The sequence below is a fragment of the Papio anubis genome, unplaced genomic scaffold (genome assembly GCF_008728515.1).
Source record: "Papio anubis isolate 15944 unplaced genomic scaffold, Panubis1.0 scaffold353, whole genome shotgun sequence".
In the NCBI taxonomy this organism is placed as follows: Eukaryota; Metazoa; Chordata; class Mammalia; order Primates; family Cercopithecidae; genus Papio; species Papio anubis.
The window spans coordinates 1,570-73,658 of NW_022163673.1; the positions used below are offsets into that span (position 1 = coordinate 1,570).

The 72,089-nt window shown below is 40.5% G+C and overlaps 1 protein-coding gene and 1 non-coding gene across 4 annotated transcripts; one reads left to right on the top strand and one right to left on the bottom strand.

Annotated features, from left to right (window-relative positions):
* Window positions 1–10,439: 10,439 nt before the first annotated feature.
* LOC101013730 (zinc finger protein 33B) lies at window positions 10,440–56,931 on the bottom strand. 3 transcript variants are annotated; one of them, XM_031662026.1, is made up of 7 exons: window positions 56,769–56,931; window positions 55,775–55,875; window positions 55,210–55,262; window positions 50,611–50,755; window positions 50,240–50,335; window positions 32,945–33,021; window positions 10,440–12,908 (listed from the first exon to the last, which is right to left on the bottom strand). In XM_031662026.1, exon 7 carries the CDS (start codon window positions 12,820–12,822, stop codon window positions 10,822–10,824), a length of 2,001 nt encoding a protein of 666 aa, XP_031517886.1. In that variant the 5' UTR covers window positions 12,823–12,908; window positions 32,945–33,021; window positions 50,240–50,335; window positions 50,611–50,755; window positions 55,210–55,262; window positions 55,775–55,875; window positions 56,769–56,931; the 3' UTR covers window positions 10,440–10,821. The 3 variants fall into 3 exon arrangements, with proteins under 3 accessions (XP_031517886.1, XP_031517885.1, XP_031517884.1); XM_031662025.1 differs by lacking the exons at window positions 32,945–33,021; window positions 55,775–55,875 and having other exon boundaries at window positions 10,440–12,905; XM_031662024.1 differs by lacking the exons at window positions 32,945–33,021; window positions 55,775–55,875.
* LOC116273091 lies at window positions 23,461–23,566 on the top strand. The gene has a single exon (XR_004181574.1). It is a non-coding gene; the product is annotated as a U6 spliceosomal RNA (small nuclear RNA).
* Window positions 56,932–72,089: the final 15,158 nt, after the last annotated feature.

Consider the following 72,089-nt stretch of genomic DNA (forward strand, 5'->3'; position numbering starts at 1 on the left):
AAAAGTGTGTCCCATGGGAAGACATGGAGATTGGCTGGACTACTGGCAACTGGCCCACTAGAACTGATGGTTCAGAAGGAAAGCACAAGAAACCATGTAGAATGAGGCTGGATCTGCCAGGGTGTTCACTAATGTATTTGTTGCCTCCACATTTCCAGCCGTGTTTAAGACTTCTTTCCTGATCGTGTTTCAAGTGACAAGGCGGAGGTTGCAGTGAGCCAAGATCCCACCATTGTACTCCAGCCTGGGCACTGCAGTGAGACTCTGTCTCAAAACAAATTCCTCTATGCCCTCCAGTAAGGAGAAGGCAGCCACAGGGTTTGATTATGGCAGTCACAATCTATTCAGAGTCAGCTATTTGATTCACAGGGGTCTCTTTATCTAGTATTGCATCTGGAATGAATGAACTCTAATGTATATATGAATGATTCCAGGCTCAGCAGTAAGTACTGGTAATTAGTGAGCTTCGCTTTAAATGAATTTTCATCAGATGTTCCTTCACATGGATTGTGTGTTATGAAATGCCTTTGACTCTGGGGAGATGACAGAGAGCCAAGGAAAGTCAGTCAGTCCTTAACCAAAGCCTTTGTGAGACCTAAAGAGTGAGAGGGAGGCAGAGAGAGCAAGTGGGAGTGAGACAAAAACAAGTGTGGGGTGGGGAAGAGGTGAAGGAAGAGTGGACACACACCCGTTGGCCAGTTCTGGCTTTAGGATGCCAGTCAGTGCCTCCTAACCCAGGGACCTTTCGTTTGGAGACCACAGATGGGACAGAGAAGGAAGTGATTCCTGGTATTGGACTCAAATAGATACTTAAAATTATGTAGACTAAATCCGATAAAGCTTGAATCTTCTTTTCCCACTTAGATTTGGTTTCAAAACCAGAGAAGACACCTGAGGCTCAGCTGGCTGCAATGAGGACACTCCTCGGGAGGACAGCAGCTCCAAGGATATGAGAAACCTCAGCCCTGGGCCCCAGGTGAGTCCCCAGCAGTGCCAGTGCACGTCCTCAGCACAACTCTTTGAAGTAGAAACGTCTCTCTAGGCTGTTTCCAAATTTGTTGCAGAGAATGCTGATGTCTCTACCACAGCATGCTAGTGTTGGAGACGTGACCACCATCCCCATCTCGTAGGAAGGTAGTTAGAAAGCAGGGAAGGCAATTAGGAAGAAAGGAAGGCCATGGATCTTCCAGTCCTGGCAAGCAGTGCAGAGTCCTCTTCTTCCAGCACTGCAGGGGTTTAATCCAAAGGCTAGGATCAGAGCATGAGCACCTCAGGGGCCTGGGAGGGAGTAAGGGTGGTAAGAACAATATTTGAAAATGTCTGTCTTAGGGTTGATGTGAAGATGGCCTGAAAGTCCTCTTTTCTTCTTGTGTTTTCCTATAGAATGCTTAACCAAAGGAGGGAGACAAAAGTGACGCCATCACGAAACCACAGACAGGTGTCCTCCTTCAAGCTTTTCAAAGGAACCAATTCCCTGGAAATGCCATCAAGGAAGAGCTGGCAAAACAAACAAGCATTCCAGAATCCAGAATCTAGGTTAGTTTTCTGTCTGTGGTGCACAATTTGTCCCATAATTTTGGAAGTGGTATTGCCCGCTGAGATGGTACTAGAGAAATGGGAGCAGGTATCTTGAAAGAAGTTGAGAGTTTTGTTATGAGGGTGCTGTCTTATGTATCTTATTCGTCTTATGTCATATTTGTCTTATGTCTTATGTGTTGTGACCTTTATCTCCATGCTAGGCTTCTAGGCACTAGACAACAGTGTAGACCTTGCCCCTCCACTAACCCCCAGGTGTAATAATCTAATTATCTAGGGTCCTCTCTTTTGTGGGAAAATCCTGACATTCTAGCAAATCAATGTGGGATCCATTCGTGGAATGGCAATAATTCCCCTAACTCATCCATATTTTGCAGACTAAATGTTATGTACAGAATCACCGAGATAAAGCCCCACAGATGGTCACATCTGCCTCACAGATGAGCAAATGAAGCTGGAACCTCTTACATCTTCCGACATCTTTGTTTCCCTTTCTCTTAGATGTGGGCTCAGAACCGAAGAGCTCGGCACCCAGGCCAGAGCAGAGGCAGCCCCATGAATTCCCCAGCAGCCCCAGTCACAGACCTTGCCCTACTGCTCAGCTGCAGCACAGCAACCTGTGCAATGCCCAAGGAGCTCGGCACACAGGCCTCCCTCCAACTCCCCCAGCAGCCATTGGTCATCTGTACCAGCCCATCCTCCACTAAGCAGGTCTGTGGAGGCTGTGTGAGCCAGGCACCAAGGGCCATGCTGCCCCAGTCCACCTGGGTTATGCCAGGAGATCTCTCCTCTCAGGATCCATATGTCAACAGGACCAACTCTTGGAGGGGTGATCTCACCCACTTGTCTCCTTTCTGGCATGTGTATCAAGGAAATTGCCAGAATGACAAGGACAGTGACGGCACTAGCCTGGCAGTTCTGCCCTTCAAGGACACTACTCAGCCTCCATCTGGTCATCCTGAGAGAGGATCACAACAAGGTCAGCAAGACACAGCCCACCTTAGGCAATGGTGGCGTGAGCAGCCCCAGGGCGTGGTGATCAAATTGTCATCTGGGGACAGGGAGCGCTCCACAACGTGCTCACATGGACACACCTGCAGCAGCCTAGGGCATGGCCGAGCAAGGGGCCATCCCCTTCCTTTGAGCCTCTTTTTTTTCTTTTTTGAGACAGAGTTTCGCTCTTGTCACCCAGGCTAGAGTGCAATGGTGCCATCTCGGTTCACTCCAACCTCCGCCTCCCAGGTTCAAGGGATTTTCCTGCCTCAGCCTCCTAAGTAGCTAGGAGTACAGGCACTCACCACCAAGCCCTGCTAAATTTTGTATTTTTAGTAGAGACGGGGTTTTGCCATGTTGGCCAGGCTGGTCTCGAACTCCTGACCTCAGGTGATCCACCCACCTTGGCCTCCCAAAGTGGTGGGAGTACAGGCGTGAGCCACTGTGCCCGGCCTCACCTCATGCCTTTTAGATGAACTCCTGACAACCTCAGAGTTTCAGAAATCAGCATCACCAGTTAGGATTAGGACAGGAGAACCCTCCACGGCCCGCTGCCAGGAAGTTTCAGGTTCTGCTCGATGCCCTGCAGAGTTCACTAGGGCTTCGGGTTTAGGAGGGGGAAGGCGTCCTTCTCACCACCCCATCCAGCTCCTCCTCAGGATGAAGAACTAGCGTGATCCACAGGAGGATAAACAAGCGGACACACCATGTCCTGGAACAAGACTAATGCAAGAGGAAACTGACCACTTGGAAACCCAAAAGGAGCGTCTTTTCTCTGCCTTGTGGACACCGCTTAAGTCTCTGGCCTCCCTTCATGGCCTACGTGATTGTTTCTAAGCTCCACACTGTCCTGCAGGCACCACAGACACCAGGCAGTGGATACCTTTGCTGAATCCTAAGGAGCCAAAGAGTTTTTATAACACGACCTCCTCCCTGCGATCGTCACATCCTGGGCAGTCTGGACAATGCACAAACTAGAACTGAACCAAAGTGAAAATAGGTATAAGAGACACATCCACACTTCACTCCCTTTGGTGAGTTCACAGGGCAAGCCTGAAGGCAGGCTGATGCAGAGAAAACGGGGGTGCTATATTTCGTCTTGATGTCAGTTCATCACAGAGGGCTTGCATCTTAGCTCTTACTGGGGGAGATGGGAACTAGAAGTTATCTATCTATCTACCAGTGATTGATAGCACAAGCTTAGATGCATAATACTGAATAGTGTTCACATGTAATCCTCCCTTTAAACATGTAGACAGAGAACATGACAAAGAAATGCAAAACAGTAACTCCATGAAATCACTGAACAAAGCAGGATGTTCATCTTCTGACACTGTTAATATTTTGTGTATATTTACATGCACCTCGCTGCTCTTTTTGTTATAAATTAATTTTTGGCAAAATTTATTTTTGTCTGTGTCTCCTCTCTTCAAGTGGTACCTTCCAAGAATACATCACAGATTACCAACCTATGTCTGCTTCCACTGGTGCCTCAAAAATATTCTTAAAAAAGAAATGTGGTTTATCAAGATGCCTGTCTTTCCCACAATTCCTTCATTTGTGTTGTCTCTTTCCATGTGAACCTGTGGGACCAGAGTCAGGATGCCTTGCTCTAGTTCACAGTTTGAATCTGCAAAGATGCCAGTCTGCTATTACTACACGCAGACATAGATGCAGTTTGCTTTAGGGTTTCTCTACGGTGTGCATATTCCAAACCCACTGTTTACTTCCAGATGATCGACACAGGATACTTTTCCTCAGATTTTTTTTTTTTTTTTTTTTTTTGAGAAGGAGTCTGGCTCTGTTGTCCAGGCTGGAGTGCAGTAGCGTCATCTCAGCTCAGTGCAAGCTTTGCCTCCCAGGTTCACACCATTCTCCTGCCTCAGCCTCCGCAGTAGCTGGGACTACAGGCGCCCGCCACAACACCCAGCTTTTTGTACTTTTAGTAGAGACGGGGTTTCGCCATGTTAGCCAGCCAGGATGATCTCGATCTCCTCACAATCTGCCCGCCTCAGCCTCCCAGAGTGCTGGAATTATAGGCGTGAGCCACCGCACCGCACCCGGCCTTTTGTTTTTCAAAGAGACGGAGTCTCACCCTGTCACCCAGGCTGGAGTGCAGTGGCACCACGGTAGCTCACTGCAGCCTTGAACTCCTGGGCTCAAGCAATCGTTCAGATTAACTATTAACTGGGGTATTATAAATCTCTCTCCCAACCTCACCTCACATACACATAGGCTGCATGCACACACACACACTCATAATAGTCTCACAGTTTCCCCTGAATATAATCTGATAAATGTCTTAGGCAGCATTGGGACCATGCTGTTAGGAGTTGAGTTTGATTTTTTTCAATAGTGTCCCAACATATTCCTCATGTGCAGAGATGAGACTGTAGCATGGCCAAATGCCAAATTTCCAAGAGACATTTTGTCTTTGTCCATTTGTGCTACTATAACAAACCACCTGAGACTAGGTCGTTTAAAACAATAGAAATTTACCTCTCACAGCTCTGGAGGCAGGGAAGTCCAAGATGAAAGCGCCAGAAAGGTGAGTATCCGGTGAGGACCAGGTCTCGGCTTCGAAGGCAACCCCTCCTTGCCGTTTCTTCTTGAGGGGAGTGACATGTCAGAATGTGGGGGCAGGGGGCAACAAAAAGAGGCCTAGTGTGTTCTATCCAGCCCGCTCCTAAGATCACTAATCATTCATGAGGTGGAGGGCTCATGATGGCCTTACCACCTCCCAAAGGCCAAACCTTTGCAAGTTGTTGCACTGAGGATTCAGTTTCAACATGACTTGTTTTTTGTTTTGTTTTGTTGTGAGACAGAGTCTTGCTCTCTTGCCTAAGCTGGAGTGCAGTGGTGCCAACTAACCCACTGCAATCTCTGCCTCCTGGGTTCAAGTGGTTCTCCTGACTCAGCCTCCTGAGTAGTTGGGATTACAGGCACGCACCACGTCCAGCTAATTTTTGTATTTTTAGTAGAGATGGGGTTTCACCATGTTGACCAGGCTGGTCTTAAACTCCTGACCTCAAGTGATCCTCCTGTCCCGGCCTCCCAAAGTGCTGGGATTTGTGCTCGGCCTCCCAAAGTGCTGGGATTTGTTGAGCCACTGCACCCAGCCTCAACATGACTTTTGGAGAGGGGACAAACTCTCAAAGCACAATGGATGCCACAGTCACTCTCCCTATGCTCAGGGTAACGTCGTATAGTCTGTGGCCCAGGTGTAGGCCATCAGACCCCATGACTGCAAGGTTCACCCTGTGGCATGTTGGCAAGCAGCACTGTCAGGCCATGCTCAGGCACACTGGAGAGGGGTTTTGCATTGGGAGAGCAGGAGAGTTACTTCCTCTGGTAATCTGGGGAGAACTGGTACCTTTTTCTCTTCTCATCAGCACCTGGACCATGGGCCACCAGGCATGTGCATCTTGACACTCTCAGAGGTCAGGAAAGCATGTGTGGTGGCAGCAAGTGAAGGAACAGCACAGGAGAGGGGTGCAGGTACTACCCATCCTGAATGCCTCATTAGGCAACCGGAGTGCCACACTCACCTCCCTCAGTTGTCTCCTGCCTTTCCACAAACCTCACAATAGGCCATCTGCATGCACAACCCAGGGGTGTTCAATAACTAACGACAGTCTGTAGGGATGTCCCATGCAGCCAGTGATGATAATCAGAGAGCTCCAGCCAGACCTTTGGAAAGTGGCGCTAAAGTGCTGAGCAAGTCGTGTGCAGTGTGGTCACCACTTTTACAGGTGGGAACCTCAGAGACCACCTGCCAAACAGGCTGAGCCCAAGTCAAGTCATGCAGGGATACAGTCAATGGGTGAGCACTCTTGTCCTGCACACAGTGCATATTAGGATGGGAAGAGAGGAGACACTCACCTTCCCCAAGAAAAGTGCATTACAGCACAGGCCAAGTGCAAACCTGCCAGCAACTGGTGGTTCTGTCCAAGAAGCCTTTTGCCAGATTATGGAACCTGTCAGTTAGCCAAGAGCAGTTAGTTAAAATTAGACTAGATGACACTGGCTTTGGATGGGCCATCCTGTTTATGCCAATGGTTGTAACTGCTTCCTTTTTACCCTGATGGTTAAGGAAGGATCCCCACTCTGATGCTATAGAAAGATTGAACACTGAACACCTGACACTGGACAGATAAGATCTAGGTGAGTGCATCAGTCATGCCAACTCTCAGAAAGGTGAGAAGGACACCACATGCCGGACAGAGCCACACAGCGTTCTACTTGGGAGCAGAGTGGAAAAGGAGGGGTTGTGGTGAGCAGCTGTATTATCCAGAGCGTACAGTGACCACTGTTTGCTGTGGGAGGATGTGAGGGGTTTGGTGAATAATTCCAAGAGCTGGCAGGGAATCAGATCTTACTACTTAGGAATAAGTAGGAACTGTGCCTGGCCCCCTTGAGAGGGATGACTATCTGCTAAGGTACCTCACCTGTGGAAGCAGAGCGGGGATGGAAATGAGGTTAGGTCATTTGAGGCCCTTTTGGTTTCAGATGTCAAGAGAACCAAGAATACTAGTCCTTAATTTCAGATCACAGTTACCATATTTTAAAATATATTAAGGATGTATAAAAGCAATTCAAATGTTCTTTAACGGTGATTTACAGGTTCAGTCAGAAACACACGACTAACAAAAGAACACCTTAGTACAGAAACAAGATGTTCCTCAGGGTTGGTTGGTTATTTACTTATTTATTTACTTAATACACTTCATTTTTTAGAGTAGCTTTAGGGTTACAGAAAAATTGAGCGAAAAGTACAGAGAATTCTCATATAACCCTTCACCCCTCCCATCCTCCACAGGCTCCCCAATTATTAACATCTTGCATCATTATGGTTCATTTGTTACAATTAATGAGCCAATAGTGATATAATATTATTAACTGAACTCCAGAGTTGACATTAGGGTTTACTGTTTTCCCTTCACTGTTTTCCATTCTCTGCGTTTTGACAAATTACATTATCCTAGAGAATACTTTCACTGCCCTAAAAATCACCTCTCTACCTGCCATCCCTCTCTTCCCCTCAACTCTCAGCAACCACTGGTCCTTTCACTGGCTCGATAGTTGTGCCTCTCCCAGAATATCATATAATTGCAATCATAAAAAGAAAGCCTTTTCAGATTGGTTTTCGCTTAAACATAAGCATTTAGGGTTCCTCCATGTCTTTTAATGACTTGATGTCTAATTCCTTTTTATCATCTGCCTGAGGACTATATCCTGCAAACCCGCTATAATTGCTTATTAATGTCAGCAGGGGTTTTGCTGTTTATTTAGAATTATCTACAAAGACAATCATGTTTTTTGTGAACAAAGACAGCTGTATTTCCTCCTTCCAAATCTATGTGCATTTTATTTCCTTTTTTTTTTTTTTTTGTATCACTGCATTAGATAGCACTTCCAGTACAATGCTGAAAAGCAGTGGTGTTCCTTGCCATGTTCCTGATCTTAGTGGGAAAGCATCTAGTTGGAAACATCAAGGATGATGTTAGCTGTAGGGTTTTTTGTAGTAGCTCTTTATCAAATTGAGTAAGTTCTCCTGTATTCCTTCTGTGTTTGGAGGTTTTATCATGAATGGATATTGGATTTTGTAAAATGCTTTTCCTGTACCTATTGATATGATCATATTTCATCTTCGAACTGCTAACGCATGCAATGGACTGCACTGAATATCAAATGTTGAACAAGCCTTGCATTCCTGATTTGCTAATATTTTGAGGATTTCTGCACCTGTGTTCACTGGAAATACTGATCTCTAGTTTTCCGTTCTTGTAATATCTTTGCCTGGTTTTGGTATTGGGGTAATACTGGGTGCACAAAATGAGTTGGGAAGTGTTATCCCTGCTTTTATTTTCTGAAAAAGATGGTAGAGACTTGGTATCATTTCTACCTTAAGTATCTCAAAAAATGCACATCAGTGAAGCCATTTGATCCTGGCACTTTGTTTTGGAAGGTTTTATTATTATTATTATTATTTTTTTTTTTTTGAGATAGAGTCTCACTCTGTCACCCAGGCTGGAGTACAGTGGCACAATCTTGGCTCACTACAACCTCCACTTCCCAGGTTCAAGCGATTCTTCTGCCTTAGCCTCCTGAGTAGCCTGGACTACACACATGTGCCAACATGTCTGGCTAATTTTTTGTATTTTTAGTAGAGACAGGGTTTCACCATGTTGACCAGGCTGGCCTTGCACTCCTGACCTTGTGATCCGCCCGCCTCGGCCTCCCAAAGTGCTGGGATTACAGGTGTGAGCCACCGCGCCCAGTCTTGGAAGGTTATTAATTACTACTTAGATTTATTTAATAGATATATATGCCTACTGAGGTCTACCTTGTGTGAGCTTTGCGAGAATGCATCTTGCAAGGAATTGGTCCATTTTAGCTAAGTTATCAAATTTATGGACAGAGTTGTCCATATTTCTTTCTAATCCTTTTGGTGATCATAGGATCAGCTGTGATGGCCTCTTTCCTTTTTGGTATTAGCAATATTTGTCTTCTGTTTTTTCTTAATCTAGCTAGAGGTTTATCAATTTTACTGACTTTTTCAAAGAACCAGTTTTGGGTTTTATTGATTTTCTCTTTTCAATGTCACTGATTTTTACTTTTTTTCCAGGTTACTTTGGATTTAATTTGCTCTTCTTTTTCTAGTTTCCTAAAGTGGAATTTAGATTACTTGTGTAATCTAGGATCACCAGACTGTATAATCTTAGATTATTTGTATGATCTGATCACGTAATGTAGTGTACAATCTTCACACTGTCAATAATAGCCCCACGCCAGCTTGATTCTGGCTGTGCTCCAGCCTCAACCCTCCTCTTCATATTCTCAAAAGTCTCTGAAGGCCGAGATCCCTGTCTGGGCACAATGAGCCTTGAAATGACAGTCCAAGAGCCCTGGGCAGCAACTGGGCTGTATGTGTGGGCCTCTTTCCAGGGCCCTGTCTTGGAGAGCAGCTGCTTAAAGAAAATTTGGAGTATCACTTACGCTGAAGGGAGTGTTCACATATGTACCCTAGGCACTTCATGGCATGGGATGAGCCACAGGTAGGAAGAGAAAGGGAGCAACACAGAGGCAGGCCTAGATCTTCACATGTACAGGATAGATTTTTTTTTTAGATAATTTGTTATTTTGATTTATAACTTTTAAATGGATAAACATTAGCTCTGTGGTCTCCTTTTAAACTGTTTCAAGACATGACAAACATCTGGGATTGGCCTGATGATGTAACCACTACTAAATTAGGATACCTACTTCCTATTCACAATTAGGTTAATTCCACTATGCGTATGAAACGATTTATATCACATACCACTTGTACATATGTAAGTCCTATGAACTTCAGGGATAATTCACAGATGTGTTTAATGCTATTGCTCTAATTATTCAATTTATGCTTTAAAAGAAGCTTCATAGTCAAGTGGGTGCAAGGGATAAGGTTGCAGAAAGGATGTGGTTATTAACACAACAAGGGAACTAACTACTTGAGGCTAAATTCTGATTCCTTTGTAATCCTGATACAATACAGATCTCAGATTCCTTTTCAGTTCTGTAAACCAATTGTGTTGATGGTTACTCAAATGTAAAAGTGGTAAAAGTTTCATATAATCACACACACATAAACACATACAGTGCACACAAACCATAGTAAAATCTGAGTTAAGTCTGTATCTACTAGCAAGGTAACATCGATTTCTTGGACTTGACCATATACTATGATTGTATATTATCCTTAGAGGAAGTTTGGTGAAGTGCACATGGGAATTCTCTGTACTCATTACAACTTCTTGTGAGGTTATTTTAATTATTACTTTTTTTAAGTTCTTAAAGTTTTACATTCCACAATATACATCTATAAATTATTGTTAGGTGCCCAAAAAACTATTATGGCATCAAACTCAAAACAGAATTTGTCATATTGTGTTTCTAAGCAAAATTTTCACTTCAGATTTCTTAAATTGACAATTTTCTCCTCGATGCAAACTCAAACATATTCTTGTTTGTATTTTTGCCAAAAACTTTCACAAATTCAAAAAAATCTATGAGGTTTTATGCCAGTATTAATCATCTAATATTCAACAGAATATCACTTCCTAACAAAAGCTGTCCTATAATTGTTGTAGTCTTGGGTTTATCCCCTACTGTTACTTTGGAGTAACATAAGGCGAGTTTGTGGATAGTTACTGAACATTCAGGATGTCAACAGGGCTTTCTCCACAGTGTGAATAATCTGAGGCATTATGGAGGCTCACTTGTGGCTGGAAATTTCTAATATCCGTTTCATTCATAAGGTTTTTCTCCTATGTGTGTTCTCTGATGTACAATGAGATTTGACTTTTGAGAGAAAGTTTTTCTGCATGTGTTACATTCATAGGGCTTTTCCCCTGTATGTGATCTCTGATGTTTAGCAAGGTCTGATTTACGGTAAAAGATTTTTCCACATTCATTACATTGACAAGATTTCTCTCCTGTGTGAGCCCTGTGATGTACTGTGAGTGATGATTTGTGACTGAAGGATTTCCCACATTCACTGCATTCATAAGGTTTCTCCCCCGTGTGCTTTCTCTCATGTAAAATAAGTCCTGACTTCACACAGAAAGATTTTCCACATTCGTTACATTTATAGGGCTTTTCTTGTGTATGGGTTCTCTGATGTACAATGAGAGCTGACTTATGGCAGAAAGCTTTTCCACACTCATTACATTCATAGGGTTTCTCCCCTATGTGAATTCTCTGATGCTGAGTAAGTTGTGACTTCTGGCAGAAGGTTTTCCCACATTCATTACATTCATAGGGTTTCTCCCCTGTATGTGTTCTATTATGTTTAGTTAGGTATGATTTATTGTAAAAGATTTTTCCACATTCATGACATTCGTAGGGTTTCTCCCCTGTGTGTGTTCTATAATGTTGAGAGAGGGTTGACTTATGGCTAAAGAATTTCCCACATTCAGGACATGCAAAGGGTTTCTCACCTGTGTGTGTTCTCTGATGTACTGTTAGGTCTGACTTCAAGCAGAAGGTTTTCCCACATTCATAACATTCATAAGGTTTCAACCCTGTATGAATTATCTGATGCCTGGTGAGCACTGACTTGTGGTAGAAAGTTTTCCCACATGCATTACATTCATAAGGTTTATCTCCTACGTGAGTTCTCTGATGCTGTGTAAGATGTGACTTTTGACAAAAGGATTTCCCACACTCAAGACATTCAAAAGGTTTCTCACCTGTATGAGTTCTCTGGTGTACCGTAAGGTGCGAATTCATACAGAAGGATTTTCCACATTCATAACATTCATAGGGTTTCAGCCCTGTGTGTGTTCTCTGATGTTTAGTGAGATCAGATTTCTGGTAAAAAGTTTTCCCACACGCGTTACACTGATAGGGTTTCTCCCCTGTATGTGTTCTCTGGTGTAATGTGAGAGCTGACTTATGGCTAAAGGCTTTCCCACATTCATTGCATTCAAAAGGTTTCTCCCCTGTGTGTGATCTCTGATGTTTAGTGAGGTTTGACTTCTCCCAGAACATTTTTCCACATTCATTACATTGAAAGCGTTTCTCTCCTGTGTGCACCCTCTGATGTCGAGTGAGATGTGACTTCTCCCAGAAAGCTTTCCCACATTCATTACACTCAAAGTGTTTCTCTCCTTTATCGCCTTTCTGAAGCTGTGACAGACACAATTTCCTCCTGAAATTATTCCCACTTTCACCACAATCATAGTGTTTCATAGGTACCCCATGATGTTTACAAAGGGTGGACTTCACACATAAGAACTTCTTACAATCACTAAATTCATAGTGATTGTCCTTTGATGGAGGTATCTGATGGAACAAGAGGGATGAACCATCACAGGAAGTTCTCCCAAATTCATTATATTCACAATTATTCTCTTCTGCATTCTCTCTCTTCCGTGTATTGAATACTGCCTTTTCAAGGAGGGTTTCCTGACATATACTGTATTCAAAATTGTGCTCTAAAGTTTGAATCTTCTCATGCTGCAAAGTGTTCTCATGATGACTCAGAGTGTTCCTATTTTTCAAAACTTCATTTTTCTCTCGAGTATAAGTTTCATCATGCTTAATATTGAGTACCAACTTCCCAAAGGCATTAAATTCATCAGACTTTTTTCCTAAATAGTTCATCTTACTGATAACCAATTGTGAAACAGTGTTGAAACTCATTCCACATGAGTCACACTGACAGAACATTTTTCTGGAAGGAAAAGAACTTACATCCACGTTAAATGGTATTCCTATTACATTACCTTGTTCCTTAGTCAGCATTTCATTATTGATGAATACAACTTCCCACAAATGTTTAGATTGGTTTTCTTGGCTCCTCTCTTTCAGGTGATCAGCTGTCCAGACTTCTAGAAACAAGCAAAATTAATCTTACCATATAAATACCGAAACATTTCTTAGGGAATGAAATCTTTATACAAATGCCCTATGTTGTAGCTGACCTGGTTTTTTGGCCAATTTCCAGAGATGAACATAACTGCAAGTGCATATTTTTTGTATGTCATGGGTTTGGGGTGAAAAAACAAAAACAAAAACCAGAAACAAAGGGCCTAGGCTAGTGGAAAAACAGAGGGGAATTTAACTATTTGAATGTACACATCTAGTTTCTAATGTAAGAAGAATAATAGCAACTAGTTACATCTGCATTTCTCCATGCATCCCCCTAAGAACTATAAACATCAGCATAAGTGGAGCAAATAATATTATCTATAACCACCCATGACTTTAGCATAACTAGGAGATGGAGAATATTACTAATTTCAAATATCACTAAGGAACAGATATTCAAATATAGCAAAAAGTGACAGCCTATGCCTACAAAGAGAATCAGCCAGAGACTGTGGTGATCACATGGAATAGAGGAGACAGACAGCCCAAAGAGGATGAAACACAAAACTACTCCCAGAAAGGGAAAGTTTCACTATGAGTGGGAAAATACTCAGAAGATGTCTGAGTTCACGCAGATTAAAGCTCAGGCGCCGGGCGCGGTGGCTCAAGCCTGTAATCCCAGCACTTTGGGAGGCCGAGACGGGCGGATCACGAGGTCAGGAGATCGAGACCATCCTGGCTAACAGGGTGAAACCCCGTCTCTATTAAGAAATACAAAAAACTAGCCGGGCGAGGTGGCGGGCGCCTGTAGTCCCAGCTACTCGGGAGGCTGAGGCCGGAGAATGGCGTGAACCCGGGAGGCGGAGCTTGCAGTGAGCTGAGATCCGGCCACTGCACTCCAGCCTGGGCGACAGAGCGAGACTCCGTCTCAAAAAAAAAAAAAAAATAAAAAATAAAGCCAAGGCAACGGGAAATCCAAGAGAAGAGACTTGGATTGTATGCAAACTAAAGAGGCAAAGGGTAATCAAACTCAGGAATGAAGTTGTAAAGAGGACAGAGTAATCACAGAAAATAAGACGAATTACAGTCTTATTAAAGACTTATTAAAGACATTCCTAATTAAGGAATCTGTGATGGACTAAACTGTGCCCCTCAAAAAATGTATAGGTTAAAACCCCAACCTCCAGTGTGACTGTATTTGAAGATGGGGACTTTAAGGAGAATAACTAAGGTTAAATGAGGGCATAAGGGTAAGAAACTAATACAACGGCATTGGTGTCCTTATAAGAAGAGGGGGAAACTGGAAAGCACACACATGAGCTCTCTTTCTCCCCCCACTCGCCACCCCCAACCACTGGTCACATGCACAGAGAAAAGGCTGTGTGAGGGCACCAGAAGAAAATGCCATTTGCAAGCCAAGGAGTGAGACCTCACCAGAAACCAACTCTGCTGGCACCTTGACTTTAGACTTCCAGCCTCCACAACTGTGAGAAAATTTATTTAAGCTACCCAGTCTGTTGCATTTTGTTACAGCAGCCTGAGTAAACTAAAACAGAGCCAAAGGGGAAACTACATTTGACTGAAACTTGAATAAACAGCATTGTAAAGGAGAATGAAACAAGAAAAAAGAGAAGCAGCAATAATTTTAAAAGAGTAAGAAAAAAGAAAATGAGATCAGAAAGTTCTGGATAAAGTTGGTCTACAATTAAATAAATAAAATTATAATATAGTATATATATTACAGTCCTTAAAGAAGAAAAAAACAATGGAATAAATCTAATATTAAAAAGTATAATCTAAGAAAACTGTTCAAAAATAAAAGACCTGATCCACATATTCAAAGGAACCATCATGAACCTGTTCAGCAACAGTTTTCTCTAAAACATATCTTAATAAAACTACTAGATGTTGAAATTGAAGAAAAAGTACTCTGGACAAAAATACCAAGTCTCAGCAAACTTTTACTTTGATAATGAGTCTTGAAATCAGGTAATACTATCCATATAACTCAGCTTTTATTTTTCGAAGTTTTAGTTATTCTGGTTCCCGTGTATTTCCACATAAGGTTTAGAATTATGTACTCAATTACTACAAGAAATCCTGCCAAATATTATTTTAAATCTATAAATCATTTTAACAACAAAACATGTCAGCAATATTGAGCTTTCTGACATAAGCAGGGAGTTCCACTTGTTTAGGTCTTCAATTTCTCTCTGCAGTGGATTGTTTCCAGTGTGGCCTTTCACATCTTTTGCCAGACATAGCTATTCAAAAAAATATTTTTGATACTATTGCAAATAGAACTTTCAAAAGTTTCAATTTCCAATTGATCATTGCTAATATATATAAGTAAAATTCATTTTTACATATTTTTCTCCTGCCACCTAGCTACACTTAATAATTCGTCATTCTTTTTCCCATATCTTGGGAGACTCCATTAGATTTCCTACATAGATAATCATATCTTTTGTGAATAAAGACATTTCTATTTCTTTTCCACTCTAGTCTCCTTTCTTTTTCTTCCTTGGTTATACTAGGTAGTATATATTACACTATCAAGTATGAGTGGACATCCTTGTCATGTTCCTGATATTGAAAAGAAATCATACCGTTTTTCACAATTATATACAATGTCAATTGTACATTTTCTATAGATGACTTTTATCAGATTAAAGAAAGTTATCTTCTATTCTTCATTTGAGAGTTTTAATTAGAAATGGATGCTAAATTTTGTCAAATGTTTTCTCCGCTTATACTGAAATGGTCATATGGGTTTGACTTTTTTCCTATATTTTTCTTTTTAATACAGGGCAGAGATGACTACATAATTGATGGGGCCAGTGGAAAATAAAAATGTGAGGTTACTCAGAATGTATAAAAAGAAGTATAGTAAAAAGTAAAATAAATTATGTTTTTTTCTTTTAATATATTTTATTACTTGTAAAATACAGGTATAATAGTAATACAAAACAACATAAATTTACAATCACAAAAAAGTTTTGTTGTAATAACTTTAAATAATACAATAATTACTAATAGTTTGTTAATATATCTTGACTGATCATTAGATTTTCTGGCACTCTTTTTGCAAATTCATTTATTAAGTCATCAAAATTTATATTTTTAGCAACTTCATTTTCAATATGTAATTGAAAGTAATATATATTCTTGGCAAATGCAAGATAAGTAATTTTTGCTATTTTTTATTTGAGAAGGTTGATTTTTTCAGCTGATGCAATCATTAGGGACCTGTTGGTTCTTTATATGTTGTGGCAATATGGGCTAAATTTCTGATTTCTGATATATTATTATACAATAAAAGTTAAAAAAATACAAGTTTTGGTAAATATAGACAAAGACTGGAGTAGCAGCTCTCTGAAATTCTTCGTGAACATTAGTTTTGTACAAAACTGAATTCAATTTTACATGTAAATTTATACAATGGCATTTTAATGTTTCCTCTGACATTTCCTACATCTTGTATAAGAAACCAAAAATGGCTTCATGATTTGCATATAATTGGAAACACCTGTTTATGCAGTGTATTGCTGTATTTTCAAATGCAAAAAAAGCCTATTTTTAAAACTGATTTGTTTCAACCAAAATTTCATACGAAAATAATGTTCTCTCCCATCAAATGAAATTCCTATTTCTAAGCCTGTGGATATTTGCTTTGCAATGTTGCAGCAGTTCTTGAGACCAGAGAATCTACACTCCAAAGAATTCTAGTAACTGCCTAGTGTCCCTTAACACAATGTGCACAAGTATGCTTTTATTTTCTAATACTTTACTGACAATGATGACTGCCTCAAAGCTGGAGGTTACTGTCCCAGTACTCAGCCCAGAAAATTAGTATTTCCTAAGAATGTCAGAGGGACAGACTTAGGGGAGAGACAAGCAAGCCAGCCTCACACTGTGGGTCCTCTTTGGGGTGCAACTGTTTGTGAGTTTGCTGCTGCTGCAACCAGTGCAGACAAAGGTCATTGCCTTGGCCACCTGCACACAATTCCAGGACACTCCCAGGCCATACTACACAGACCAACAGCTTAGTAGGGCACTGCCTCTCAAGTATCCTGTCTACTTGCACACATAGTCCAGTGTCCATCAAACTTCACATACAAATCACAAGTTCAAAAATAAAACTGTGAAGAACTTCAAGATGGCAACAGCAGGGCACTAAGTGAAGTACAGGATCCCTTCTTACAAGAGTGCAGCAACATGTGACTGCACAAGTTACCTAACCATGAAGTTGGCTTAGACACAGGGAATTATACTGACTGCTTTTCAAATGATGAAAAAGCCTGCCAGGGATTAACCACACTTGGTCATGAGGTATTAATAACCTTGTTATATACCACTGGTTTCCAATCCCTAGAGTTTTTGAATTTATGTTCATGAAGGACACAGGTCTACAGCTTTCTTTCCTTGCAATGTCTCTGTCTGGTTTTGTTATTAGGGCAATGCTGGACTCAAAGAATGATTTAGGAAGTATTCCCTCTTCTTGAATTTTCTGGAGAAGTCTGTATAGAATTGGTACTATTAATTGTTTGCTGGAATTCACTACTGAAGCATCTGGGGACCTTTGTGGAAAGGTTATCTATTTGTTTTGGAGTAAGCAGTAGTAGCTGTTTATTTGGAGTAAACTGTTCATTTCATCAAAATCGTCAAATTGATAACTTACAGGTATAGTATTCCTTCACTTCCTTCATAATATCTATAGAATTTCAGTGATACATCATTCTTATTTTTGATATTGATAACCTGTTCCACCTAGAAGTTTATCCATTTTATCGATCTTAATGAAACAGCTTTGGATTTCACTGATCTTCTCAATTGTTTTTCTGTTTTTACAGATTATATTGTTCTCCATTTTGTTTTTTGTTATTTATTTTCTTCTACTACTATATAGATTTGTCTTCATTTCTACATTCTCAAAGTGCAAGTAGCTGAGACCATTGATTTAGACCTTTCTTCTTATTCAACACAAGTTAAACTTCATAATATGTTTAATATATATTACACATAATACATTATATCCCATATATGAGAAACTTCATATATGCATTTACATATTGTGGAAACTTCATATATGCATTTACAGATAGTGGATATATACGCACATAATACAAGCACACACTGCTTATTTGTGTTGCACAAGAAAGATCTCAAATTAATGACCTCAGGTGCTTCCACCTTAAAAAGTTAGAAAAAAGTAAATTAAACTCAAAAGTAAGTAGAAAAAAGGAGTAAGGATCAAAATGGAAAACAATGAAATCAATGAGTATTATATGTATTTTATATTTCCTATATCTAAATTTCTTACAAGTAAATTTCCCATAAATTCTGTTTTCATTAACCCAAAGTTCAAAATACTTTCTAATTTCCTCTTCTAACTCTTCTTTGAGGCATCCATTATGTAGAAATATATTCAGTTTCCAACTATTAGGGATTTTTTAGATACTTCTGTTACTGATTTTTAATTTAACTAAATTTAAACCATTTATGGTGGGAGAAAATACATGACTTCAATCCTTTTACATTTATTAAGGTTTGTTTTATAATCAAGAATGTGATTTACCTTTGTAAATATATGCATTCATCTGCCCTTGGAAAGAATGTATATTCCACTGTTTTATTTGGGGAGGAGGGTGCAGAAGATATTTTATAAATGTCAAGTTATTTAGGGTTAAGTCTATTATATCTTTGCTCCTTTTTCATTTCCTGTTTTATCAATTATTAAAACGATGCTAAAACCTCTGATTATAACTGTGGATCTATTTATCCTTCCACGTCTATCAGATTTTGCTTCAAATATTTTGCAAATCTGTAACTAACCTAAGTTTAGGATTGTTAAATCCTCTTGATAGACTGATCTCTATCAATAGGAAAAAAACTTTATCACTGGTATTCCTGGCTCTGAAAGCTACTTCATCTGGCTGTCAGAGCACTGCAGCCTTGTGAATAATTTTACCATTCTATATCTTTTCCCATTCTTTTTGTTTATCTATTTGTCTCTGAATCTAACATGTTGCCTTTATAGGCAGCATGACTGGATCTTATTTTTATTTATCTTATCCAGAAATCTCTGCCTTTAAATGGGGTGTTTTAGACCATTTATATTTTCTGTGATCATCAATGTTTATAAAACCTTTAGTCAGTGTACTTTTCAGTAATAGTACATATATGAATCTTCCAATAGTATATACTTTACTTCCTTTTCATAGCCTTTTTGGGCTGTGATTGTCATATATTTTAAATATGTTATAAACCCCACAATACATTTGATGTTATTTTTGTACAAAGTCAGTATCTTTTAGAGATTTACATAAAGAAAAATATCTTGTATACATATCCAAGTAGTCAACATTTCCTGTTCTTCATCCCCCTGGGTAGATCCAGATTTCCATCAGACATCAGAACACCTCTTGTGGTGCAGGTCTGCTGGAGAGGAAATCTTTCAGCTTTGTTTACCTGGAATGTCCTTATTTCTTCACTGTTTCTCATAGCTATTTTTACCAAGTATACAACTCTACATTGAGTTTTTTTGCTTTTAAAACTAAAATTAATGTTCTACTATTTTCTCTGTTGCCTCATTTAAGGAGAAATCTGCTATCATCCTTACCTTTGTTCCTCCATAAAACATGTCCTTTATCTCTGGCTGCTTTGAGGATTTCATTTTAACACTGATTTAGAGCATTCATGAGGCTTGGTGTAGTTTTCTTCATGCCTCCTGTGCTCAGGGTTTGATGAGCTTCTTAGATTGGTAGGTTCCCATCACATTTGGAAATTTTTTAATCATTCTTAAAATATTGTTTTCTGTTCTTTTCCCACTTTCCTTTTAGAGACTCCAATTCCATGTGTGTTAGAGACTACCTGAAATTCTCCTAAAGCTCACAGGGGCTTGCTTTTATTTTTTGAGACAGAGTCTCATTCTGTTGCCAGGCTGGAGTGCAACGGTGCAATCTCGGCTCACTACAGCCTCCGCCTCCCATGTTCAAGTGATTCTCCTGCCTCAGTCTCCTGAGTAGCTGGGACTACAGGCACCTGCCACCATGCCTGGCTAATTCTTGTATTTTTAGTACAGACGGGGTTTCACCATGTTGGCCAAGATAGTCTCGATCTCTAGACCTTGTGATAGACCCGCCTTGGCCTCCCAAAGTTTTGGGATTACAGGCATGAGCCACTGCACCCGGCACAAGGGCTTGCTTATTTTTCAAATATGCTTTTTCTCTGTTTCATTTGGATGGCTTCTATTACTATGAGTTCAAGTTCACTAAACTTTTTCTTCGGTAATGTTTAAACTGCCATCAGTTCTTGCCCTATGTGTTACTCTTTTTTCAGAAGTGGGGAGACAGGGTCTCACTCCATCACCCAGGCTGCAGTGCACAAGTGCAATCTCGGCTCACTGAAACATCCACCTCCCAGGCTCAAGTGATCCTCTCACCTCAGCCTCCCAAGTAGCTAGGACCACCACAGGCATGCACCACCACACCCAGCTAATTTTTTTGTTGTTGCATTTTTGCTACAGACGAGGTTTCACCATGTTGCCCAGGCTGGTCTCAAACTCCTGAGCTCAGGAGATCCACCTGCCTTGGCCTCCCAAAGTGCAGGGATTACAGGTGTGAGACACCAAAGGCTGGCCATGTATTTTTCATCTCAAGCATTATAGTTTTCATTTCATTTCTAGAAATCTGATTTCTATCTTTTCTGTTATACTGAATTCTGATTTGGGTTCTTTTTTTAAATCTTCCGTGTCTCTACTTAAGTTTTAGAACATATGGAACCCAATTATAATACTGTTTTCAATGAACTTATCAGTTAATTCTACTATCTATGGCAATTCTGAGTCCATTTCAATTTCCTGGTTAGTCTCTTTGAGAAAGCTCATGTTTTCTCATATGTCTGTAAGTCTGGTAATATTTCAATGGATGGAAGACTGAGAGCTTTACTTGGTTGGATGCTGGGTACTTTTGGCTTCCAATAAGTAATTTTGTGCTTTGCTGTATGATGCACTTAAGTCTCTTGGAAACAATGTGACACTTTCAGGTCTTGCTTTTATGATTTGTTAGGCAAATCTGAAGCAGTGCTCAGTTTGGGGAACATTATTCCTCACCACGGAGAAAAGACCTTTCTAAACACTCTACCCAGTACTCTGAATTACGAATTTTTCCACTCTGGCTGGCAGGATCAGTCCTTTTCCAGGCCCTATGCGAGTACTGTGTACTGTTTCCTCTGATTCTTTTCAAAAGTTATTTCACTCATTTCCTCATATACATGAGCTGATTAGTACTTTGCTGAACATTCATGGAGGCCCCTTTACAGATCTCCAGACCTCTCTCTGTGTGCATCTATCTCTTGCAAGCCAACAGCACCTCTCAATCCCCACGGCTTCAAGTTCTAAGAAAGAACTGCCAAAAGGCCTTGAGCCAGCTTCTTCCACCACCCCAATTAAAATATCCAGCCCAGTCATGGCAGTCTGAGAAGAGTGGAGTACAATGCCCACCTAGCCCATTGAGAACAGATTCCAAAATAAACCAAGAAGACCAGAGACTACTGCCCCAACCCAGATCCCTGATCATTAAGTACAGTGTCATCCATCAGAGAAAAGCAAAACACTGCAGTAGCCTCCAGATCCCAAATAATGGAGCAGGACTTTCACCTAGGGCCAGCTGTCAGGACAGGACAGAGAGTTCCAAAACTCTCCTCCAGAAAACTCACTTTGTTCAGAACAGAGTGTGGGTGAGTGCAAGCCTGAGGTCACCCTCAAAAAGGATGGAAATTCAATGATAACCAATTAAGAAGAGGGTGGCAGTTCTATGACAGCAACAAGCTAAACCACAGACCAAATGAAAGTTTACTGGAGAGAGCAAGGGAAAGAGATGGCTAAGAAGAGACATCCAGGGCAATTAGATATGTTCCTATCTACCAGAGACACTCACACAAATGCATACACAGATTGTCCACAGTAATGATTTTTAAATTTATGTTTTCTAGGAGGTGACTTTCAGAATGGCAACATAAAAAGCAAACTCAAAGCCTCAAAGACAACCCTCTAGAAAGAACCCAAATTTAACAAGAGCAAACTAAGAGCAACATATGGTCCAGGACAGTGTTGAAAACAACAGAGTAGTATGTCAGCAATCAGTAGAGGCTATCAGCAAAGTGTAACACCAACAGAGGCAGACAGGCTAACACAGCCATCAGAGAAAGAGACACTCAAAGAGAGCACTGTTAACACCACTGCCATCCTAAAGACAGTGTGCATTTCTAAGCAGAAGCCCTCTGACAAGCAACATCAGTGAGAACCCAATGGGAGTGAAAAAGCTTCTCTCAAATAGTACAGTCAAGTCACCTAATAAGAAACAACAAGCCTAGAGAGAACAGAGGAACCAGTATCTAGAGAAAGCACAAAGTATTCTCTAAAATGTCTATTCTTCAACAAAAAAATTACAAGACATACAAACGAACGGGAGACTGTCACTTATATACAGGAAAAACGGTAGGCAATAGCAACTGCCCTTGAGAAGATCTGGATATCAGACTTAGCTGACCTCAAAGCAGCTATTATAAATATGTTCAGGCCGGGCACAGTGGCTCACACCTATAATCCCAGTACTTTGGGAGGTCGAGGCAGGTAGGTCACCTGAGGTCAGGAGTTCAAGACCAACCTGGCCAACATGGTGAAACCCTGTCTCTACTAAAAATACAAAAATTAGCTGGGTGTGGTGGCAGGCACTTGTAATCCCAGTTACTCTGGAGGCTAAGGTAAGAGAATGGCTTGAACCTGGGAGGCAGAGGTTGCAGTGAGCTGAGATCATGCCTCTGAACTCTAGCCTGGGAGACAGAGCGAGACCACATCAAAATAAAAAATAAAAATAAAAATGAAAACAAATATGCTCACAAAGAAACACTACTCAGAAAAGGGAGGTATGATGATGCCTCATCAAACAGAAAAATATCAGTAAGAAGACAGAAAAGAATACAATGAAAATTCTGGATTCAAATATTATAACTGCAATGGAAAACTCACTAGAATGACTCACCAAAAGATTGGGCTAGGTGGGGTGGCTCACGCCTGTAATCACGGCACTTTGGAGGCCGAGGCAGGCAGATCACCTGAGGTCAGGAGTTTGAGACCAGCCTAAGCAACATGGTGAAACCCCGTCTCTACTAAAAATACAAAAAAATTGAGCATGGTAGCTCACGTGCCTGTAATCCCAGCTACTCTGGAGGCTGAGGCAAGAGAATTGCTTGAACCCGGGAGGCGGAGGTTATAGTGAGCCAAGATAGTGCCACTGCACTGCAGCCTGGGCAAAAAGTGCAAAACCATCTCAGAAAGGAAAAAATAGAAAAAAAAGGTTGTAGCTGGCAAAATAATCAGTAAACTTGAAGATGGCTCAATAGAGATTAAGTAATCTAAAGAACAAAGAGAAATAAGAGTGATGAAAAATGAAGAAGCCCTCAAAAAAATGAGGAACACCATTAACTACACCAATATATTCATAACAGAAGTACCAGAACAAGTGGAGAAATATCAAGTAGCAGAAAAAATATTCAAACAAATGAATGGCTATGCTCACTTTGTAACACATATACTAAAACTGGAACAATACCAAGAAGATTAGCATAGCAGCTACACAAGAATGACACACAAGTTCGTGAAGTTTTCCATTATTTAAAAAAAAAAAAAGATGCCAAAAACTTGCAAATCTGTTGACGAAGAGAAAATCTTGAAAGCATCAAGAGAAATACAATTCCTCACATGCAAGGGAATGTCCTAAGATTAACATATGGCTTCTCATCAGAGGCAGTAGAGGCCAGAAGGAGGCAGGATGACATATTCAGTGTACTGAAAAAAAATTTTTTTTAATAACCTGTCCCCTAAAATAGCAGAACTATTTGCAAAACAGAGGGTGAAAATTTAAAATCCTCAAATTAAAAAACAAATAGAAACCAAAAAAACTTGAGAATCCACTGCTAGTAGACTAACCATAAAAGAAAGAAAAGAAGTTCTTTAAGGTGAAAACAAGTGATTCCAAACACTAGTTCAAATCCACAATTATTGTGGGTAAAGGCAATGATACGAGAGAGTAAAAAAGGCACATTTTTCTTTCTTTTCCTACCCAATTTAATAAGTAAATATGTATAAGTCAATGTTTATAACTGCATTGTTGGACCTATAACATATAGAAATGCAATATATTTAACAATAAGGCAGGCCAGGCACGGTGGCTCACGCCAGTAATCCCAACACTCTGGGAGGCTGAAGCAGGAGATCAGTTAAGCCCAGGAGTTCAAGATCAGCTTAGGCAACATACTGAGACCCCATCTCTAAAAAATAAAATTGGTTTAATTAGCCGGGCATAGTGGCACACACGTATAGTCTCAGCTACTTAGGAGGCTGAGGTGGGAGTATTGTTTGAGTCCAGGAGGCTGAGGCTGCAATGAGCTGGGATCCTACCACTGCACTCTAGCCTCACAATGACTCAGAGAGACTCTGTTTCAAAAATAAATAAATACATTTATAAACAAGGAAATAAATAATAAAGCAAAAAAAAAAAAAAAGAATAAAGCAAAAAAATAAACAGAGTGGCTGGGTGTGGTGGCTCACGCCTGTAATCTCAGCACTTTAGGAGGCCCAGGTAGGCAGATCACCTGTGGTCAGAAGTTAGAGACAGGCCGGGCGCGGTGGCTCAAGCCTGTAATCCCAGCACTTTGGGAGGCCGAGACGGGCGGATCACGAGGTCAGGAGATCGAGACCATCCTGGCGAACACGGTGAAACCCCGTCTCTACTAAAAAAATACAAAAAACTAGCCGGGCGAGGCGGCGGGCGCCTGTAGTCCCAGCTACTCGGGAGGCTGAGGCAGGAGAATGGCGTAAACCTGGGAGGCGGAGCTTGCAGTGAGCTGAGATCCGGCCACTGCACTCCAGCCCGGGTGACAGAGCCAGACTCCGTCTCCAAAAAAAAAAAAAAAAAAAAAAAAAGAAGTTAGAGACCAGATGGGCTAACATGGCAAAACCATGTCTCTACTGAAAACACAAAAATTAGCTGGGTGTGTTGGCGCATGCCCGTAATCCCAGCTACTCAGGAGGCTGAGACAGGAGAATCGCTTGAACCCAGTAGACGGAGGTTACAGTGAGCCCAGATCATGCCACTGCACTCCAGTCTGGGCAACAAAGCAAGACTCCATCTCAGGGGGAAAAAAAAAAACAGACAGAGGAACAAATCTGTGCTAGAGTAAGGAAATTACCCTAGATGGTAACTCAGAATCCACACAAACAAATGAATTAAAGCAGAAATGATGAATAAGAAGGTTAGTATAACAAACTCTATGAATAGATACTCCCTATCTTTCTTTCAGCTTCTTTAAAAGGCATCAACACATGAACACAGGGCAGGGAACAACACACACTGGGGCCTGTTGAGCGGTTGGGGGCGAGGGGAGGAAACTTAAGAGGATGGGTCAACCACCATGGCACACATATATCTATGCAACAAACCTCCACGTTCTGCACATGTATCACAGAACTTAAAGTTTAAAAAGAAAAAAAAAAGACATCAAATGACATAAAGTAACAATTACAGGTTGAGTATCCTTTATCTGAAATGCTTGGCATCAAACGTGTTTCTGACTTTGGATTTTTTCCAAATTTTGGAATGTTTACATTATACTTACTGGTTGAGCTTCCCAAATCCAGAAATCTAAAATCTGAATTACTCCAACAAGCATTTCCTTTGAGCATGTTGAGCATGCTGGCACTCAGTTTCAGATTTTAGAGCATTTGAGATTTTCGGATTTGGGATGCTCAGCCTGTATAACAATATATTGTTGGATTTTAAATATATATGTACTACATATAAAAATAACAAATGGAGAAAAGGAAATAGAGCTATATATAAGTACTGTTTCTGTGTTTTACTAGAGTTCAGGTAGTAGAAATCTGAAGTAGATTTTGATAAGGTAAGATTTATTAGGTAAGTTCTAGAGCAACTACTATGTAAATAAATTTTCAAAGGGACACAGTAATTTTAAAAATTAAAACGTTATACTAAAATATATTCATTTCATGTTATGTACACATAAACATACAGAGTGGAATGAGAGACACTGGAGACTTGGAGGGGTGAGGAGGAGGGTGAAGGGTAAGAAATTACTTGATGGCTGCAATGTATACTATTCTGCTGATGGCCACACTAAAAGCCCAGACTTCACCTCTATGTGACATGTCTGGGTAACAAAACTGCACTTGTACTCTCAAAACCTATAAAAATAATAAAATAGAATATACTCATGTCATGTAAAAGAAAGCAGAAGTAAAAGGAATAGAGTATCAAAAAAGTACAAGACCGAAAACAAAAATGGCAGAAGTAAATCCAACTACAGATGCTCCTTGACTTACAATCAAGTTACATCCTGATAATAGCCAAATTAGTTGAAAATACTGTTTTTCCACTTAAAATGGGAATACATTCTAGTAAAGTTAGAAAAAATATAAGTTGAACCTTCATAAATCCTGAACATACAAAGCAGTTTCAACCCAATAAACTCATTGAAAAGTTAAAAAAATCATAAGTCAAACCACTGTAAGTCAGGAACCATCTGTATAGCAGTAACAACAGGAAAAAGGGAATGATTTGAAAATCCAATCAAAAAGCAATAATTCTCAGGTTGTCGAAAGTGTGAAAATCCAAACGTGCTGTCTATAAGAGATTGAAAATTTGAAAACAGAAAAAGATATATCAGGCACATGGCACCTATAAGGCTGGAGTAGCTATCCTAATATCACACAAAATACACTTCAATACAAAAATTTTACTAGGGATAAAGAGGGGAATTTTATTAATATAACAATAAAAGGGTCAATCAATAAAGAAGACATAACAATTCTAAGCATATGTACTACTAACAGAGCCTCAAAGCATGTGTAGCAAAAACTGACAGAATTAAAAGAAAAAATACATAAGTCTACGATACTAACTGCAAACTGTAATACCCCATTTTCAATAATAGTTAGGACAACTGGGCACAATATAAACATGGAAACAGAAAATATATAGAACACTCTAAAGCAAACCAGATCTATGAGATGTAGACAGAACATTCCACTCAAAAACAATGGAGTAAGGTATTCTTCAAAAGTACACATGAAACATTCCGCAAAATAAATTTAAAACGATTCTCTGACCACAGTGGAAATTACAAATCAGTAAGACAAAGGAATTTTGAGAATGCACAAATGTGCACAAATTATATAACACATTCCAAAGTTAAAAAAAAAAAAGAGTCAAGCAATAAGAAGGGAAATTTTAAAAAATGCTTTAAGATAAAAATGAAGACATACTCAAGCTTATGGAACACAGTTAAAGCAATGCTTAGAGAGAGATTTGTATCTGTAATAACCATATTAAAAAAGATCTCAAATCAATAATTTTCCACCTTAAAACACTGGATAGGAACAGCAATACAAACCCAAAGCAAGCAGAAGGCAGGAAAGCATAAAGATTATAGAGTAAAAATTAATGAATTAGAGAACAGAAAAACAATAGCTGATTCCTGGAAAAGATCAACAAAATACACAAACCTCAAAATAGACAAAATTGAAAAAAAAAAAAAAAAAAAGAAGATTCAAATTACTAAACGTAGAGATTAACAATGTATTTATTACTAGTACTCTTACAGAACTAAAAATAATTACAAAGAATGGTAGGAACAATGTATGCCAACAAATTAACTTCAACAAAATGGAAATATCCATAAAACAAAAACGACTAAAACCAACTCAAGAAGAAAAAGAAAAATCTGAAATGACCTATGCAAGTAAAAAGAGTGAAGTTGTAAATTTAAAACTCCTCATTACAGGTGGGATGCAGTGGCTCATGCCTGTAATCCCACCACTTTGGGAGGCCAAGGCAGGCGGATCACTTGAACTCAGGAGTTTGAGACCAGCCCAGGCAACATGGTGAAACCCCATCTCTCCAAAAAAAATACAAAAAATTAGCTGGGTGTGGTGGCATATGCCTGTAGTCCCAGCTACTTGGGAGGCTGAGGTGGGAAAATTGCCTGAGCCTGGGAAGTTAGGCTGCAGTGAGCCATGACTGCACCACTGTACTCCAGCCTGGGCAATACAGTGAGACCCTGTCTCCAGACAAAAAACAGACAAGAAAACTTCCCACTACAAAAACAAAAACAAAACACAGATCCATATGGGTTCAATGGAGAATTTTATCAAACATTTAAAAAGAATTATCAATTACTCAAAAACTCCAAAAAAAAAAATTAGAAGAAACACTTGCCAGCTCATTCTATGATCCCAATACAAAATCAGACATGAAAAAAAAAACTACAGATCCATGTGTCATGATTACAGACCTATAAATCCTCAACAAAATACTAGCAAATTTCGTATAATAGTATATAAAAAGGATTACATACAGTGATCAAGTGGGATTTATCCTAGTAATGCAAGTTTGGTTTTATCATTTGAAAATCAATTAATACACCACGTTAAGTAGAAAAGAAACAATAACCACATGATCATCTCGGTATAGAGAAAAAGCATTTAACCCAATCCAATGCCGATCTTCTCTATAAAAACAATCAGCAAACCAGGAATAGAGTTAAACTTCCTCAGCCTGATTAAAGGCATCTACAAAAAGTCCACCACTAACATCACACTAAATAATGAAAGGTACAATGATTTTACTCTAAGAACAAAAAAAAGACAAGAATGTCCTCTTGCTGGTTACACATCACACAGGAGATTCTAGTCAAGAAAAGCAAGGGGAATGGGAATTCAGATTGAAAAAAAAAGTGAAACTATCTGTACTTGCAGTTGACTCCTCGTGCATATAGAAAATCTTAAAGAATCTGCTAAAACAATATTAAAACTAAAAAAAGAGTTCAACAATGTTGCAGAGTGCAAGTTCACTAACAACAAACAAATCATAAATAAAATTTTAAACAGAATTCCGGTGGGGCATAATGGCTCAAGCCTGTAATCCCAGCACTTTGGGATGCCGAGGTGGGTGGATCACCTGATGTCAGGTGGTTGAGACCAGCCTGGCCAACATGGTGAAACCTCATCTCTACTAAAAATACAAAAAAGTTAGCCAGGCATGGTGGCATGTGCCTATAGTCCCAGCTACTTGGGAGGCTGAGACAGCAGAATCGCTTGAATCCCAGAAGCAGAGGTTGCAGTGAGCCGAGATCGTGACAATGAACTCCACCCTGGGCAGTAAGAGCAAAACTCTGTCTCAAAAAATAAACAAATAAGCAAACAAACAAATAAATAAATAAATTCCATTTACAATAGCATCAAAAAGAATAAAATACTTATAACTGTAATCAAAGAAATACAGAGCTTATAGTCTGAAAACCACAAAACAATGATGGAAGAAATTAAAGACAGCCTAAGTAAATGGAAAGGCACTGAATAGTGTTCATATGGTTAAGATGGCAATAACTGCCAAATTAATATCTAAATTCAACACAATCCCTACCAAAATCCCATCTGCCTTTTTGAAGAAACTAACAAGCTGGTCTAAAATTTCATGTGGAAATTTAGGGAACTGAATATAATCACAACTATCTTAAAAAAAAAAAAATAGAAAGTTAGAAGACATACACTTCTCAATTTGAAAATTTGCTACAAAATTACAATAATCAAGATGGAATGATACTGGCATAGAGGTAAATGTGAAATAAAATTGAGAATTCATAAATAAACACTACTATATATTATGTTCAGTTAGTTTTCAACAATGATGCCAAGACAAGACAATTTAATGTTGAAAAATCACCTTTTCGGCTGGGCGTGGTAGCTCATGCCTGAATCCTAGCATGTTGGGAGGGTGAGGTGGGCAGATCACAAGGTCAGGAGTTTGAGACCAGCCTGGCCAATATGGTGAAACCCCATCTCTACTAAAAATACAAAAAAAATTGGCCAATACAAAATTGGTGCATGCCTGTAATCCCAGCTACTCAGGAGGCAGAGGCAGGAGAATTGCTTGAACCTAGAGGACGGAGGTTGCAGTGAGCCAAGATCACGCCACTGCACTCTAGCCTGGCAACAGAGTGACATTTTGTCTCAAAAAAAAAAAAAAGAAAAAAGAAAAATCACCTTTTCAAGACATGATGCTGAGACAACTGAATATTTGTATGCAAAACAATCAAAATTATTCCTTTCCTCACACCATATACAAAAACTAATTGAAAATGGATCACAGGTCTACATTTAAAAGCCATTACTTAAAGAAAATACAGGAGTGGATCTTCATGCCCTGGGGATAGACAAAGCCCTTTTAGATAACGTACCAAAAATACAAGCAACAGAAGAAAAAACAAATTAGACTTCATGGAATGAAAAATTATTTTGCTATAAACTACAAAGACAATAAAATGACAACCCACAAATGGGAGAAAAACATTGGCTAATAACATATGTAATTTGCGACTGGTACACAGAGTACGTAAAAAACTCTTACAACTCAACAATAAAAGGACAAATAACACGACTACATAATGAAAAAAGGAACCGATTTTTCTATGTTAAGCTTCTATCCTTCAACTTTGCTATAAAGACTTAATAGTTTTGGGAGTTCTTTAGAATTTCCTCCTTAGGCAATCATGGCTGCACGAACAAAGAAAGTTTTATTTCTTCCTTTCAAGAAAGTTTTATTTCTTCCTTTCCCATCTGTATGCCTCTTATTTTGTTGTCTTATGGCATTACCTACAATTTCCAATGAGATGTTGAGTAAGAGTAAGGAGACAGGACATCTTGTTTCCTTATCTTAGGGAGAAAGTACCCAGTGTCTCACCATTATGATCTTAGTAATAGTTTTTTTGTAGATTTTTTTTTTTATCCAGTTGAGGAAGTTCCTCTCTATTCCTATTGTGCTCAGTTTTATCGTGAATGGGTGTTGGATTTTATCAAATGCTTCTTGTCCATCAATTGACATGATATGGTTTTCTTCTGTAGCCTGTTGATGTGGCAGGTTACATAAACTGATTTTTTTGTTTGTTTGTTTGAGACAGTCTTGCTCTGTTGACCAGGCTGAAAGGCAGTGGTGCAATCTCAGCTCACTGCAACCTCTGCATTCCCGGTTCTAAGCAATTCTGCCTCAGCCTTCAGAGGAGCTGGGAATACAGGCGCACTCTACCATGCCCAGCTTATTTGGTATTTTTAGTAGAGACAGGGTTTTACCACATTGGCCAGGCTGGTCTCCAACTCCTCAACGTCAGGTGATCAATCCGCCTAAGCATCCCAAAGTGCTGGAATTACAGGCGTAAGCCACCGCACCCGGCCACATTAATTGATTTTCAAACTGTGATCAGCCTTGAGTGGTCATGGCATCTAATTATTTTTATACAATGTTGAATTCTATTTGGATTTTTGCATCTATATTCATGAGGGATATTAGCGTGTGGTTTTTCTTCTTTGCAAGGTCTTCATATGCTTTTAGGATAAGAGAAAAAACAACCTTTTAAAAAGGTGTTAGGAAGATTCCCTTTGCATCTCTTTTCTGAAAGACACTGTGGGGAACTGGTATATTTCTTCCTTAAATGTTGCACAGAAATCACCAATGAAACCAAAAAAGTCTGATAATTTATTTTCTTTCTTTCTTTTCTTCCTTTTCTGAAAGCTTTATGGATTCAATTTATTTAACTGATATTGGTCTGTTTGAATGGTTTATTTATTCTATGTAAGTCTTGGTAGTTCGTGTATTTCAAGGAATTACCCATTTCACCTAAGTCATGGGTTCAGGAGAAGCCAGGAATAAAGGCATCCTGTACCAAAACTATCTAATTGCATTACAAACGCAAAAAAAAAATAGTATCAATGAAGGAACCCCTTCAATGCAGGAGGAAGTCTTGACCTTAATTACTTCGGAAAGAGATAGAAGTCTGTGAGACTAAAGGCAAATCTGCACATAAGTACTGTATTTTAGTTGACAAAATTTTAAAATTATTTTCCACGTGGGTATGATTAACAATTCTGACAGTGCTATACACGTATACAGGGAAAGAATAATGACAGTAAATGGAATGCCAGGCGTGGTGGTTCACATCTTTAATCCCAGCACTTTGGGAGGCTGAAGTGGGTGAATTACCTAAGATCAGGAGTTCTAGACCAGCCTGTCAAACATGGCAAAATTCCATCTCTACTAAAAACACAAAAATTGGCTGGGCATGGTGGTAAGCACCTGTAGCCCCAGCCACTTGGGAAGCGGAAGCAGGAGAAATACTTGAACTCAGGAGGTGGAGGTTGCCATGAGCTGAGATCACACCACTGCACTCCAACTTGGGTGACAGAGTGAGACTCCACCTCAAAAAAAAGAAAAAAAAAAGAAAGAAAGTAAATGGATGATAGATGGTTAGAGCCAGATTTCTTACTGTTGGATATGGTAATTTACAGTGAAGCAAGGGAAGAAAGTTAGAATGATCCATGTGGTAATGAAGAGTTGAAGGTATAAGTATAAACACATGTTTAGCTTAAGAGAGATACAGACGGTTACATGTAGAACTATTTATAAGTAAGTATATTACATGGATTATACACATGCATATTTCCCTGTTCTGTCAGCTGAGATGGCCACACCCTAGTACACCATTAGCCCCTATCTTGGTTTCTAACACCATTCTCAAATAATAGGAACCAGGGTTACATGAACAAATGGTGGCTGATTTCAGAAAGGGAATATATAAGATGAGCCTGGACCATCTTGTAGTGAAAGAAAGAAAGTGCTCTAAAAAACAACAGCAACAAAATTCATAAATCTCCACTTCTTATGTGTGAGTTGTGCAGAGTAACATTGTTCCAATGTGTACAATATGGAAAACAGGAAAAAGATGTAACTTTATAGCGGACAAACTGTATGTTTGCCGAGACATTTAAGGCCAACATCAAAAGTCATAAAACATGGTGACAGTATGCATGCTTGATATGTGACAAAAAAGGTACTTTACCACTGTGGCCTTTTTCCCCAAAACCTATAATCCCAGTCTTATCTTGAGAGAAACATAAGACATTCCAATAAACGGGATTTATATATACCTCACCAGGACTCCTCCAAACTGTCAAGGTCATCCAAAACAAGGAAAGTCTGGGAAACCACCATAGCCAAGAGGAGCCTAAAGAGACATAACAACTAAATGTAATATGGTGCCCTGGAAAGGATCCTGGAACAAAGAAGGTCATTAGGTAAAAATCAGCAGACCCTAAATAAAAATATGGACTTTAGTCAATAATCATGTACCAATGTTGTTTCAACAGCTGTTGCAAACGTACCATCCTAATATATTAGTTACAGCAGAAACTGGGTAAACGGCAATTCTCTCTACTATCTCCCCAATTTTTCTGTAAGTCATGAAATAAAGTAAATGTTTTAAATAGATAAAGGAGATACATAAATAGCCAACAAGTATGTAAAAAGATGTTTAACATCAGGCCGGGAGCAGCGGCTCACACCTGTAATCCCAGCACTTTGGGAGGCCAAGGCAGGTGGATCACGAGGTCAGGAGTTCAAAACTAGCCTGGCCAACATGGTGAAACCCCATCTCTTCCAAAAATACAAAAATTAGCTGGGCGTGGTGGTGGGCACCTGTAATCCCAGCTACTCAGGAGGCTGAGGCAGAGAACTGCTTGAACCCAGGAGACAGAGGTTGCAGTGAGCCGAGATTGCACCACTGCACTCCAGCCTGGGCGACACAGCGAGACTCCATCTCAAAAAGAAAAAAAAAAAAAAAAAAAAAGATGTTCAACATCATTAGCCATTGAGAAATGCAAAAAACCACAATGAGATACCTCTTTACAACTACTGGATTGGTATAATAAATAATAATAATAATATTAATACAAAGTGTTGGCAAACTGGAGAAACTGGAAAATTCATGCATTGCTGGCAGGACTGTAAAGTATTGTGGCTGCTATGAGAAACAATCGGGTAGTTCCCAAGAAAGCTAAACACAGAGACACCGTATAACCAGCACTCTACTTCTAGGTATATATCTGAAATGACTGAAAATACATGTCCATGTGAAAACGTATACATGAACAATTACAGGAGAATTATTCATAATAGTCAAAAAGTAGAACTAAAACCAAATGTCCATCCACTGACAAATGGATACATAAAACGTAGTATATCTATACACCATGTTATATGGCCATAAAAAACAAATGAAATATTGATACATGCTACAACATGGATGAACCTTGAATATGTTATGCTAAGAAAAAGAAGTCAGGCAGAAAAGGTCACAGACAGTTCCATTTTTATGAAACATCCAGATTAGGCAAATCCACAAAGACAGAAAATTCAATTTTGGTTGCCAAGGGCTACAGGAAAGGGGAAAGAGAAAGTAATTGCTAACGGATATTGGCTTTGTTTCAGGGATGATGACAATGTTCTAAGAAACACTGTCGGCGGGGCGTGGTGCCTCACGCCTATAATCCCAGCACTTTGGGAGGCCTATGCAGGCAGATCACTTGAGGTCAGGAGTTCCACACCAGCCTGGCCAACATGGTGAAACCCCATCTCTACTAAAAATACAAACAATTAGCTGGGCAGAGTGCTGCATGCCTGCAATCCCAGCTACTCGGGAGGCTGAGGCAGGAGAATTGCTTGAACACAGGAGGTGGAAGTTGCTGTGAGCCGAGATCGCACCACTGCACTCCAGCCTGAGCGACAGAGTAAGATTCTGTCTCAAAAAAACAGTTGTCGCCCAGGTGTGGTGGCTCATGCCTGTAATCTCAGCACTTTGGGAGGCTGAGGTGCATGGATAACCTGAGGTCAGGAGTTTGAGGCCAGCCTGGCCGACATGGTGAAAATATAAAATCAGCTGGGTGTGGTGGCATGTGCCTGTAATCCCAGCTACTCAGGAGGCTGTCTAATCCCAGCTACTCAGGAGGCTGAGGCATGAGAATTGGCTTAAGCCTGGGAGGCAGAGGTTGCAGTGAGCTGAGATCATGCCACTGCACTCCAGCCTGGGCAACAAAGCAAGACTCCATCTCAAAAAAAGTTTAAAAAAATTGTCAGGAAGTTTGCATAATCCTGCAAATACACTAACAATGATTGATTTATACACGTAAAACTGGTGGAGTACAGTATGTGATTATATCTCATATAATTCTCAAGAAAATTGTTTCTTATATACTTGTTTCATGGTGTGTAAATAACACACAACTGATATTATGCATTCTTCTTACAGCCAACCACTTCACTAAACTAACTGATTTTAGTAATTTAAAACACTTCTGTGTAACATTTACTTTTGCTTGTACAGATAATCAAATCATCTGCACACAAAATGACAATTTGACTTCCCAACCTTTATGTTTTATTATTTTTTCTTGTCTGTGTAATGGACAGTAGATCCTCTATGAGATTCAGTAAAACTGCTGATAGAAGAGATCCAGCATCTCTCATATAGAAAGTGTGCTGTGATTTTTCAACAAATAGTGTACAAAATGTTTTTGGCCATTACCTTTATTTTATTTTATTTTACTTTTTGAGATGGAGTCTTGCTCTGTCGCCAGGCTGGAACACAGTGGTGCTATCTCGGCTCACTGCAACCTCCACCTCCAGGGTTCAAGCAATTCTCCTGCCTCAGCCTCCCGAGTAGCTGGAACTACAGGCGCGTACCATCACGCCCAGCTAAATTTTTTGTATTTTAGCAGAGACGGGGTTTCACCATGTTGGCCAGGATGGTCTCCATCTCCTTACCTCGTGATCTGCCCACGTCAGCCTCCCAAAGTGGTGGGATTACAGGCGTGAGCCACCACACCCAGCCTATTACCTTTATTAAAGATTAAGAAGCTGAATTATTTATAGTTGGTAGGCAATTTACAAAACTTTTTATTTGAAGACAATTCTTTTTTATTTTTGAGGCAAGGTCTCACTGTGTCACCCAGGCTGGTGTGAAATGGTGCCATCACAGCTTACTGCAGCCTTGACCTCCTGGGCTCAAGCGATCCTCCCACCTGAGCCTCCCAAGTAGCTGGGACCACAGGCACACACCACCACACCTGGCTAATGTCTTTACTTTTTGTAGAGATGGGGTTTCACCATGTTGCCCAGGTTGGTCTCAAACTCCAGAGTTCAAGTGATCCACCCACCTTGGCCTCCCAAAGTGCTGAGATTACAGGCATGTGCCACCACACCCAGCCTGGACACAATTCTTAAATTGACAGGCAGCTCGAAGAAATAATGAGAAGATTCTATATATCCCTCACACAGTTTTCTCCATGGTAACAATTTGCAGAACTACAGTTCAATATCAGCCAAGAACTGACATTAACTCATTCAATCAACTTTATTCAGACTTCACAAGTTTCACATGCATTAGATGTATATATCTAGTTCTATAAATTTTGCCACACGTATAGATTTTTGTGAAAAATCACAACATTGGTGATACAGAACACTCCCATCACAAGGATCCCACACATGGTAACTACAGCTATCTCCCACCCTCTCTGCCTTCCTAACACTGGCAACCACGAATCTGTTCCCCATCTCTATGCTGTCATTCAAAACTGTTACACAAATAAAATCATGAGGTATTATGATAAACAGCCTAACTGCATTTGTGATAATTGGCTGCTAATAGATTTCAAATCCCACCCATCTCCCCTATTACCCTACATTTGGGCAAGCCAATAATAAAGCCTAGGTAGTCTCTCCGTCAACGCCAGTAGGAAACTCAAACCAAACAAACTCCATCCTTTCTGTGTGCGCTCTCCCCACCCCAAATTCCTAATGACAAGCAGCCATTCTTTCTCCCTTCTTTTTCAATCCACATTTAGACCTGCTTAGGAGCCTTCTCTGGTCTCCCTAGAAACCTGTCTCTATAAGTGATAAACTTTATTATACTCTTGATATCATTACCAGTTTTGATATCTAAACCAAACGTGGGGGGTAGGAGGGTTCATCCCAACTCTATGGGATGGACCAGAACAAATATGTAAATTTTTGAGATTGGGTTTTTTTAAAAAAGAGATGGCTTAATCTCTTGAGATTCATCCATAAGGTTACATGTATTGGTCATTCATTCCATTTTAATACCAGGTAATACTTCATGGTATGGACATACCACACATTATTTATCATTCAAAAACATCTGGATTATTCAGGTTTGGGCTATTACCCATAAAACTGCTATGAAATTTTTTTGACGGAACGTAAGTTTTTATTTCTCAAGGATAAATGTCTAACAGTGCAACTAGTGGTTCACATGCTAAGTTTGTTTTTAGTTTTAAATGGAACTGACAAAACTATTTTCTAGAATGACTGTAGCATTTTACATACCATCAAAAATGTACGAACAATTCAATTTCTCTAAATCCTCACCAGCACTTGTATTATCACTTTTATAGGGCAGGTCAAATAAGAGCATGATAAAAACATCTCTCATTATGACAAGTCTGGCTATAAACCTCTTTGCATTTATCCTCCTATGAGTTTGTTGAGCTTCTTGGATGAATATATTAGTGTTCTTCAACAAAATGTGGGTGTTTCTGTGAATTCTTCAAAAAATTTGTCTTTCCCTTTCCGTTCTCTCATATTGATACTCCCATTTGTATATGCTGGTGCAACTAATGATATCTATTTCCTAAGGTTTTGTTCATTTTTCATTATTTTACTGGCTTTTCCTCAAATTACACAATATACATTGATCTGCACCAAACAACCCGGTTTCTGCCAATTTAAATGGCAGTTATTACTGTGTTGCCTGTTGATAGTCCCGTGCATGGGTCACATTTTTCCTATTTCTTTGCATATCTCATTTTGTTGTTGTTCTTGAACGGACAACAGGTCCACTCAGTTAACAGTGTTGAGTGACATAATCAAATGGTGGAGTACACAGCTCCAACCTGTCTCCCCACAGAAACACCAAAAACCAAGAACTACAAAAACCAACCTTGTTAGAACTCTGGAAGACAATTAAAGGTTTACAGTAACCAAGTGAATGCTAAATCAGGAAAAAGGCAACCTCAAATGGTGGCAAAGTTTTGTGGCATTTTTACTTTACAAGAGAGCCTCATTAATATTATGAGCTGATATCTCCTCAGAGATCAATTAAAGCCCTGAAGACAGATGGATGACATATATAAATTGCTGAAAGAAAACAACTATCATCTGAGAATTCTCTAGCTAGTAAAACTATCCTTCAAAATGAAAGAGAAATGAAGATAATCCCAGATCAACAAATGCTGAGAGTTTGATGTTACTAGGCCTGCTATACAGGAAACACTAAAGGGAGTCTTTCAAGATGAAATAAAAAGAAATTAGACTCAAATCTGGATGAAAAAATAAAGATTTTCAATAAGGTTAACTATATAGACAAATATAAAAGCCAGAGTCATTGTATGTTTGCTTTGTAACTCCATTTTTTTACTTCCTGCAGGACTTAAAAGATAAATGGATAAGAACTAAATATAAATTTACATTATGGGCACATAATGTATAAAGACATAATCTGTGACAACAACTTAAAGGGGATGAGAAAGGTGCTAGGTAGAAGCAAGTTTTTCATATGATATTGAAGTTACAAGGGAATCAATTTAAACCAGATTGTCACAAACGTGAAAGTAATCCCCATGGTTAATTACAAAGACAATATTTTAAAAATATACACAGAAGGAAATGAGAAGGGAATAAATATAAAAATCAGGCCAGGCCTGGTCTCATGCCTGTAATCCCAGCACTTTGGGAGGCCAAGAGGGGTGGATCACATGAGCCCAGCAGTTCAAGACAAGCCTGGCCAACGTGGCAAAACTCCATCTCTACTAAAGACACAAATATTAGCTGGGTGTGGTAGCACATGCCTGTAGTCCCAGCTACTTGGGAGGCTGAGGCATGAGAATTGCTTGAACCCAGGAGGAGGAGGCTGCAGTGAGCCAAGATCATAACACTGCACTCCGGCCTGGGCAACAGAGCCAGACTTTGGTCTTGAAAAAAAAAAAAAAAAAAGAAACATAAAGAAGGTAGTAATAAAGGGAATATGGGACCAAAAAAGGTATATAACATACAGAAAACAAAAATGCAATATGGCAGAAGTGCTTCCTTGTCAGTGATTACTTTAAATAATTGACTGAACTCACCAATCAGAAGGCAGAGGCTGGCAGAATGGATTTGATTTGATTTGATTTTTTTTTTTTTTTTTTAAAGACAGGGTCTTGCTCTGTCACCCAGGCTGGAGTGCAGTGGCACAAACATGACTCACTGCAGCCTTGACTTCCTGGGCTCAAGGGATTCTCCTGCCTCAGCCTCCCAAGCAGCTGGAACCACAAGTGCACACCACCACACCCAACCCTTTTTTTTTTTTTTTTTTTTTTTTAAATAGAAACAGAGTCTCACTTTGTAGACCAGGCTGGTCTCCAACTCCTGGTCTCAAGAGATCCTCCCAAAGTGCTGGGATTACAGCTGTGAACCACCTAGCTTCAGAACAGATTTTTAAAAAACATGATCAAACTACATGTTGTCCAAAACAAACTGACTTTAGATCCAAAGACACAAATAAATTAAAACTGAAAGGCTGATAAAAGATATTCCAAGAAAATAGCCACCAAAAGAGAACTGGGGTGGCTATACTAATTACACCCAAAACTGATTAAGTCATAAGCTGTTACAAGAGACAAGGAAGGATACTTTATGGGATATAAAAATTGTAACTACATATGTACCAAGCAGCATCTTGAAACATGTAAAGCAAACACTGACAGAATGCAAGGGAGAAACTGACAGTTCTTACAGTTAATAGTTTTAGACTGAGGCTGGGCATAGCGGATAGCACCTGTAATCCCTGAGGTTTGGGAGGCCAAGTTGGATCACTTGATGCCAGGAGTCCAAGACCAGCATGAGCAACATAGTGAGACTCCGTTTCCACCAAAAAAAAAAAAAAAAAAGATTGCTGGGCATAGTGGGCATAGTGGTGTACAGCTGTAGTCCCCTCAGGAGGCTGAGTGGGGAGGATCACTTAAGCCTGGGAGTTCGAGGCTGCAGTGAGCCATAATTGTACCACTGCACTCCAGCCTGGGCGGCAGAGTGAGACTCTGTCTCTTAAAAAAAAAAAAAAATACAAACGCAAATGAATAAAATGAATGAATGATACAAATGAATACAGATACAAAGCTACACACACACACACACACACACACACACACACACACAAATACCAGTAAAATATTTTTAATGGTATATTAAGAGTGGACTCATGTACACTCCCACATTTTAATTCTGGGCGGAGCAAGGGGGATTTATCCTGGAAATGCCTGTGTGGTTCAACATAAGAAAATCAATGTTTAAAAAAAAAAAAGAAAAAGAAAGAAAGAAAGAAAATCAATGCAATATACTTCATTAATAAAACAAGTAAAAAAAAGGACATGATCATCGCAGTTGATGCAGGAAAGGCAGTTGACAAAATCCAGCCCCCTTTCAGGATAAATACATTCAGAAAACACAAAACAGAATAGAACTTCTTCAACATGATAAAGGGCATTTATGGAAAATTCACAGCTTGGCCCGGCGCGGTGGCTCACGCCTGTAATCCCAGCACTTTGGGAGGTTGAGGCGGGCGGATCACTTGAGGTCAGGAGATCGAGACCATCCTGGCTAACATGGTGAAACCCCGTCTCTACTAAAAACATAAAAAATTAGCTGGGCGTGGTGGTGGCCGCCTGTAGTCCCAGCTACTCGGGAGGCTGAGGCAGGAGAAAGGTGTGAACCTGGGAGACGGAGCTTGCAGTGAGTTGAGATCGCGCCACTGCATTCCAGCCTGGGCAAAAGAGCGAGACTCCGTCTCAAAAAAAAAAAAAGAAAATTCACAGCTTTACATCATATTTACTGATGAAAGAAAGCTTTCCTCTTTAACATCAGGAAGAAGACAAAAATACCCACTTCTGCCAGTGCTATTTAACACTGCAGTAGATGTTCCAGCCAAGCAAGAAAAAGAAAGGCATCCATTGCAAAGGAAGATGTAAAACTATGTCTACTCACAGGTGATATAATCCTAAAGATAGATTATAAAGAATCTACAAGAAAGATACTATAGCTAATGAATGAATTCTGCAAAGTTGCAGATACATCAACACACAAAAATCAGTTGTGTTGCTACACACCTGCAAAGAACAATCTGAAAAGAAAATTAAGAAAACAATTCTATCTATAGCATCATCTAAAATAAAATGCTATCTAGAAATAAAGTTAACCAAGAAGGTGCAAGACTTGTACACTGAAAACTACAAAATACTTATGAAAAATATTAAAGAAGGCATAAATAAAGGAAACAGTATCTCATGTTCATAGTTTGAGAGATGTCATATTGTTAAAAGGACAATACCATCCAAAATGATTTACAGATTTAACACAATCCCTATCAAAATTCCATCAGCATTTTTACCGAAATAAAAAGCTGATTCTTAAAGTCACATGGAATTATAAGGGCCCTGAATAGCCAAAACGATTTTTAGAAACAAGAACAAAGTCAGAGGGCTCAAAATGTCCAATTTCACAATTAGAAAGCTACAGTAATCCAAACAGTGTGGTCATGGCATAGGTATAGACATACAAACAGAATACAAGTGACAGCTCAAAAATACACTACCTATGGCCAACTGATTTTTGACAAGGGTGTCAATTCTATTCACTGGGAGAAAGAAAAGCCTTTTCTTTCAGTTGATGCAGGCCAAATATTGTCACGCTACTGACATGAAATATTCACAACAGTCATACTCACAGAGACAAAATACATTAGAGGTTGCCACAGACTGGTGGGAAGGGGGAATGAGTAGTTACTGCTTAACGGTAATAGAGTTTCTGTTTGAAGTAATGAAAATGTTTTCGAAATTGTGGTAATGGCTATACAACATTGTGAGTGCAATGCTACTGGACTGTACACTTAAAAACTGTTAAAACGGCAAATTTCATGTTATATATATTCTACCACACATAAAACAAGATATTGTCAAAATGCTTCCACATCTTTTGCTGAATACCTGACTGAATTTCTTTTGCATTTTTGTCAACAGTCTGTCAAATGTCTTAGCTTCGGCTGCTATAACAAAATACCATAGACTGTGTGGCTCAAACAACAGAAGTTTATTTCCTCACGGTTCCAAATGCTGGAAGTCTGAGATCAGGATGCCAGCATGGCCAGGGCCTGGTGAGGGCCTCTTCCCAGCTTGCAGACAGCCATGGTGAGGGCCTCTTCCCAGCTTGCAGACGGCCACTGCATGTTCACATTGCCTTTCCTCTGTGCACACAGAGAGTGAGCAAGCTCTCACTTCCTCTTCCTGTAAGGCACTAACCTCATCGTGAGGGCCCCACCCTCATAACCTAATCTAACCCTAATTACCTCCCAAGGCCTCCACATCTCCAAACACCACCACACTGGGGGTGAGGGCTCCAACTACATGAACATATAGTCTATAACAGCACAATCAGTGTTGAGGTTTTCTATTCCATTGTTTTATGTGTATGTTCTACTAATGTGTATATTCTACCAACATCCTGTCCTCTTGATTATTATAGCTATTAATATATACATACAGTAGTCATTCCTTATCCAAGGGGGATACATTCCAAGACACCCAGTGGAAGCCTGAAACCTCAGATAGTATTGAGCCCTATAAATACTGTGTTTTTTCCTAAATATACAAACCTATGATAAAGTTTAATTTATAAATTAGGGACAGGGAAAGATTAACAACATCATAAAATAGAAAAGTTACAACAATATGCTAGCATCACTATTGCACTTTAGGGCCATTATTAAGTAAAATAAGGGTTACTTGAACACATATCATGAGATTAAATAATCAAGACAGTTATTAAGTAATTAACTCATGGGTAGCATATACAGCCTGGGTATGCTGGACACAGGGTTGACTCATGTCCTGGGACAGGACAGTGCCAAATTTCATCATGCTACTCACAACAGTGTACAATTTAAAACTTAGGAATTACTTATTTCTGAAGTTTCCTATTTAATATTTTTGAACCAGAGCTGACCTCAGGTAACTGAAACTGCAGAAAGCAAAACCACAGAAAAGGGGAGATTAATGTAATAAGCCTTAACACTGGATACAGTAATTCCTCCTACTATTCTTTTTCTCAAAACTTCTGAGAAAAATTTTCTCAAAATTGTTTAATATATATATGTAGTTCCTTTGACTGTTTATGCAAATTTTGGAATAAGCTTAAAGCTGAGAAAAACCTTACTGGAATCTTGACAGGAATGCCATTAAACCTACAGATCTGGCTGGGTGCAGTGGCTCACGTCTGTAATCCCAGAACTTTGGGAGGCCGAGGTGGGCGGATCATGAGGTCAGGAGATCCAGACCATCCTGGCTAACACTGTGAAACCCCGTCTCTACTAAAAATACAAAAAATTAGCCAGGCATGGTGGCAGACGCCTGTAGTCGCAGCTACTGGGACTGCAAGAGAATAGCATTAACCCAGGAGGTGGAACTTGCAGTGAGCCGAGATCACGCCACTGAGTGAGTCTCACAAAGTGAGACTCTATCTCAAAAAAACAAGCAAATAAACAAACAAAAAAACCTACAGATCAATTTGGAGAGAACTAGCATATTTACTGAGTTTTCCAATCTATCAAGAGACCATGCGTCTTCATTTATTTCAGTAGTCTTTTATTTCTTTCATCAGCATTTTTTAATTTTCAGCACAGAAGTCCTATACATATTTCGTTCAATTTATACCAAAGTATTTAATTTTCTATGGAATAAGTGGTATTATGTTTTTAATTTAAATTTGCATATGTTCATTGTTAGTGGAGAGAAATTGATTGTATGTGTTCATCTTGGACACTGAAACTTTTTGGAAATCATTCATTCATTCTAGAAGGTCTTCATTTTCTTTTCTTTTTTTGTTTTTGAGACAGAGTTTCGCTCTTGTTGCCCAGGCTGGCATGCAATGGCGTGATCTCGGCTCATCGCAACCTCTGCCTCCCAGGTTCAAGCGATTCTCCTGCCTCCCGAGTAGCTGGGATTACTGCTATGCGCCACCACACCCAGCTAATTTTGTATTTTTAGTAGAGACGGGGTTTCTCCATATTGGTCAGGCTGCTCTTGAACTCCCAACCCCAGGTGATCTACCCACCTCAGCCTCACAAAGTGCTGGGATTATAGGCATGAGCCATGGCGCCTGGCCTGAGGTTTTTATTTTCTAAGATTCCTTGTAATATTCTACATATACAATCATGTCATATGTAAATATAAAGTTTTATTTCTTCTCTATGCATATGCTTTCTATTTCATTTTCTTGCCTCATTGTGCTTGATAGAAGTTACAATACTGCAATGAATAAGAGTGGCAAGAGCAAACATCCTTGCCTCGTTCCCAGTTTTACAGGGAAAGCATTCATCTTACCAGCAAATACATTTGCTATAGATATTTTGTGCATGTTCATTTATCAAACTGAGGAAGATCTTCTTAATGTCTTGTATGGAGAGTTTTTACCATGGATGGATATTCCATTTTGTCAAATGTTTTCTCTACATTAACTAAGGCTATATAATTTTTCTTCTTTAGCCTATGGTGGGCTAATTACATTGATTGATTTCTGAATGTTGAACCAGTCTTGCTTACATAACTCAAGTAAATCCCACTTGGTTATGGTGTATACTTTTTACATGGCTGTTTTCTGTTTGCTAGTATTTTGTTAAAGATTTTCGCTAGTAAATTTAGGGGAGGTATAGGTCTGTAGTTTTATTATTTTTGTACTGTCTGTATGGTTTTGACATCAAAATAATTTTTTAAATGTGTTAAGAAATGTTCCCTCTTGGCTGGGCGCAGTGGCTCACACTTGTAATCCCAGCACTTTGGGAGGCCGAGGTGGGTGGACCACGAGGTCAGGAGTTCGGGACCAGCCTGGCCAATATGGTGAAACCTCGTCTTTACTAAAAGTACAAAAATTAGCCAAGCGTGGTGGCATGCGCCTATAGTCCCAGCTGAAGCAGGAGAAGCTGAAGCAGGAGAATCACTTGAACCTGGAAGGCAGAGACTGCAGTGAGCCGAGATTGCACCACTGCACTCCAGCCTGGGTGACAGAGCAAGACCTGTCTCAATAAATAAATAAATAAATAAATAAATAAATAAATAATAAAATAAAATAATGTTCCCGCTTCTATTTTCTGAAGACATTGTGTAAAATCATCATTAATTCTTGTGTAAATGTTTGCTAGAATTCTCTAGTGAGGACTGCAGCTCTCTTGTACTCGGAAATTGGTTTTTTGGAGGTTTTTATTTAAAATTTAAATTATTTTATTCAAATTATGTCAACCTTTATGAATATCTATGCGTCATTCAAATTACCTGTATCACCCTGATTTGAGTTGTAATAGTCTGTGATTTCTGAAGAACTGATACATTTCTTCCATGTTGTCATTTTGTTTTGTTTTGCTTTGCTTTTTTGAGACAGAGTTTTGCTCTATTGCCCAGGCTAGAGTGCAATGGCACAATCTCAGCTCACTGCAATCTCCCACTCCCTGGGTTCAAGCTATTCTCCTGCCTCCACCTCCTGAGTAGATGGGATTACAGGCATGCGTCACCACGCCAGGCTAATTTTTGTATTTGTAGTAGAGACAGAGTTTCACCATGTTGGCCAGGGTGGTCGCCAACTCTTGACCTCAGGTGATCCACCCGCCTTGACCTCCCAAAGTGCTGGAATAACAGGCATGAGCCACCACACCTGGCCTATGTTGTCATATTTATGAGCATAAAGTTGTTGACAAGATTTCCTTGTTATACTATTAAATGGATGGTGGAGTGATATTCCCTGTTTCATTCCAGATATTGATGATTTGTCATCTCATTTTATATTTTTAATCAATATTGCTAGACGTTTATCAATTTTATTGATTTTTTTCCAAAGAACCCTCTGTTTCATTAGTTTTCTCTTTTTCCTATTTTCAATTTTACTGATTTCTGCTTCCAGTATTATTTTCTTCCCTCCACTTAACAGTGGTTTTATTTTGCTCTTTGCTAGTTTCTTAAGGTAGAAAGTCAATTATGGGTTTGCGACCGATTATCCTCTTTAATGTTAGCATTTAGTGCTATACATTTCTCTACCAGCACTGCTTTAGCTATCTCCCACATATATTGATATGGTATGGTCTCACTTTCATTAAGTCTATGCACTTCTACTATTGAATTTGAGGCCTCTTCTTCACTCTAGACTTTATTTAGAAGTCTGAGGTTTAATTTCTAAATGATTAGATATTTTCCTATTGTCATTCTATTACTGATTTGTAGTTTGGTTTCATTATGGCCAGAAAACATACATACTCAGAATGATTTCAATTATTTTAAATTTGTCAAGGCTTATTTATGGCCCAGGATATGATCTATTTTTATGAATATTCCATGGACACTTCAGGAAAAAATTGTATTTTGCTGTTGTTGGGCACTATTCTTTTTCTTTTCTTTTCTTTTTCTTTTTTTGAGACAAGAGTCTCACTCTGCTGTAACCCAAGCTAGAGTGTAGTAGCACAATCTTGGCTCACTGGAATCTTCGCCTCCCGGTTCAAGCGATTCTCCTGCCTCAGCTTCCCAAGTAGCTGGAACTACAGGCATGCGCCACCATGCCTGGCTAATTTTGGTATTTTTAGGAGAGACAGGATTTCACCATGTTATCCAGGCTACTCTTGAACTCCTGACCTCAAGCAATCTGCCCACCTCAGCTTCCCAAAGTGTTGGAATTACAGGCATGGGCCACCGCACCCAGCCTTATTGAGCACTATTCTACAGTGTTGCTTCAGTCCTGTTGGTTGATGTTGCTGTCCTGTTCCCTTCTATATCTGCCAGTAATCATGGCTGGTAATTCTACCAACTGCTAAGAGTGAAGTGATGAATTTTCCAACTACAGTTAAAAATGTGCTTTTCTCTTTTCAGCTCAATCAGTTTTGTTTTATGTACTTTGAGGTTTGCTAGAGACACATTTAGGATCATTGCATTTTTGTTGAATTGATCCTTTTGTCATTACATAATGTTCTTTTTGTCTAATAATTTTCTTTGCTCTGGAGTCTACTGTATTTGATATTAATAGTGACACTCTTTGTTTTGATTAATGTTTGTACAGTTTATCTTTTTATATGCTTTATCAACCTATGTTGTTCACTATGTTATGAGTTTCCTAAGAAAACATTTTTAGGATGGGTGGAGGAAGATGGTAGAATAGAAAATGCCACCGATCATACCCACTCCCCTGCAGGAAGACTAAGATTGGCAACTATACACAAAAGAAGCAGTTTCACGGGAACTAAAAGTCAGGTGAGCACTTACAGACCATGGTTTTCACTTCATGTGGCTGAAAGAGAACAGTTTGGAAGTTCCTAAAAAAACTATAAATAGAGCTATCAAATGATCCAGCAATCCCACTCCTAGGTATATACCCAAAAGAAAAGAAATCAGTACATTAATGAGACATCTCTGCTCCCATGTTTACTGCAGCACTGTTCACAACAGCTAAGATCTGGAATCAACCCAAGTGTACACTCACAGATAAACAGATAAAGAAAATGTGGTACATATACACAATGGAGTACCATTCAGCCATAAAAAATCAGAGCTCCTGTCATATGCAACAACCTAGACGGAAATGGAGGCACAGAATATTAAATTTTGAATGTTATCACTTATTTGTGAAAGCTAAAAATTAAAACAACTGAACTCATGGAGATGAGGTAGAAAGTAAAAGGACGGCTACCAGAGGCTGGGAAAGATAATGGGGTAGGGTAGGGGGAGGGTGAGGATAGTTAAAGGGTACAAAAAAATAGTGAGAAAGAATGAATAAGACCTAGTATTTGCTAGCACAACAGGGTGACTATAGTCAAAAATAATTTCATTGTACATTTTAAAGTGACTAAAAGAGTATAACTGGATTGTTTATAACACAAAAGATAAACACTTGTGGGAATAGATACCCAGTTTACCCTAATGTGATTATTAGACATTGCGTGCCTGTATCAAAACATCTCCTGTACCCCAAAAATATATACACCTACTATGTACTCACAAAAATTAAAAATTTTAGAATCATGCTTTATGTTTTTTCTATTCTGCCAATTTATATTTTAATTAGTGTACTTTTTACATTTAAAGTAAATATTGCTCTTAGGCTGCTATTTGTTTTGTTTTCTATAAATATTTTTTATGGAATATAAATATTCCTAAATTTTAGATTCCATCTTGGTTTATTTACAGTGTTTCTAAGTGTATCACATTTTATAGTTTTCTCAGTAGTTGTTCCAGGTATAAAAATGTACATATGTAGCTTATCACACTCCGTCAGGCATTTTACCACTTCAAGTGAAATGTACCAAGTTTCATTCCACTTAGGCCCCTTTACCCTCCCCACTTTTAAAATATAATTGTGTTAAGTGTTTCCCCTACATACAGAGCATTTTGCTCCAACCATCGAAAATGATTCTAGAAACTCATGAGAAAAATATATTTATCCCCATTTCTGCCAACCTCCAATCTTCTTTCTTTCCTGAATTCCAAGCCTTCTTTTGTTATTTCCTTTCTATTTAGAGAACTTTTAGCCAATTTTTAAAGGTAGGTTTGCTAGCAACATTTTCTCTTAGCTTCCCTAATAATGCCTTTAGTTCCCCTTTACTCATGAATATAGTTTCAAAAGATACAGAATTTTTATTTGATAGTGCTTCTCTTTCAGTTCTTGAGAAAATATACTACTTCCTTCCAGCCACCACAGTTTCAGAAGAGAAATCCACAGTCATTCCCTGTAGGTAATGTGTTGCTTCTCCCTGGCTACCTTGAATATTTTTTTTGTCTTCAGTTTTCAAAGATTTAATTACAGTGGGAGTTTGCCATGGACTTAACTTATTTGATGTTACTTCAGACTTGGGAAAGTGTAGTTTTATAACTTTTGCTAAATTTGAGAAGGTCCAGCCATTACTTCTTCAAATACTTTAAACACCTCTTTCCCTTCTTTCTGATGTTACAAATGTCAGTTCTTTTGTTATTGCCCCATTTTCCAAATACCGAGAGAATCAAACCTCATCCCATTCCCTCCTGCCTTCTGGCTTTGTCTAAGCTACCACAATCACTCATAAGGAAAACTACCATAGGCCTTTAATGAGCTCTCTATGCCCTATGCTCTGCCCAACATTTTCTCTACACAGGTGAGAAACATCTTATAGAAATATAAATCAGATGTTGCTTATCTGCTGAAAATCTACCACTAAATTAAAAATAAAATTAACTGAGTAAGGCTTATGATAGGCTCACCTTTGGATTCTAGCTGCCTCCCTCAACTCACCTCCTGCCCTTCTTCCAATCAACTCCTCCTTTCAGTCACTGTGACTTTTTGGTTATTCCTGAAAACCACCAAGCACATTCCTGTCCAAGGCTAGCAGCTACTATTACCCCTGCTGAAAAGGAGCAGAATCCTCATGGCTCACATAGTCATTTCATTCAAGTTTCTGCTCTAATGTTGACCTCATTAAGGTTTCCCCTGACTGTTCCTGAAAGTACCACATTCAGCCAATCTAACTTGCTTTAATTTCTGTCATAGTCTTCAAAACCACTGAACACTTAATACACATAAACATGTAAGTATATATAGAGACATAATTTTTTATATATATATATTTACTTACTTATTTTTGAGACAGAGTCTCGCTCTGTCACCCAGGCTGGAGTGCAGTGGTGTAATCTCAGCTCACTGCAACCTCTGCCTCCTGGGTTCAAGTGATTCTCCTGCCTTGGCCTCCCAAGTAGCTGGGATTACAGGCACCTGCCACCATGCCCAGGTAATTTTGTATTTTTAGTACAGATGGGGTTTCATTATGTTGGTCAGGCTGTTCTCGAACTCCTGACCTCAAGTGATCTGCCCACCTCGACCTGTGCTGGGATTACAGGTGTGAGCTACCACGCCCGGCCCAGCCTAATTTTTTTCATTGTCCTCAGCACACAGCAAGTACTCAAAACTTATTTGCTGAGCTTAAAAATGAGTGTATAAAAAAATTATGACGACAGAATAAACACAAAACAATGGAGGTTAAGATGGGACACTGAAAGTGCTTTGAGAAAAATAACCAACAATAGTAAAGTTAAGGTGGGCAAAGACTGAACTATTGGCAGTTGTAAGAATGGTAAACATTCAAAAAATGATTCAAGAAGAAGAAATTTTTTGTGAGAAGTATCTGGAAGTTTGATTTAGGTATCAGTATTCTCCATCACTTTCAGAGGTTAGGACCCCTATGGAGATGTTCTTGAAAAATGTTCCAAAGTTGCCAATCCCTGAACTAACTACTGGGAAACAACAAATCCCCTGATGTCAATCTGTGTAGTACATATTAAACTCACCTGGAAAGCTCTGGCTTGGGAATTCTTCCTCCAGTCTCCATGGCTCTTCTCCTTGTTCTAGCCTGAAGATCACCTCTGGTTTGTGAACACAATACCCTGTTGACAGGAAATAATTTAGGATTTGGACAAAGCAGTCTAGACCTCAGGCCTTTGAAGCAGGAAGAAGCTTCTGGGGCTGCTTCAAGTTGCCAGTGGAACATTTTCACTGGAGAGGTGAACACAAGTATCTTCCAGTGCTCAGAGGTGATCAATCAACACTGACTCCTGAAGCCTAACCTTAAATATCATTAAACTATACAGACTGCCCATATGCTTCATAATCAAAAGAATAAACAAATGCTATTTAGAATGATACAGTGAACCGACCTTACCCACTGAGACAAGGTTGCTGTAGTTCTCCAGCATCACATCTCTATACAGAGCCCTCTGACTAGGGTCCAGGTGCTGCCACTCCTCCTGGCTGAAGCCCACAGTCACATCTTTAAATGATACTGATCCCTGGAACTTCTGTTCTACCTGAAATGTTCAGAATTAGGTGGCATGAAAAAAGAAGTATGGGCTAATCCTTACCATGATTATTATTCAGAGTATTTGTTTTGCTTTATACTTTTAGGGAAAAAAGATCATAACAGAAATATTCTGCCATTAATGCATTAAGATATTAACTCATGCAAAAAAAAAATCAAGTTCCTACAAAGTACCTGAAACTATCATCACTGCTAGAAATACTAAGATTAATAAAAATCTTCCTGTGTTCAAAGAACACACAGAGTGGTAAGAAAATATATGTGGTAACATGTTATAAGTACTAAGGTGAAAGTACAAACCCAATAGACTAATGTTAGGAGCAAAGTTAGCTCTGCTTTGAGCTTCACTGAGGAAGTACAGCTGCTGGTTGAATTATGAAGAACACTCTGTTATGTTCTTTATAAGCATGGGGCCATGATACAAGCATAGGTGAGGGCCTCCAACACACTGCAGACTTCAACAAAAGGGCAGACAGCACAGGAGATGGCCTGGTGCTGTCTTGAGAAGAAAAGCCAAGCAAATGGGTTATAGAGTAATTTTAGACCAATGGTCTCCAAAGTATTTGATCATTTACCATTTTCAAGAATATTACTGTGAACTACAGATTTGTATTTACAAATCACAGAAATAAACTGTCAGTATATTTATTATGAATTCTACTTTAATTTTCATTTGGATTTAAAAATGTAGAAAAAGAGCGTGACATTTTCTTCATCACAATACATATCCTGGGTTCTAATCTTTTAATTCAGAGATAATAATAAGGATGTGTAGAAAATGGAAAGATTTTGGAACTACTATACTTGAAACATCTGTAAGGTACATAGGAGAAGATATCCAATTGGACTGTTCTGGATATCCTCTAGGGCGCATCTTTTAGGGATCACTGCTGTGAAAAAGGGAGAGCCAAAGATGAGATGTGAGCATATACTGAAATTACGTGACCAGGTTTTGTTTACACAACCAATTCTATTGAGAACGGCAAAGAACAAAACAACTTTTACATAAACTACTGTAGAAGAAACCAGGTTGCAAATAGGGCACAGATAATAGGAGACAGAGAGCAACAAAATGTGGTCACCAATTCATTAAGAAAAAAAATGTTTCCTCTGCCTATCCCCATGAACAGCTGCCCAGATACAAGAGCCACAATGTAAACCAGGAAAGTTAGGGCAAAATAGGTTGGACACGGTATTCTAGCAAGAAATGTCCTAAATATATTAAATTTGACACATAGGTTGGGTGCAGTGGCTCATGCCTGTAATCTCAGCACTTTGGGAGGCCAAGGCAGGTAGATCACCTGAGGTCAATAGTTCAAGACCAGCCTGACCAAAATAGCGAAACTCCATCTCTACTAAAAAATACAAAAAATTAGCCAGGTATGGTGGCCGGCACCTGTAATCCCAGCTACTCAGGAGGCTGAGACAGGAGAATCCCTTTAACCTGGGAGGCAGACATTGCAGTGAGTCGAGGTCGACACCATTGCACTCCAGCCTGGGTAACAAAAGCAAAACTCCATCTCAAAAAAAAAAAAAAAAAAAAAAAAAAGAAGCATAATATGAAGATCAAAGATCAAGAATGAAATAAGGACTACAGAGACATTTATAATATAGTGGGTGTTCAAAGTCATCAAGAGAAAATCAGAAGGCTGTCAGAAAACTGGGGAAAAAAAATAATCAAGAATGGAATTGGAGGCCAGGCACGGTGGCTCGCATCTGTAATCCTAGTACTTTGGGAGGTCAAGAGAGGCGGCTCACTTGAGGTCAGGAGTTCAAGACCAGCCTGGCCAACATGGCGAAACCCCACCTCTACTAAAAATACAAAAAAATTAGCCAGGCTTGGTTGCGGGTGCTTGTAATCCCAGTTCCTTGGGAGGCTGAGGCAGGAGAATCACTTGAACCCGGGAGGTGGAAGTTGCAGTGAGTTGAGATCACACCACTGCACTCCAGCCTGGGAAACTCTGTCTCAAAAAAAAAAGGTAAGTAGTTCTTCCCAAATTTATATATAGGTTCAATTCAACCCCAAAGAAAGGCTCAGCAAGTTATTTTATGAATACTAACAACATTTGTATGGAAATGCAAGAAACTAGGATGAGCCAGGATCTTGCTGAAGAAAAAAATGTGTTAAACCTGCTACTAGACACCAAGATGTTTCACCAAGTGTGGTACTGGCACAACCAACCAACAGAACACAGTCCAAAAAACACACAGACATATATATACACACAATTGACGACAAATATCACAATGTAAAACAGTGGGGAAAGGATGGTGTTTTCAAAAATAATTCTACATTAATTGTATGAAGAAAAGGAATCTGACACCTACCTCATACAAAAGTAGACACTCATTCCAATGAAAGAGACGTAAATATGAATGCCAAAACAATAAATATTTTAAAAGATAACAAAAGAGATTATCTTCATGACCTCGAAGTAGGAAAAGTCATCTAAAATAGTACACAACACCAACAAATAAACTTAATAAACTAATCTAGGGATTGGTAAACTTTTTCTGTAAAAAGTCAGACATTAAATATTTTGCCAGGCACAGTGGCTCACACCTGTAATCCCTTGGGAGGCCAAGGCAGGTAGATCACTTGAGGCCAGGAGTTCGAGACCAGCCTGGCCAAGTGAAACCCCATCTCTATTAAAATACAAAATTAGCTGGGTGTGATGGCACGTGCCTGTAATTTCAGCTACTTGGGAGACTTAGTCAGGAGAATTCCTTGAGCCCTGAACGCAGAGGCTTCAGTGAACCAAGATCACACCACTGCACTCTAGCCTGGGTGACTGAGTGAGACTCTCTCCAAAAAAAAAAGAAAAAATGAGACATTAAACTTGGGGCTTTGCAGGCCAAAAGGTTCCTGTCACAACTAGTCAACTCTGTCACTGAAGCCACAGATTAAATGTAAATGAGTGAATGAGCAGAGAGGTGTCAGGATTGTGAAGGGGACAAGACGGCAGCTTCAGGAGTGCTGGCAATGTTTGTTTTGACCTATGTATTCATTACTTGCACCATGGATTTGTAATAATTCATTAAGTTCCATATTTAAAATTTAGGGGGTTTTCTATCTATCTGCTACACATGTAGAAATAAGATTCATTAAAAATTAAAATACGTAATCCCAACACTTTGAGAGGACGAGGCAGGTGGATCATGTGGTCAGGAGACTGAGACCAGCCTGGCCAACATGGTGAAACCCTGTGTCTACTAAAAATACAAAACTTAGCTGGGCGTGGTGGCGTGTGCCTGTAATCTCAGCTACTCGGGAGGCTGAGGCAGGAAAATCGCTTGAACTAGGGAATCGGAGGTTACAGTGAGCCAAGATCGCACCACTGTGCTACAACCGGGTGACAGAGCGAGACTCTGTATCAAAAAAATAAATAAATAAATAAATACATTTTAATTTATTGGCCCTGCACACTGGCTCACACCTGTAATCTCAGCACTTTGGGAGGGCAGATCACGAGGTCGAGATATTAAGACCATCCTGGCCAACATGGTGAAACCCCATCTCTACTAAAAATACAAAAATTAGCCAGGTGTGGCGGCACATGCCTGTAGTCCCAGTTACTCGGGAGTTGAGGCAAGAGAATCGCTTGCACCCGGGAGGTAGAAGTTTCAGTGAGCCAAGATCACGCCACTGTACTCCAGCCAAGCGACAGAGCAAGACTCCTTCTCAAAAAATAAATAAATAAATAATTAAAATACATGTTAACTTAGTTGATCAAACACTACATACAAAAGAAAATCGGAACCTGTGTAAAGTAAAAATGGAAAAAGCAGTTTGACTGAATAGGTTGTACTCATTTCAGGGCTATCACTGGAAGGTTATTCACTGTGGGTCTCTATGCATCTGCCAGGAAGTCTTTGTGTCTTCAGAGGAGTCAGTCTGTCTGTATCCAGTGTCTTCCTTTCTGCCACGGTTGTTGGAAACATAAGAATGTATGAAGCTCAACTTACTGACTCTAACTTGGCCCTGCTATTGATCTGTTATTTTCTGTTCAATTTTTATCTATTACTAATTTCTCATCTTAACATATTGGCTCTTGGCCCAGCACGGTGGCTCACGCTTGTAATCCCAGCACTTTGGGAGGCCTAGGATTGACTGAGCTCAGGAGTTCACGACCAGCCTGGGCAACACGGTAAAACCTGTCTCTAACAAAATGCAAAAAATTAGCCAGGCGTGGCGGCGTGCCTGTAGTTTCAGCTACTTAGGAGGCTGAGGCAGGAGAATTGCTTGAACCCCGGAGGCAGAGGTTGCAAAGGTAGCAGTGAACCGAGATGGTGACACTGCACTCCAGCCTGGGTGACAGAGCGAGACTCTGTCTCACAAAAAAAACAACAAAAACCAACAACAACAACAAAAAACCCTATTGACTCTTACAAATTTCACAAAGTCCACTGCAAAATAAAGTAGGGAATTAATAAACAACTTACCTTGTTCATTTTGTTCTGTTCTTGGAAAGATGGAGACAACTCTGAAGATACAGCTAAGTTAGAAAAAGAGGAATGGGGTCATGAAAGATTAGGCCCGCCTGGCAACTCCCAGATTCTTCTGCCCCAAGAAGCCATACACACCCACTAGGTAAAATGCTCCCCCTGGGAAAATATCAATGTCCTCTGACACTTCGGAATAGGCGGTAGAAATGGTGAAAGACCACCCTAATATAACTCCAACATAATCATGTGGCTCTTGGGCACAAGATTTTTCACCTGGTGAAAGTAAATATTTACTTCCTTAAGGATTTCAATCTGCCTCGGTGTTCACAAAAAAATGTAAAATGATAATATCGGCCAAACAAGTTAATACATTTAATGAAGGAACATTAACACTAAAACCATTGTAAAAAATAGGACTAAGCTATCGATTTTCCAGTAATATTACTTAACCTCTGGTGAGTGACTCCACAGAAAGCCACAAGCGGCAGTGCTTCAAGGAAAAAATCAGTTTTAATTTCTTCATCTAACTTTGTTATTTCTCAAAAGGATGTTTTAAACTTACTTTGACATGTGGAAAAGTAGACAATACTGGCTCAGGGGTCAGGAGATGTGACTTTCAGTCTTTCCTACTAACAAACTGTGATCCTGAACAAGTCATTAACCCTGACAAACAAACAAAAAAATATATATATTTTTTTTTCTTCTAACAAATGAAGCAAAATTAGGAAATTCTTTTTTTTTCTTTTTTTTGAGACGGAGTTTCGCTCTTGTTGCCCAGTCTGGAGTGCAATGGTGCGATACCGATCTCGGCTACCTGCAACCTCCGCTTCCCGGGTTCAAGCAATTCTCCGCCTCAGTAGCTGGGACTATAGGCATGCGCCATCACGTATGGCTACTTTTCCTATTTTTTTAGTAGAGAGGGGGTTTCGCCACATTGGTCAGGTTGGTCTCGAATTCCTGCCTTCAGGTGATCCACCGGCCTCGGCCTCCCAAAGTGCTGGGATTACAGGAGACAGCCACCCAGCCAGGGCCAAAATTATGTAATTCTTTAAGATCCTTCCTGAGTGCAAGACCAAGTGAGGACAGAGGAACAGCAAATACCAAGATGCAGTGATGGACATGACCGGAGGGCAGTTAGGGACTTAGAGAGGATGAATGCAGAACTGGGAAGGAAGTCCGTAGGTCGGCGGGTGGTGGTGCGACGGCACCCGCCCTTCCCCACCCGGTACCGCGCCGCCCTAGCACACGCGCACACGCTAGACCAGACAACTGCCCCTCCCGCAAGGCTCAGCCCGCGGATCGCGCAAGCGCACATGCCCTCCTCCGGGCCCCAGCAAACAGGGCGACACACGCCGCGAAGCCCGCTCCGTACAGAGGCTGCGCCTTTGATGAACCGGCCTAGCGTCCTGGCAGACATGCTGCAGCCCCGCCCTCCCCGGCTTCCCCTGTGAGGTCCCCGGTACTCCTGGCCACCACCTGGCACTGGTCCCCTGCCGCCCGCCCCCGGAGTCGCGCGAGGTACTCTCTCGGTCCCTGCCCAACCCGCCTAGGCTTACCCCGTTTCCTCATCCGGTTGCATTAGCCGTAGAAGAGCGCACAGACCCTTGAAATCCCGGGACCGCCTCCCACGCAAAACCTGAGACAAACAAAAGGAAAGGCGGAAACGCAAAATCGCAGAAGAGGTAGCCGGCGGCCCAAGCATGCGCAGAGCCCACGCGCAAAGCCTGGCGCTGTAGGCGCCCAACCTGGAAACTAACTTTCCCGTGAGGCAGCGCGAGCAGGCCTTCGGAGCACCCCCGCTAGGCAGTGAGCGGATGCGGTCTGAATTGGTGCGGGAGCTACCCGCAGCCCTGGCTCTCCCGGGGCTCCCCAAAGGAATGCACTGAAGGGAGGTCTGTGGGCAGTGAGTGTGCAGTTTAGACACAGACGCGTCAAGGAAGGGACAGCTGCGTGTCAGTTTCACGTTAAATGTTAGGAAGTAGATCTCGATTCAGTTTAAAAGACTGACACTATCGGCGATTCTTTGGGGGGAGCGGAGGAAAGGAGGAGGTGCCTCGGAAAGCTACTTCATCAAAATCGTTAAAGCAGTAAACGGGAATTGTAGCTCAGTGAGAAAATAGACAATCTAGAAGAAGAAAATGTCACATATGATTTCCTCTGTGACATTGAAATTGCTTGACTATATGGAAATACATTTAGTCTCTCTGTACCTTTCTTAGGAAGACAAAATTCCTAAAAGAACATCAACAAATTTTTGTATTTTTTCTTTGATCTTTAGTGCATTGTGTACTTTACAAAAGCATTCTCAACTTTATCCACAGTAAGTAAAAACCTAAATGAACAGACAGTATACGTTTTAAAAAGCAGGAAAAAATGCCTCAGAAATGGCTATATATAGCTGTATCTATCTCTACATATAATATTGCTCTATTCAAAGTAGTTTGGCACCTGCTCCATGGAAATAAGACACCATGATTAAGAGTGTTCTTTAATATGTAGTAAATACAGCATTTCAAAACAGTGAGGGAAAGAATGGAGTATTCCAAAGAGCATGTCATTCTGAACAATTTGGAATATAGAGATATACATAGATCACACGTGGTAAAATTAACATGTATACAATATTGAAACATTTAAACCACTAAACGAGTATAAATTTTTGAAAATTGACATGTGGGCTAGGCACAGTGGCCCACACCTGTAATTCCAGCACTTTGGGAGGCGGAGGCAGGAGGACCGCTTGCTCCTTGGAGTTCAAGACCAGCCTGGGCACTATAAGATGGGACCCCTATCTCTACAAAAAATTAAAAATAACAATTAGCCAGGCATGTAGCCAAGCGCTTGTGATCCCAGGTACTCAGGAGGCTGAGGTTGGACGATCACTTGAGCCCTGGGTTGCAGTAAGCCATCATGGCACCACTGCACTCCAGCCTGGGTGACAAAGTGAGACTTTGTCTCAAAAAAAAAAAAAACAAAAAACAAAAAAAAACAAAAACGAAAAGGGATGTGATGCCAAAGACAGCAACTATAAATTTAGTATCAGTTACATTTTATAATACAGAAAAATAAGCAGCTCCATTCCAGCAAAACTTTTAAAGTCCATTATGATAATTGAAAGAAATGCAAATATGGCCAGGCATGGTAGCTCATGCCTGTAATCCCAGCACTTTGGGAGGCTGAGGCAGGCAGATCATGAGGTCAAGAGATCCAGACCATCCTGCCCAACATGGTGAAACCCCTTCTGTACTAAAAATACAAAAATTAGCTGGGCGTGGTGGTGTGCACCTGTAGTCCCAGCTACTCGGGAGGCTGAGGCAGGAGAATCGCTTGAACCCGGGAGGTGGAGATTGCAGTGAGCCAAGATCAGGCTACTGCACTCCAGCCTGGTGACAGAGCGAGACTGCGTAAAAAAAAAAAGAAGCAAATATTTGGGTAAAAATATGTGAAACTTTTATTGAAATTTACATTTTTAAATTTATGCTTTATATACTGAAAAGTTCACTTTATTTGGTGCATAATTGTATGAGTTTTGACAAATGCATAGATATGTGTAACCACCACTACAAGCAAGATACAAAATTGTTTCACCTCTGTCAATAAAATTCCTCCATGCTACCTTTTTAAAGTCAGATTCTCTCACCACTCTTAGTCTCTTGCAACCACTGTCTATTCTTTGGGCCTATATGTTTGCCTTTTTAGAATATTATATAAATGGAATCATATAGTATGTAGTCTTTGAATCTGGTATATTTTACTTAACACAATGCAATTGAGATCCTTCCGTGTTGTTTTGTGTACCAATACCTCTGTTTGTTTTTCTTGCTGTTAGAAACAAGTGCCCAGTACCTCAAAGAAAACCAGCACATAGGCAGAAAATTCCTAAGCAGGGCAAATTTACTTCTGCAGAAGGGTGCAGCTTGCACGAGTCACGATCACAAGAGTACACTCAGAGGGGTGGGGCAGGGGTTTTTATCCCTGATGCAGTTCCTAGCACTTCTGTGTCCCTTCACCATTGGCTGGGGTTGGACCTCACAATCGAAGCTAACTCAATTGGCTAAGGTTTAAAATTGAATAAGTCTATTAGGCGGGAAGGAAGTGGCACTGTCCATTACTAGGTGGGAAGGCATATCTGGACTTGTCTGGGCACGGCAAAGGCGGGAAGGTTGTTTACAGAACAGGTAGCTAGGAGACAAGGAAGTACAAGGAAGTAGGTCTTAAGCAACAAAGAACAGGGAACTAATGCTTTTTGAAGAGGAATGTATCACCTCTGACATTGCTGACTCCTATTTCTTGGTATGGATTTACCGGTTTCCTTATCCATTCCCCTGTCCAGAGATATACAAGTTGTTTCCAATTGGGGAAATTGTAAATAAATAAAATATTTTTAAGTTTAAGATTTGAAAAGACTGAAAAAAACACTAATATACACCTATGGTATGGGCTTGGGGAAATGCTTATTCCCAGTGTATTAGTCAGGATTCTCCAGAGAAACAGAACCAATAGGAGGGAGTAAGAAAGAAAGAGACATTGATTATGAGAAATTGGTTCACATGACTGTGGAGGCTAAGAAGTCTCACAATCTGTCATTTGCAAGCTGGAGATCCAGAAATGCTGGTGGTGTAATTCTGGTATGAGTCCAAAGACCTGAGAACCAGAGAAGCCAATGTTGTAAATCCCAGTCCAAGGACAGAAGAGGATGAGATGAAATGTCCCAACTCAACAATGAGGCAGAAAATATGGGTTAATTCCTCCTTCCTCTGCCTTGTGTTCCATCCAGGCCCTCAGTGGATTGAATGATGTCCATACACATGAGGACAGCAATCTGCTTTACTGAGTCCAGTGATTCAAAAGCTAATCTAATCTGTAAACACCCTCATAGACGCACCCATAAGTGATGTTTAATCTGGACACCCTGTGACCAAGTCAAGCTTACACACAAAATTAACCATCACAGCTATACTTTTTTTTTTTTTTTTTTTTAGTTTTTTTTTGAGACGGAGTTTTGCTCTTGTTGCCCAGGCTGGAGTGTAATGGCATGATCTTGGCTCACTGCAACCTCTGCCTCCCAGGTTGAAGTGAGGCTCCTGCCTCCGCCTCCAGAGTACTTGGGATTACAGGTATGCACTACCACACCTGGCTAATTTTTTGTGTTTTAACTAAAGATGGGGTTTCTCCATGTTGTTCAGGCTGGTCTCGAACTTCTGACCTCAGGTGAGCCACCAGCCTCGACCTCCTGAAGTGCTGGGATTACAGGCATGAGCCACCACACCCGGCCACAGCTATTCATTTTTATTATGAATTTGATTACATCTGGAGGCTCATTTTTTCCTCTCATTTCTTCTTTTTTTGTACCTTTTCCCATTTTATATTTAGTTGACACCTAATAATTGTGCCTATTTGGGGGATATAGAATGATATTTTGACGTGTATAAAATGTATAATGATCAAATCAGGCTAATTAGCATATTCCTCACCTCAGACATTTTTGTGTGTGTGTGTGTGTTGTAAACATTCAAAATCCTCTCTTCCAGCTTTTTGAAAATATACAATAAATTACAGTCAATCATATTTATCCGACAGGGCTGTGGAACACCAGAGCTCATTTCTTCTCTCTAGCTGTAATTTTGTATTCATATACCAACCTTTCCCCACTCTCCCCTCCGCATTACCCCAACACCCTCTAATGCCCGTAATTCTACTCACTTCCTCGATGAGCCCCAATTTTTTTAGCTCCCAAATATAAGTGAAAATGTGCAGTAATTATCTTTCTGTGTCCAACTTATTTCACTTAATGCATCCATGTTGTTGCAAATGAGAGGATTTCATTTTTATAGCAGAATAATATTCCAGTGTGTTTATATACCAGATTTGCTTTTTCCATTCATCTGTTGGTGGATGTTTAGGTTGATATTATATCTTGGCTATTGTGAATAGTGCTGCTATAAACACAGGAGTGCAGGTATCCCTTTGAAATATGGATTTCCCTTCCTCTGGATATGTGCCCAGCAGTGTGATTGTTGGATTGTGTGGCAGTTCTATTTTATTTTTTGAGAAACTGCCACACTGTTTTCTATACTGGTTGCACCAATTTACGTTCCCACCAACAGTGTCTAAGAGTTCCTTTTTCTATGCATCCTTACCAGCACTTATTTTTTGTATTTTTTATAGTAGACATTCTAACTAGTGTGAATGATACCGCATTGTGATTTTGATTGGCATTTTTCTGATGATTAGCGATGTTGGACATTTTTCATACATTTGTTAGCCATTTGTATGTCTTCTTTTAAGAAATATCTATTCAGATCCTTTGCCCACATTTTAATCAGATTACTTGTTTTTGTTTTTGCTTTTGCTGTCAAATTGTTTGAGTTATTTGTATATTCAGGATATTAGTCCCTTTTGGATAGTTTGCAAGTATTCTCTACCATTCTGCAGGTTGTTTCTTCACTCTCATAATTGTTTCCTTTGCTGTGCAGCTTTCTAGTTTAATACAGTCCCACTTCTCTCTTTTTGTGGTTGTTTTCTGTGCATTTATTTATTTATTTATTTAGAGACAGGGTCTCACCCTGTTGCACAGGCTGGAGTGCAGTGGTGTGATTATAGCTCACTGCAGCCTCTACCTCCTGGGCTCAAGTGATCCTCCTGCCTCAGCCTCCTGAGCAGCTGGGATTATAGGCACCCACCACCATGCCTGGCCAAATTTTGTATTTTTAGTAGAAATGAGGTTTCACCACATTGTCCAAGCTGGTCTCAAACTCCTGTGCTCAAGAATCTGCCCACCTCACCCTCCCAAAGTGCTAGGATTACAGGTGTATGCCACTGTGCCTGGCCTGTCTGTGCTTTCTCTTTTTTTTGATGGAATATTGCTGTGTTGCCAGGCTGCAGTACATTGGCATGAACTTGGCTCACTGCAATCTCCACCTCCCAGGTTCAAGCAATTCTCCTGCCTCAGCCTCCCGAGTAGTTGGGACTACAGTTGTGCACCACCACGCCCAGCTAATTTGTGTGTGTGTGTGTGTGTGTGTGTATTTTGAGTAGAGATGGGGTTTCACCATGTTGGCCTCAATCTCCTGTCCTTGTGATCCACCCACCTTGGCCTCCCAAAGTGCTGGGGGTGAGTCACCATGCCTGGCCCTGTCTGTGCTTTTTAAGTCTTAGTCATAAAATTTTTGCCTAGACCAATGCCATGAAGAGTTTTCTCTAGGTTTTCTTCTAATATTTTTACAGTTTTGGTCTTATGTTTAAGTCTTTAATCCATTTTGACTTGATTTTTGTATATGGTGACAGGTAGGGATCAAGTTTTGTTCTTCTGCATATGGATATCCAGTTTTCCCAGCACAATTTATTGAACAAGGGACCCTTTACACAATGTACATTCTTGGCATTTTAATTACACTTTAAAGGACTTATAATATTGAAATTCCACTTATATGACTTTATAATACTAAAATAAATTTGTATTGATGTATGTGCAAGTATATGTACATCTATCAGGGTTCAAATGGTAAAAGAGAGATGATTCAAGTATTACAACTGAGAGAATTTGATGAAGATTAGTTAAAGCAGGTATTTTAATGGTAAAAATGAACACTGAACTAACACAGAATGACAACATCAGGTAGCGGCTACCTGTCTAGGGCTGGGAAACAATGGAAAAGATTAAGGTCCTCAGAACCTAGAAACTCACAAGAGCGGCCCCAGAGAGCTAGAATTAGACAGACAGCGGAAGCAGGGGCAGTGCCAGGATCATGCTGGTACCTCAGGTATTCAGAGAAGAACTTTGCAGAACTGGCATTCAGACCTCCAGAAGGGCACTGTCCAGTTGCTAACTGAACTTCCAGAAAGGCATGTTGAGGCACGTTGTGTTCACCTCTGAGAGTCCTTACTGTCCAGCTGGTGCTGGCAGCCACAGTGGGATCAATGTGGAGAGTTCTGGGAGAGTTAAAAGAAGCTAGAGGGTGATCAAAATGTTCTGGAAGTAGATAGTGGTGATGGTTGTGCAACTTTGTGGCTATAATTATTATTGAATTACACACTTTTAAGGGAGTAAATTTTGTATGTAAATTGTATCCCAATTTTACAATTTTTTTTTTTTTTTTTTTTTGACAGAGTCTAGCTCTGTCACCAGGCTGGAGAGCAGTGGCATGATCTCGACTCACTGCAACCTCCACTGAAGAAGGAATTCATGAATTTTACAAGTATAATCAAAGACCACCAAGAAATTTTTACTTTTTCCTTCAAAAGCTAAGTGTAGTGTAGCACCCCCCGCCCATAGTCTATGTTAGAGAATAATATTAACTGCCGGTTTTTCCTTCTGTGCTCCGTGAGCCTTATCTGTACTCAACAGTTTCACATTCCTTGAGGCTCAGTGAGTTCCTGTTTCACCTCTCTAGGGCAGCTGCAAAGTTACAAGGTTGATAAGCATATGTTACAGAAACGTAGTTTCCCAAGGATGTGGAACATGTAGTATAGATAAATGTAAAAGACTGATCAACTGCCTTTGTTCTCCCTTCTGTAAGTAGACTTCCCGCATCACATAGCTCCCGGCCACTGACTGCTTAAAAGGTGGCTGCATTCTTTTTCCAGGGCTTAGACTTTCCTGGATGCTAGTCCTACTGAGCCAGGTGATCGCCTCAATAAAGGCTTTCCTGAACTCTATTCGGTCTCTCCCATCTCTGATTGTCCCGTAACATTTTCTGGGGGCCTGTCTGGGATTGGAGATGGCACATTTCTGTCTCCTTTGCCTGTGGGCTAAAGCCACAGGATGTGGGAGATTTTGGACCCTTGGTGCTACTGAGGAAGACTTAGCCCAGAAGGAGAACAGCTCTCCTGTGTATTGGAGCCTCGCCCTGACAGTGCAAATGGAACTGACTCAGGAGTTGCAGGACAGTCACAGAGCAGCGTGCAGGCAGAATACTGAACCATGGTAAGGTTGGGTGCTGGAAAAGCCCATTCCATAAGGACAAAAGGGGAGCTTGATCTCCTTCCCGGGAAAGACCAGTTATCCAACCCAGAGTGGCTTGGGGTGAAAGGAGTGGCCTGCAAATTTGGATGAACCTCGTGTCCCCACTAACAAGTGAAAGTGGTTTACTGGATCTGGAGACAGAAACTGGGAGTGTGTGGGTGCATGTGAACCTACCCGAGACGTGAGAAAGGCTCGTTTCATCTGATGAGGAGTCCTGGGGTAGGAGTGCTGTGTGCATGTGTGTAAATGTGGAAGCCTAACTAGGCTCACCCAGGACATGAGAGAGGCTCATTTCATCCGATGAGGAGTCCTGGGGCAGGTGAGGTATGTGAAAGTGTGTGAAAGAGACGGTCTCAGGAGAAGCCAACATGGGGAGTGATGTGGAGAGGTGCATATTTCTGAGTGCAGACTGTATCCTCTGAGGTGAGTGTGGGATGAGCCAGACCTAGGTAACTGCGTAAGACCAACAAGATTCACTTCATAGCTTTACAGCAGTAGTTGGCTGTGACCTGGCCAAGCAGCATCCAAATCTCCTATAATAGAACCCCATCTGGTGAATCTGAGAGTGAAAGTGAGAGTGAAAGTGTGCCATGAGGGAGGAAATAGGAGGAAAAATGTCAAAGCCAACTTCATTAGAATGTATATTGAAGAATTTTAAGAAAAGCTTTGATGGTAATTATGGAATGAAGTTAACACTGCAGAGGCTAAGAACACTTTGTGAAATTGACTGCCCCTCCTTTAACATAGGGTGGCTGGCTGAGGGAACCATAGATAGGAAAATAATGGGCCGAGTGTTCTCACTGGGGTCGGAGAACAGCCTGGGCACCCTGATCAGTTCCCATACATAGACTCCTAGCTGAGCATGATTCAGACCTGTCCGAAATGCCTACAGGCCTGTTTTGAAAATTATTGTAAGACTCTAGTGGCTAGTACAAAACAACGAACCACAGAAAAGACCTGCAAAGTGTAGGCCCAGGAGAAAGAGCAGCACCTCCCTCCGGAGGGTCAGACTTGGAGGAGAGTACCCCGCAAAGTTCACCACATAGGGAAGAGCCAGGGCCACTGCCTGATAAATCAAAGGAGGAACTCCAGGATGAGATTGGCCATCTCCGGTCAGGACACGCCTGAGCTATGCAGATACCCCTCAAAGAAACTAGGGGACAGATCTATTTAGATGCACAAAATGAGGTTCAAGGAGGAGAACGGCTTTATGTTTATCAGCCCTTCTCTACTATAGATATTTTCAACTGGAAACAGCATACCCCCTCCTATACAGAAAAACTCCAGGCTCTTATTGACCTGATGCAGTCCATCTTCTTAACTCACAACCCAACCTGGGCTGACTGCAAGCAGCTCCTTCTGTCACTGTTCAATACAGAAGAATGCCACGGAGTAATACAAGCAGCTCATCAGTGGCTAGAAAGCAATGCTCCAGTAGGCACAGGAGATGTCAGACAGTATGTTCAGCAGGCTTTGCCCATAGAAACTGACCCAGGCTAGGACCCAAATGAGGCACAAGGGCTGCCGAAGTTGCTGAGATACCAAGAGGCTCTGATACAGGGAATAAAGGCTGTGGGAAAAAGGCAACAAACATTGGAAAGGTTTCAAAGGTCCATCAGAAACCAGATGAAAGTCCCAGTGTGTTCTATGAGAAGTTTTGTGAGGCTTACTGGCTCTACACACCTTTTGACCCAGAAGCAGCAGGGAATCAGTGCATGGTTAATGCAGAATTCGTGAGTCAGGCACAAAATGACATTAAGCGAAAGTTGCAGAAGCTGGAGGGGTTTGAAGGTATGAACATTTCCCAGCTTATCCAGGTGGCAACCAAAGTGTTTGTAAATCGAGATGAAGAAGCAAAGTGGGAAGCCAAGCATAGAGCAAAGGAAAAGGCAGAGTTCTTGGCCACAGCCCTGGTTGAAAGAGGCTGGATTTGCAAGAGGACATGGACAATGTCGTGGATGTGGTCATGGTAAAGGACAAGCTAGGGCTAGGCCAGGTCAGGAGACCAGGACAGGTCAGGAAGGTTGGCCTAGACTAGAGAGAAATCAATGTGCTAGATGCATGCAAAGAGGGCACTGGAAAGATGAATATCCAGAGAAAGGAAAGGATAAAGGCAACAACCAGGGACAGAATGTCTGGACAAGGTCTGCTTGCACCGCTGAGCAAGGCATAGTAGGATCCGATGTGGATCTAATTGGGCTGGCAGAGCCAGTGACTACCTTGAAGACTGAAACTGACCGGGCTTCATCTCATTAGGCCCTGAGGAGTCCATGGTCTCAATGGTAGTAGGGATGGTAGTAGGGGGCGGAAAAATAGACTTTATGGTAGACACAGGTGCTGAACACTCAGTTGTGATTCAAACAATTGGGCTGTTGTCAAAACACTATGCTAATATTATTGGGGCCACAGGTATCACAAAAAAAAAAACAACAACAAAAAACAAAAACAAAAACAAAAAAAAAAAACCTTTTTTCAAATCAAAGAGATGTATAATTGTAGACTGAGAAGTCCAACACAAGTTCTCATACTTGCCAAACTGCCCAGTGCCCTTGTGGGGAGAGACTTGTTGCAAAAGCTGCAGGCTCAAATCTCCTTCACAGCAAGCAGATATATGACCTTGAGCCTACGGCAAAAGAAGGCGATGGTACTAACTCTTACAATACTCAAGGCAGAAGAGCAGAGATTTTATGAAAGTAGTTGCCAGGAGTGTGGAAAGGAGTACAGCACAGCTGAGAAAGAAAAACTGTTCAAGGACTTACTCCTTAAGTTACCAGGAATCTGGGCGGAGGACTATCCCCCAGGGTTAGCAGTAAATCAAGCACCTGTCATAGTAGAGGTACTACAAGGAACCTACCCAGTGCAGATCCATCAGTATCCCATTCCCATAGAGGCTAGCCAAGGACTTGCAAAACACTTAAAATGGTTCCTTGAATTTGGATGTGTCTCCTCGTGGAATACTCCCCTATTGCCAGTGTTAAAACCTTCTGGCAACTACCAGCCTGTACAAGATTTAAGGACAGTCACCAAGGTAGCCGCTACACTGCATGCTATTGTGCCTAACCCATACACTATGCTTGGAATACCTGCTAGTGCTGCTTGGTTCATATGCTTGGACATTAAAGATGCATTCTTCTGCATCCAGTTAGCCCCTGTAAGTTGAGACATTTTTGCCTTTGAGTGGGGCCCATCTCAGTATACCTGGATGAGACTTCCCCAAGGACTTAAAAACTCCCCAACTATCTTTGGAGAAGCACTAGCCTCAGACTTAAAGGCTTTCACACCACCAAGCGAATGCTGTGTCTTACTGCAATACATAGAGGATCTGCTGTTAGCCACACCAACAAGAAAATAATGTATCCAAGGAACAGAGAGTCTCCTTCAAGTGCTGTGGGAAACTGGCTATAAAGTGTCTAAGGAAAAGGCACAGATCTGTGGCCAAGGAGATCGGTATCTTGGCTTTTACATCTCCCAAGGGCAGCATGAGCTTGGGCAGGAGTGAAAAGAGACTGTCTGTAGCATTCCTTAACCAGACACAAGGCAGCAAATGTGGGAATTCCTAGGGGCAGTTGGTTTTTGCCTTATATGGATTCCTGACTACTCACTGCTAGCAAAGCCTTTATATGAGGCAACCAAAGAAGGGGAAAAGGAGCCCCTCCTTTGGGGAAAAGAACAAGACATGGCTTTCAAGGAAATCAAGAAAACTTTAATCCAGCACTAGGACTGCCAGGCATGACAAAGCCCTTTTACCTGTATGTTCATGAAAGAAAAGGAATGGCTACAGGAGTCTAAGTGCCAATGCTAGGGTCATAGTATCAGCCTGTAGCATACTTATCCAAGCAACTAGACTTGGTGGCTATGGGATGGCCACCCTGTTTCAAGGTGCTGGTTGCCACTGCCTTGTTAGCCGAAGATGCTAACAAGCTCACATTTGGGCAGAAGCTGATAATTTGGGTACCCACACAGTTGTCAACTTGATGGAACAGAGAGGACATCGTTGACTCTCTAACCCTAGGATGCTAAGATACCAAGGACTCCTATGTGAGAATCCATACATCACCTTAGAGACTGTGAATACCCTAAATCTGGCCACACTGTTACCAATAGAATGTACAGAACATGGAAGGCCCCTGTTGTGTGCCCCAGGGTACCACTGCCATGTAGAAACAGTGATTGAGGTCTTTTCAAGCCAGAAAGACTTAAAGGATCAACCCTTAAAAAACCCAGATGTTGACTATTTTACTGATGGAAGCAGCTTCATATCTGAAGGTATCAGAAAGGCCGGATATGCTGTCATCACATTAAGCTCAGTGGCCGAAGCCCGCCCACTACGGGTAGGAACCTCAGCACAGAAGGCAGAACTAATAGCTCTCACAAGAGCACTATTTCTAGTGAAGGGAAAGTCAGTGAATATCTATACTGACTCAAGATATGCTTTTGCCACCTTGCATGCTCATAGAACCATTTACAATGAAAGAGGACTGTTAACTACTGAAGGAAAAGAAATAAAGAATAAAAAGGAAATAGAGCAGCTCCTAGAGGCTGTATGGGCTCCAAAGGAAGTAGCAGTCATCCACTGTAAAGGACATCAAACAGGAGGAAGTGTTAAGGCTACAGGAAACAGAAAAGCAGACAAGGAAGCAAAATAGGCTTCAATGACAGAAAAAACAAAGACAGAAGAGACTTATGCCATGCCGTTATTACAGCTTCCCCTTGCAGGCACTCCTAACTACTCATCCAACAAGAAGGTGTGGTTTGTGCAGGAAAACAGGAGATACCAGAAAGGAGGCTGGTGGAAGTTTTCAGACGGGAGGCTTGCCATTCCAGAAGCCATTGCTTCCTGACTTATAGAGCAGTTTCACCAAGGAACACACATGGGGAAGACAGCTTTAGAGATTCTCATAGGGCAGTATTTCTATGTGCCACGCTTAACTGCCATCACTCGAGCTGTCTGTGAGCAGCGTGTTACTTGCACCCAGAATAACTCATGGCAAGGGCCTACTTGGCCTCCAGGAATTCAGGAAACAGGAGCGGTGCCAAGTGAAAACCTACTTGTAGACTTTACTGAACTGCCTCAGGCTGGAGACTTATCGGTACATGTCGGTGTTTGTCTGCACTTTTCAGGGTGAGTCGAGGCATTCACCATCAGGACAGAAAAGACATGAGAAGTAACCAGGATATTATTAAAAGACATTATTCCTAGATTTGGACTTCCTCTAAACTTAGATTCAGACAATGGACCAGCTTTTGTGGCAGAAGTAGTACAGCAACTAACTCAGATGTTAAAAATTAAATGCATACAGCCTATCACCTACAAAGATCTGGAAAGTTTGAAAGGATGAACCAGACACTGAAACAACTGTTGAAGAAGTTTTGCCAAGAGGCTCATTTAAGGTGGGACCAGGTATTGCCCATGGTCCTTCTCTGAGTCAGGTGTACCACTACAAAAGTACGTGGGTATTCATCCTCTGAGATAGTGTACAGCCCACCATCCCTACTTGTATCTCAAGTAAAAGGAAATTTAAAGCAAATTGGAGAACTGACCCTAAGAAGACAAATGCAGGCATTAGGTAACGAGGTAATGCAAGAAGTACAAGGGTGGGTAAGAGAAAGAAAACCTGTTAGCCTTACAGATGCAATACATCCCTTTCAACCTGGGGACCCTATATGGGTTAAACGCTGGAATCCTACAATCCTCAGGCACTTATGGGATGGCCCCCATATTGTGACCATGTCTACCCCTACTGCTGTTAAAGTTGCAGGTATTACACCTTGGATCCGTCACAGCCGACTGAAACCTGCAGCCTTAGTTCAAGACCAGTGGATGAGGCAGCAAGATCCAGATCATCCAACTCAACTGATCTTGCAGAGGAACCAAGGCACAGCAGGAAAAGACAACTGCCCTGCTCCTACCACACTGGAGGCTGTTTGGTCGACGTACAGTTGAAGCTTAAGGAAATGTCAAACCCTGCTCTTGTCATACAACTGGAAGGTGACTAGTCTATGCATGGCTGAAGCTTAAGGAAAAGTCAAGCCCTGCTCTAGTCACACAACCGGAAGCTGACTAGTCTATGCACGGCCAAAACCTGAGGAAGCCAGCACTAGATAAGTAAGTGTAGATTGAATTTGCAAGTGTAGTTATACTATTGCTTATACTGATTGTCTTGCTGTCATGCTATCTTTGCAATTGATATCAAACTTGCTGCCAGGGAGGATGCCCGTGCATAGTATAAACTTAATTGCACTAATGACAATAATATTAACAGGCACGGGAGGAAACCAAGATAACTGTCATCATTGTATGTTAGAAGGTTGGTCTAGTAAAGGTACAACTAAAACCCTGTTATATCAAACTTATTATGAGTGTACAGGAACTCCCCTGGGGACATGTGTTTATAATCAAACCAGCTTCTCCATCTGTAACCCAGGAAATAGGTAACCTCAAGTATGTTATAATCCAGGCCTCCTACCCTATGACTTCTAGTTTGAAATTCAAATAGGGAAACTTTTATTACCCTCATATGCCAATCCTAAAGACATTAGAACTGGGTAACTCATAAGCAAAACACAGGTATTCCCTTATTTACATAAACGATCTGTTTCTATATATTTTGATGCCTGTCAGGCTGCACACCTCAGCAACCCAAACAATCTAGGCATAGTCTGCAAGAACTTAGGAAAAGAAAGAGTCAGCAGCAAGGCTGCTAAGACCATAACAGGAAAACTAGAAGAAGAATGTCCTGATTGTAACATTCAATGGACTACATATGAGTCAGCCAATGCCTTTATGCAGGGAGAGTAGCTCTGCTAACCAACCAAGAAGCAAAGATTGGTTGTGTGACTAAAATATGCAACCCCCTTAATATGACCATATTAAATCCAAACATGCCTTTTTGGGCTAAAGAATACCAAGGAGAGCTAAGCTTTGCTCGAGAAGGAGCAAATCTAGGTGTTCCGTTAATCATTATTAAAAAGACACAGCGAGCTAAAGCTCAAGTCAGTCCAATGTCACAGTTCAGATTTTTCAAATCCTTCAATAAACATTTTAACCCCAAGGAGCCAAAAGTTCAGATTCCACCGATGTCAGCCAAGAACCTATTCACTCAGCTAGCTGAAAGTATTGTTACTAATCTTGGAGTCACCTCATGTTATGAATGTGGAGGTATCAGTATAGGTGACCAATAGCCCCAGGAGGCTAGAGAACTAATGCCACAAGATAACTACCATACCAGAATCTGTTACAAGGTTCAATTCAAGCCCAGGTGTCTGGCTATTAAAAACCCCTATCATTGGAAGATACTGCATAGCACAATGGGGAAAAGACTTTCAAATTCAAGTAGGAGATATGACTTGTTTAGGTCAGCAACATTTTGAAGAGTCTAAGAACAAGACACAGTGGAGAAGCTTTATAGACAATTTATCTGTACCATATTTTAACCCTCTCTCAGTTTCCCGTGCTAAATCAGTTGTGGTATCAACTAGACACTCCAAATGTTTGGAAAGCACTGGCAGGACTTTATTGGATCTGTGGGACAAAAGCCTATTAACTATTGCCCAAGAAGTGTACTGGAGCCTGTGTATTAGGGACAATAAGGCCATCCTTCTTCTTGCTCCCACTGAAACAAGGGGAAGATTTTAGTTACCCAGTCTGCAATGAAGAAAGAAAAAAGACCAAAAGTAATGTCTTTACTCAGATAAGTACTGTGGAAAAGATAAGCACAAATATAAAGAAAGACATTGAGATAGGTAGCTGGAAGATAAAGAATGGCCTCCTGAAAGAATTATTGAATACTATGGGCCAGCTACATGGGCCCAAGATGGATCATGGGGCTACCACACCCCTATTTACGTGTTAAACCAAATTATAAGATTGCAAACAGTACTAGAAATCATAGTCAATGAAACAGCCTGAGCC

What these genes read in the sequence shown, in the direction of transcription:
- LOC101013730 (XM_031662024.1), bottom strand. An exon ending in CAGCAACCTTGTCTCAGTGG is followed by an intron (nt 50,336 to 50,610) that starts GTAAGGTCGGTT and finishes TCCTGTCAACAG; the next exon opens with GGTATTGTGTTCACAAACCA. An exon ending in CCCAAGCCAGAGCTTTCCAG is followed by an intron (nt 12,909 to 50,239) that starts GTGAGTTTAATA and finishes GCTTGTTTCTAG; the next exon opens with AAGTCTGGACAGCTGATCAC.